The sequence below is a fragment of the Serinus canaria genome, chromosome 3 (assembly GCF_022539315.1).
Source record: "Serinus canaria isolate serCan28SL12 chromosome 3, serCan2020, whole genome shotgun sequence".
Taxonomy (NCBI): domain Eukaryota; kingdom Metazoa; phylum Chordata; class Aves; order Passeriformes; family Fringillidae; genus Serinus; species Serinus canaria.
This window is the reverse complement of record NC_066316.1, coordinates 18,531,621-18,603,709: the sequence shown is the minus strand read 5'-3', so window position 1 is coordinate 18,603,709 and position 72,089 is coordinate 18,531,621.

Here is a 72,089-nt window from a genome sequence, read left to right as displayed (position 1 = left end):
CCCTGCTCAGCATGCAATGCAATAAAGAGCAAGACCCAAAACCCTCAGGTTTTTCTGTTTGTTTGTTTTGGTTGGGGTTTTTTTGTGTGTGTATGGGTGTTTCCTTATTTGTTTTGTTTGGGTTTTTTGGTAGAAAAGGGAATTTTTAAAAATATTTGCATAAAAGAAGAGCTTAGTGCCTGAATAGATGAGTTCCACAGACAGAGCAGAACACATGGGGAGTGATAAGTTCTAGCTGGCTTGCGTAAGCCAGTGAATTTGGAAAGCTCTCCCCCAGCTTTTAGATAAGAGATTTCCTCTCAAAGGCAGTGACAAACACCATCCAGACTAATTGTGTCTCTTCGCTTAGCAGCATATCACTTATAGTGACAAGCAGCAGACAGAACCTCCTCCAGCAGGCATCACTGCTGAATACATGGCATGTCTCATGACCTGCAGGGAATGCAGAGTCTGGACATAAGTCATTAAATAAATAAAAAACCTCAAAACCATTAAAGGATTTATAAAACCCACAAACAACAACAACAACAACAAAAAAAAACCCAAAAAAACCACCCCCCAAAACATCTTTATTTTTTACCTGATTTGTAAAAGTAGGTTTTCTGTGGCTCAGTTGCCCCATAACAGAAATTTTTAAGCTACCAACAAGTCATTTGCTAAGAGCACAGTCCAGTAGGAACAGAAAGACAACCCATACTTAAGAAAGCTCATCAAAAATGTCATCTCAGCAGCCACCAGCAAATTCTACTTGATGAAGATATAAACTCTTAGCCTACATTATGCATTCCAAATGGTAAGGGTAGCTTTTCCTTACTCATTATTTTTTCCTTACTTTTTGGAAAATAAAGCAGGATGTGTACCAAAGAATAGAAGTATCTTTCTCCTGTATTACTTGTTTGCTTATTTCTTGTATGTTATAGGATCCTGATCTCATGGGTACATACATTCCATGCTAACTGGATCCATTCTCCTTATGGTACCTCTATGGAATCTGCAATACACTCTGTTTAGGATGCGATGCAACAAAGGACAGAAGTAGTCTAGGTACACTTGAGCTTTCTATGCTCAGGAGAAAGACCAGATTTTTCCAAGAGCCTCTCACACCATTATTTCAAGTACTATATTTGTCAGTGAGTTCTTACTAATAAACAGTGCATTTTGGTTGTCTCTCCTATTCAACACAACTAATCCTAGTGGAATATGTGGTATAGTAGGCTTTCCACTGATAATGTTAGATGCCTACATGTGTTGTGCTGCAAGGCATGTGGAAGGAAGAAGTGGATAAATTCCTTCCTTTGTTGCCCAAGTGGGCGATGAGAAACAAGGAAGCCCATTTTACCTACGTTTAAACTTGACAGCATCACTTTAAAACATCTCTTTCACCTGGAGAGGAGGACAGTTAAATCCAGGATAACTTATTTTCATTTCAACCCCTGAATTATGCCTCTGTTTTCACACAAATATAATTTTTCTTTTTTTGATAGTTGAAATCTGGGCACTGGGTCCATATGCCACAAGAAAAGCTCTGCTTTTGAATGTGTACAGGGTCTCTGTACACATTCAAAAGCATTTATGATGACTGTTCACATGCATGCAAAAAAAGCAGAGCTTATAGATAGTGACAAAAGAGCTGGACAGAAGAGTCCAGCATGAATGAGTGTAAACCTTCACCCACCACTGGCTGCACTTAGCCACAGCCAGGTGACATTCAGCATTTCTGAGAGCACTGAAGCTGATGAAAGGCAACACTGGCCTGGTGCCTTGTGGAGGCAGGAATTGTGCTGTGTGCTGAAGTGGGGAACTTCACAAAACAAGACAAAACTGCTTCCCACTCAAACAGACAAGAAAAACAACAGGATTTTTAAATGCCTGGACATTCCCCACAGACTTTACCCAGAATTATATCAAAGTTTATTTTGGAGTAACAGCTACATGTCATTGAAAAATTACTTTTTCCCTGCTAGAAAATTTATAGAGTATCCAGGAGTGACCTGTCGTAATGAACTCTGCCTTGAAAGCAAAACAAAAGCAAACAATAAAGAGTTTTTCATGGATTTATGCTGAGATCCAACCCTTAATTAAGCTGTCCAGGAGCTGACGAGTATCCAGTCTGCTCTTAGGATGATGGCATAAATCCAGAGCAAGCCTAGAGAAGTGAAAAGTGCAAGTCCTAATGGGAGAGGGAGAGATTATTTCTAGAGCAAGGAGGAAGTCACAACAACAAAATCCTTTGGAAACCAGAGAACCTTGTTCATGGAGGGTGACAGATTCTCCAGACTGTGTCTATCCCATTTATTTGCTTGTAGCACTAACAATTTGCCTTTCAAAAAGCTGCAAGCCATCTACGCATGAATCTGTTTTCTGGTCCTGTTCTATTTGTGCAACAGAGAGCAATCCAGCAGAGCACAGTCACCTTAACAAAGAGCAAAAATATTGTGAAGAGCTTTACATAATCTCCAATTGACTAGCATGAGGAAGACAATAAACAGAGACAAAATTCAGTATAGCACAAGTGCAATGGGTGAATCCCACCCCCTGATGGCCCTTCATGCTTCAAATGGCAGCATAGATTTAAGCAGAGGTACTGGCGAAGTGTAAGACTTTAGAACTAGTTTGAGAGATCTGCCTTTCAGCTTTTGCAGTCTGTTATGTGAAGCACTTTTCTTGTTCTGGAAAGAGATATCTATGCACATCCTGTATTAAGTCAAAAGTCTCCTTTTTTTTTGTGGAGGAAACCCATCAGCTCTACATTTCAAGGATTCTGGTAAAATAGGCTGCACCCCAGACATTGAGTCTGTGTCCAACCTCATCCAACCAACAAGAGAGTCAGTACTGGTTTCTCTGGTGCCTGGGCAATGACTGACAATGCTCAGACTGTCTCACTGGGGCACCTGCAGATAACTACCTGAGATAGATCAGCACAGGAAACCATTTCCACACAGTATGAACATGCAGGTGGTGAGCAAAGTAAGGAGCATGATTATTATCCCTTTTCAAGCTAGCTGTTCTGGGCTCCCTGCATGACGTCTGCATAGTTGAAATGTCATCACTTAGCCAGATGTTGAAGTCACATCTATCTAAGTCCAGCTGAATATATGGAAAATATTGTCTAATTTGACAGGCATAAATCAAGGGGCATTTGTATGAATAAGGTATTATTACTAGATCGTGCACTTTCTATTAATAGATCCCTATTAATGCTGCAGGTGTTAGTAGTAACTGCTCTTTGAAGCATTACTTAATCAACCCCTTTGCAAATCCCCATAATCTAACTCTCACAAAAATACATGGATTATTGATTGAGAGGACCTCTGGGATCCCTAAAACGAGGTTCAGCTCAAATGCCTGTGCAGCGCAGGAGACGCACTACAGATTGCTCCCTGGAATGTCTGCCAGGTGTTCGCAGTTTCATGCATAGTGTGTATTGGAAATAATAAAAGAGGTGGGGGTGGAGGGGAGGTCATTCCCATCCAGGAAGACCAGGCTCAAGGAGAGGAAGGAGAAGGAGGACCATTAGTAATAGCTGGATAGGTTGAAGGTGCAGAGGTTATAGGGTGAGCTACTTTTCCCTCTCTGGGAAACTTGTGATAGTGAAAATAAAGAGCAAGCAGATCTAATCAGATCTAAGCAGATCTGCAACGTGCTTGTAAAGAGTACAAGCAATTGGGACAAGCCCTTAAAAATGTGTTGGATACAGGCAACTAGGAAGTTAAACCAATGTTTAAGAAACACATGAAGAATCTTAAACAATAGATTATCTCCAACTACCCAGTGTTGCTATTTAAGGATTACATCTGCAAAGCTTAGTGCTGGTGAGAACTGAGCAGGTGAAGTTACAGTACACTCATTCTCCCTGCTTAGCAGACCCTTGGGGTTGAGATCTGCTTGGCACAGGTCTGCAGGACTTCAGGGCCATTTCAATGGGGCTTGGGCAGAATGCAGTTGCTTAAGGGTGGGTTAAAGGCATTCTGTGTGGGCTAGAGACCCAGAGTTACTTCAGGTGTGAAGAATCACACAGTTTTATGCAGAATAAAACCAAAACCAGCAAGTAACACACCCTGCAGAGCCCCCTGCTCACAACACTACCCTGCTTCCTGAACTGCTCATGCACTGCTGGCTGGGGGCCCAGTGCACATCAAACAATGAGAAGCTTAAGAAACCTTGAAGAGATATCCTTGAAACTGTAGTCCATCCCATTTCATGTACACCTTTGGCAATCCATAGGCCCAGGCAGAGATATTTGTCAGTTCAGTTCAGCTCTTGTACAAATTCCATCTCACCAGGCTGAGAAGAGCTGTGCATTTGCATCATGTTGCAGTTGGCTAGAATCTCTGAAGGGGTGTTCTGCAATTTCCCTGGCTGGGCCTGGTACTACAGAATGGGAGAGAGAGAGAATCCCCACACACCTCTCTCTTCAGGGAGGGCTGAAAAATGGGAAATGCATAAACAGGACATTAATCAATCATGTCACAGTATTCAAAAAGTACTGGAAGGTGAAGAAATTTTTCTCAACGAGGAATAAGAACAAAAATCAAACCTTCACAGAACTGCATGATAAGGCACTATTTTCCAAGGTGTCACCATCTGTTCTGTGTTATGGGGAATAACCTTCATGTTATTACATTACAGAATTATTAATATACAGTAGGGTGTTAAATCTCAACCAAATGTACCAAGCACAAGAGACACACATAATATCACCCATGGCTAAAACAACAAACACAGTTCAGGAAAGTGCTTCTGTGGGGATGCAGGACTTGTTAAAGGTGCTTAATGGTAAGCACATTCCCAGTGGAGGCGCTGAATGGACTCATTTTCTTAAGCTATGGCTTCAAAGTCAAAGTCTCCCACCCCAATTCTTCAGCCTTCAACAGGGAAAGGACATTAGGGCTTGATGTCCTGTGTCTTACTAAACTGCAGCTGGTTCAGCAGACTGATGTCCTACTGACTATGTACAGCCCCTCGTGGCTTTTCTTTTTCAAGAGGACCAACCTGAATAAACAAGTACTTTCTACAAGGCAAGGAGCAATGCCACTCTGCTGAGCACCTCTGTCGGGTTTCTGCACCAGAAGGGGAATGAAAAAGATGTGAAAGTGCTTTCCTGCTGTACCCCAATATAATTCTTAGGAGAGTTCATCTTATCATTTATATTACATCACACACAAAACACTGCCGTGGCCAACAGAAAACAACATGGCAGAATGCACAGTTTCATCCTAATGTTTCTGTTTTTCCTTCTCACTCCTGATGTGGGATCTTTTCCTGTTCCCTTTCCACTTTTGCCTTGAACCTTGGAAGACGAACAGCTAGGCTTTCTAATTTAACTTTCCCAAATTATGTTGGAGCACTTGGAGGTTTTTTCCTTTACATCCTAATTAAGGGTATATCAGTGGCCCATTGGGACTGAGGCAGTTAACGAACACCATCCGGCAGGTCACTTATAAACCAGTTGCCCTGAGACTAAGGGCAAACTCTGCTGAATTCCCAAGGAAAGAATCAAATGAACCTGTTAATGAGTGGAGCATTAGAAGGAAGAAAAAAATAAGGCAGGATCTGAAGTCTTACGGAAATGTAGGAAATAGAGGTTTGTTTATCTAATTGTTTTACTGGTGTCAATACACAGGACTCCCCCACCATTTTAAAGCAGTTGAAAACAAAAGATTCAGTTGCAGATAAGCTTTGGGACTTGAATTTTACATAAGAACATTCCTCTTGTAAACATTCCTCAGAGATGGAGAGGAAGAAGGACATGTAGCACATTCATTTAAAATAAAACCTGGCAGCCAGGTTTCCTGAAGCATCAAAATGAGCTTTAGTCCTGTCTTAGCATGTTTTATCTCTCTTATTAGTAAATTGGATCCTCTGACTTTGGAATATTTAATTCAAGGTCTTTACTGCAATTTAAAAATCCCCACCATTCTAACCTGAAAAGTAGCTCTTGGGACATTGCCAGCCTATAAGGCATTTTGCAAGAGCTGAGTTAAGTCAAATTTCAATAGAGGATCCAGAGAAGATCTCCAGTGTTAGTTCACCTGTCTGTAAAATGACTCAAGGATTTGAAAAAAAACCACCGTTGTCCTTCAAAAAAAAGAAAACAGTAAACCCTAAAATGCATCTTAAAATTTACTTGTTGTCTAAGAGCAACTAGACTGGGTTCTGTGTCTGTGCCAGTGAGTGGGGTTAGCCTACACTCTGAGCTGTTTTAGGATGGGACAGTATCTTTAAGTAAGAATTCCCTTTTTACAATTTTTATTATTCTTCATTATTTGCCTTAAAGCCTGACAGCATAGCTAAAAGCTGTACTGCAATAACAAAAAAATTGGTCCAATACTATAAAAAGGTTGACCTAAATACAGCTGCATGATTAATGATCTTCCAGATTAGAATGAAAAATCAGATGCTTAAAAAAAACCCCAAACCAGTCAATTTTTAAAAGGAATTAATGTTTTAGTTAAAGTACAATAAAGATCACTTAAAATATTTTATCAGAGCTTGCACTACAGGTAAAGGAAAGGATCCTACATTACCCAAATGTTGTTTTCAGTTTATCTGCAGAAAACTTGTGACAGGACTTCCACTGACATTCTTTGTATTGGTTAGAAGGAGACCAAAAGCACTACACTGTTCTTTTCAAGCCTGATGTGGCTATGAGGAGGGGAGGACTCACTGCGAGTCACAAGCTTTGCAGTGAGGCAGAAAGGAAGAATATAAATGAGGTTTTCTCCTTTGTCTAAGTTCTTCTGAAACAGAACAAGGAAAAAATTCTTAGATTGCTCACAATTATCACACAACATCACTGCTAGAAAACACATCTTTTCATTTCTAAAGCTACAGTATGACCCATAAAACCCCTTGTTTATAATTTCTGCTAAAACTAGAAGCTCTCCAGAGAAAAGGTAACAAAAACAAGGCACAGAGGCCACTGGACTGGTTCTCTGATTTGAAATGAGTGTCTACATTGTATGACTGGTGTTTCCACTGATTCGGTATTGATAGCCTCTTAGAGACAGGGCATCCTAAAGTTTTCAGTTTGGCTGTTATCCCCTCCTCCAGGTAGATGGCATTCAGGTTCTTGGATCTGAAAAGTGTTGCTCATATCCTGCTCCTCAAAAGAGCTTCCTGCATCCTTTGTGCTGTCCATTAGCAGAGAGCTGACAGACACTGAAGGTGACTCATCACCTTTCAGCCACCCTGGGGGAGCACTGGTGAGAAAGATGGAAATATAAAACAGAGGAGGGCCCCATGATTGCTGTTCCCTGCTGGGCAGTGAGGAATGGGAGCAGTTCATGTGGATCAAGCAGGAGGCTGTAAACCTGGCATGCTATACACAGTCATGAAGGGTGTCTGGAAGCAAAAAGACTGGCTTCTGCTTCTGGGCTTTTTTGCTGTCTTGTGAGAGGTGAATTCACATGAAAGCTGGGATGGTATCCCTGCATGATGATCCCTGCTCCCAAAATATGACTCTGTGACACTGCTGTTGTGCAGTCCCTTTTGTGTTCTTCAGCCATGGCAATCTCCATGAACCCCAGGCAGCTTCACTTTCAGGGCCACTTCATAGGCAACATCTTTACAAGCTAATATTTGTCCCATTTCTTTCCCCACATCACATCTATGGGATATTTTCCATTTACTTCTCTGAAGCCAAGGCCTTTCTTTTTTGGTGAGGGACACTTTAACAGGAACATTAAATATGTTATGGATGAGGACAGCTAGTCAGCAACCAAGAGAAGGGAAAACTTGATGAAGGGCATGAAACTGGAATTTAATAAGCACAGCAATAGGTTCCTAATGTCCACTGGCTCCCCCTTCTCAAGGCCTTACCCGAAGTATAGACAGTGCAGCACTGAGGTCCCTGTATTGACTTTGGAAGAGATGAGTGATCCTCCCTGGAATCTCCGATTCTGTAGCCAAGGGATCTAAAATGTTGAGATATTTTTGGTCCCTTATCTCCTAGGCTAACCCATGCCTCTAGTTTTTGAGCCAGAATTCCATGTTCAGCTCAAACATAAGTCAACTGTCTTAACAGAGAAATCAGTAGAATTTTCTAGCCATTAATACCAATGGAATTGCTCCATATCTTCTTACAACACTCACAGGAGTATGCAAATTGCAACACAAAGGAACAAGAGTTAGCCAGCTGGCCCCCACCAAGCCTCATCTGGCTTCTTTGTCTCACAGTGACCAGACCCAGCTGCCTGGGAGAAAAACTGGTTTCTACCATAGCCATGGTATCTACCATAAATTACCCCCATGAACTGATATGCTACAGCAGAGGTTCAAGAGGATTTGCACTTCCTCACATTGTCCTACTCCTATTTCTGTATTTTACCCACAATTCAAAACATCAAGAGAACTTTCAAAGCAACAATCTCTATTTCACAATGTCGTGGTAAATCAAACATATGTAGACTGAAAACCTAATAAAAAAACTATGAGGAGTTTTAATCAGAAGAGTATATTGAAATGTAGATAGTAAAACTGCTGTAACTAACTGCAGATGCTAAAGAAACTATAAAGCTGCAGTCAGCATGATTTGCCACATTAATGTGTTAGAGCAAAGACTGACTATAGTTTTACTATATGACTTAATAAACTGGCTTTTTTTATTATATAATGCACCAAGTTACTGTACTATTACTATATTAAATACAATTCAACCGTAGTTTAAAGAGAGATGCTGTTTTCATTTGCTTTTTTTAATACACACAGTAAAGCTGGGAGAAGTACTTTTGTAACATTTCTGTGCCTTTCATTTACTTTTCCCTTAACTTTGTGTTTGAATATGTGGTTTCTGTTTTTGACTATTTTGCATTTTGTTCGTGCTTTCCTTGAAATAGGAAGTTGTCTTCAGTGTTTTTTGCAAGTACAAGGGTTTGATATTTGAGACAGAGAAGAGTGACAATGTTTGCATTCCACTTTCAGAGAGATATGATGGTTTCGGCATTTGAAATGCAAGGCGTTTTGCTCAATTCTCATTCTGAAGTTTCGATATGAGATGTATACATTGCTGGGTAGTGGTCATTTGGTCCACTGTATATCAGTATACTTAGAGACAGAAAGATGACCTGTAAGGGATGCCTGGTTTTCCTTGTGGTGTTATATTTGTACCCTCAGCTTAGCTCTTTCCCTCTGTCTTGCCTTTTTTCCTTTCCACCCACCCAGAGAGCAGCAGTGTGATATTCTCTGAGAATTATGTGCTGGTGCCAGACTGACAGTCATAGAAACCACAGAAACAGAAAAATATACTTTCTTACTCACAGAGGCTAGGATGGGGAGAAGGCATGTTAATAAACAAAAAAAAAAAAAATCACATTAATCATCAAACTAATGCCAACTGACAATGATTTTCTCCATGTGTCATTGTTAATTGCATTCTTACTGCTTTACATGTGAATATACATCTCAGTAGTCAGGCCCTGCAGCCAAGGAATATTACAATAAAACCCAGGCCCATGACACTCATTCAGACTGGTGCATTAGCGTGAGCATTTAAAGATTCACTAAAGTTAAGTATCACATGTTGGGTCTCCCTGTTCTCCAGAAGCAATTCACAGCAGCTGCCTGTGGTCCTGGAGCACCACAGACACCACACAACTTTCATCCTGCCACAGGACATGCCCCCTGTAGCTTGGGAGATAGTCTGCTTGAGTTTCTTACTTAAACAATCACAACTTGGCAAGGATTCCTGGCACAAACAGCCAGAAATCCAAGTGTGTCTTTAATTCCTTGTGCACAGCTCCAAAGGCATTTGGATAAAAGTTGAGGGTTGACTTACCTGTTTCCCTCACTGTTTCTCCCTAAAGCTGTCACTGCCAAATTTTATCACTGACCAAAAATATAAAGATTTGAAACACATGCCATTTTTGACTGTTTTTTTTTTAATTAACAAAGATATGTGGGAGTTATTTGCTCTTTTTAAATTGTACTTGATGTCATTTATTGCCAGAGGAAACTGAGCTGACTTTGTTTTGAACAATGACAGTTGACCTGAGCAGTCAATGCCATTACAGGAAAGCTCTGGTCCAAACCCAATGTCTGCCACTGAAACCAGCTCTATCACTGACCAAACGGGAGAAAGGAACTCAAAGCTCAGAAAAGTTTTTGGTGCAGGCAATTTCAAAGCCAAATATCAACCTCTTGCAAAAAAGGAAGATAAAACACTGCAACAACCATTTTCCTGACTCCTTTCAGCTGAAAGGCTTGGGAGAAATTAGGTTTCAGACCAAACTCTATGAATTTAACTTTGCATCTTGCATGCCAAACATGATACTTCACACTCACATCTTTTCCACTAAAAACAAATGAATCCTTTGGCTTTGGATGTCATAGCATCAAGTCAGGCTCACTACTAAGAAGCACATACCACCACAAGCAAACTAATCATAGCAGAGCCACTAAATACTTAGCCATATTCTGTCCATCTTTCGCATTTTTGCTTCCTTCCTCAGTTATCCTCCTGTTAACAGCTCAGAGAAAAGTGGCAGCTACTTTAGGTGTCCCACTGTTATCACTGAGATGCAATCCTTGCTAAACCAACTATTTCCAATGCATTGCCAAGTAAACCCTGGGCTGACCTTTGACTTCATCTTCTGAAATATGACCATAAAAATAATGAGACTGTAAACTGCTTTTGGCAATTATGCTGCTGCTGGAATGAAAGGACGTTGTCATTAGCATGCAGCTTATGAACCCCAGCTTGCTGGTCCTGGCAGGCAGCCAGCCTGGGAAACCGAGCTGGCCTTAAAGCTGACACAGGTTCAATGGGATAATTAGGCAGCCTTTTTGTTTGAGTTTGTTGATACAAATGTGGTAGAGATTAGCCTTTTCCCCCTCAGCTCTGGGTAATGGTCAGGGCTAACAGGTGTCAGGCTAATGGTGGTGAGGGAAATTAATACTTGGTTTCCTGGTACCTTCTTTTGTTGTTTTTCCCCACAGAGGAATTCCTCCAAATCTTCTAGCACTTTGCAAGCACCTTCCCTCCCTCCCTCCCTCCCTCCTTTCCCCTTCTTATTTGTCTTTGCCCAAAACATTTTATCAAGAAGAGCGCGCCATTGAGTTACATACAAAAAGGCTGGGAAGTGCTGACTGGGAAATAAATTACCATCAATCACATTGGTCTATCATTCTTCTATTTATTAGGTTAAGGAATAAAAACTAAATTTTCAAACAGAAATTGGCCAGATATTTTTTTTAAGTTCATGGTAAATCTCCAGGGAAATGAGCCAAAGCAGAATAAAGGACACGCAAAATGTCACACAGCTCTGAACAAACTACAGTACCACTTTTAAAAGTGGTTGGGTTACTTAAACATCTGGTTATCTTAAGCAACTTGGAACAGGGTTCTTGGCACTCAGTAGGAATTAAAAATGTCAGATCACCTAACAGCTCTCTGTAAGTCCTTAAAGCAGAGTCTATCTGTGCTTTATGTCAAAGTAAGTGATACAGCAAGAGAAATTGTGAGTAAGCCTCTGCACATGCTGTGGCCAGCCAATAGCCCATGCAGAAAGCAAGCTTTCATACTCATTTTATTCATACACACTGCCTTTTATCTAGAGGGTTACCAAAGCACTACAAAGGGACAGTGAGGCCCTTTATTAAAATCACTTTTCCCACCCCCAAAATGGACCTACTTCTGGGGAGCTAACCTGTGCATCAAACACACATGGCAGCTTAGATGGGAGAGGTAAAAGCCATATGAAAGGATATTTTCCTGGTAACATGCCATTTTTTTATGCAGGACATGGTGGTAGGTAGCCTTTCAATTAAAAGAAAACACAGCAGGGAGGACAAAACCCCATTCTGTTAAGATGTGGCAGAGACCCACCAGCAGCACCATCTGTTGAACCCCATGGTGGTCTCAGTAATTGTGAAGGCTTTCCCTTCCCTTCTTTCCCCCTGCTTTTTTCCTTTCCCCCATTAGTATTCCATTTTCCCAAGAGCTACAACCCTTGTATTCCCAGTTTCCCAGCCTGTCGTCGGCTCCATAATCTGCACACGTTTTCTGGAATACGCAAACCACCTGATTTCCTGCTTCCCTTCTCATCACACAAATCTGATTCTCTCCTGATCTGTGCTGTACCTCATCACTACTTTGCCTCACAGTGCAGCTGGCCCATGAGTCTGCTCCTAGGCATAAAGGCCATACTTTTTTCCCTGCTTCCCATGGGATACTGCAGAGACACCATCCCTTTCAGCCCCTTCACCTAGCAAAGGATTCCACCTTCCCAGTGGTATTAGCCCCTCTGATTTGCCAGAGGCACAGAAGTTCACCTAAGCTGGAAAGGATGAGGATTGCTGTAGTCCAGCTTTAGTCCTGCCTGCCTGCAGAAGAGAGGTGCTCATGCTTTACAAAGCCTCTCAGCAATACAAAGCGGAAAGAGTCACAAGAATAATGTTGTATCTCCACTTTCATTAAAGGCATTTCTTGAAAACCTACTGGGTTTAGTTTGGGCCACTGGTGCAGCCATGAGACCATGCAACTCAGCCCAGGCCACATATTTCCCAGCTCTGCAAGCCCATACACAGGACATCATGGGCTGTGCCCCACCCAGACCACTACCCTGGAACCCTGACATGGCCATATCCATGTGCAACGGGGTCACAATTTAAACCCACCTTTACCAAGAGAACTACAAAGTCAATATACAGGGCATAGGAAAGAAGAAGCTAAGAGATATTTTGCTGTCTGCCTTGCTCCTAAAACCTCTGTGAAGAAAAGAGAGCTAATACAAGCTCCTCCTTCAGTGAAAGTGAAGATCCACTGGTTGGAATTTGGGAGTTGGCAAACTTTTCAGTGGAAAGTAAACTGTAAGCTTTTAATGACATTAATAAGTTCCTTGGAACCTATTACAGTGGGGAATTCTCCATTTGTTGGAGTCCCTGACTGAAGAGCAAATGCATTTCCAGTTTGAAATTTCCAACTGAACAAAATTTGTTGGGCTAAAGGCCAGAATCACTGCTTGAACTCTCTGGCTTTTGTAATAAAATGGATCAGACTAGGTAATCACAAGGGTTTACTGCAACCTAAAAATATTTTAATCTATCTATTCCAGAAAACAGCTGTGAAATCGTATTGAACCTACAAAGTCGTGCTGCACGCAAGAGGTATATCTAAGTTTGTGTACCATAGCAATATTTGAGTTTCCTCAGCTTTGGGCTCACCACCTGAATATGAAACACTAAAGAAAAATAAAAGAAAGGTAATAATCAACCTCCCTTTGTCAGATTGCCAAAGACTGCAAAATAGAGGCAACGTTCATTTTACAGAGATTATGATAGACCCTTCCCTTAGCTTTTCTTACTGTGAATAGCCCAATAATGAATTTACCATGAAAGTTAAATGGAGAAGGGTGATACTTCATCCTGATGAAGTCTGACACCAAGAGAAAATGATACAGCCTGCCCTACAATGGTAAAACCACTGAAAAATCCCATCCCAAAAACCACATGTACCAAGCAGACAACATTCATTCCATCAGCAACTTTGATTAAAGTCATTGCAAAACACAACTTATGATTTTCCTATTTGTGGAGTGGTTCAAAGTTTTTAAGGCACAAACCTAACTTATTGACAAAGAAGAACGTAATGTCAAGACTTCTGAAAGATAAACATCTCCTTCAGATAATTACCTGTGGTCAAAGTAGTGCCCCAGAATCCTGAGTGGCTGTTTTAACGCCTGGGTTGGTCCAAACTGTCCCTGGTTTTGATTTGGGAAGGCATAAGTAGGACTCTGCAAGATCCCAGACCAAGGCAGCAAAAGGCACGAGGAGAAATGAGCAAGGAAAACACCTTTGCCAAAGGATGCCCAGAAAGTCAAGGGCAATACTTTGAAAAATGCCAGAGCAAATAGGACTAGGGAGATTTATTGCTGATTCCTAGAGGATGCCAGGAGAAGAGCATAGGCAGGGTACCATTTGCAGCATCAAGGCAGTAAGTAGATGAATTAAGGTGGTAGCCTGGCAATAGCACAGCCATAACTTAACAGGCTGTAGCATAGAGGATCCTGACAAGCTGCCAGCATTGCAGGTACAGGCTCGGAGTTCACACCATAACTTTAATTCACATGTAATCAAAGTCTTCCCATAAGAGAAATATCTTTTTCTCCATTCACAGAGTATTATTCATGTGCTACACACAAATCCTTTCTTAAGTTAGTGTCCTGGTCTGAGGGAGCCCTAACTTGAATTGCTACCTTCTATAAAGTCCTTGAGTACTTTAGTACTTAGCATATAATTTTAAAAGTCAATACCAATAGAGAGAGAGATGCACATGCAAAGAATCCACTTGCAGACACAATGAAGCGTCTCCAAAAAACAAACAGGGGAGAGAAGAGAAAACAGCCAAAACCCCAAATAAAGATTTAAACTCTCATTTCTGTTGATTTAAGATGAAAAAAAAGAAGAAAAAACACGACTAGGTCATCATTAAAAAGTGGATTCCAGGGAGGGAAAATAAAAACATTGAGACCTTAAATTCAAAACACCACTGAAATCTGGAATCTGAAGATAGGAGAGGTCAAAGAGGATTCAGGTCTTGCCCTGCAAAAGTGTGCTGTTACAGACAGAAAAAAAGAGAAAAAAAGTGAATGTTTGCTGTTTTTTCTAAAACAGAGTATTTAAGAGATCTTTTAGAAGCAAGGTAGTGGGAAGTGTGGGATAGGATTTCACAGCATTTGGCAGCTGTCTTCTGCCTTCTTTCCCCATTCACAGTGAGAACAGATTTCTTTCTAAAAGTATTGGCTAATTCCATTGGGAACAAGGATGCCGTAGGTGTAAAACACTGTTGAACTCCCATTTGCACCAGTTTTGCACCAAGGTACATTCAGCTGACTTCACTGACATCAGACTTCATCTGTACTGACAAAAAAAAAACAGAACAAAACAACACACCAAAAAAACAGCCTTGCAAAAATCTTTGCAAAAGGTAAGTTGATCTACTGATCAGGGATTTTTGTTTCTCACTATGTAAGAAGAGGCAATCACTTGACTAAGAATCCAAGGCATCTTCCAAGCCCTTATATCCCATCAAAACTGTCTCTCTCTGAGCTACTACACAATCTGTTTTTTCCTTGCACTAGAAAATAGTGCTTTTCCTTGCTTCACAAAAATCTCCCTTCAGCAGTCACAAGAGAATAGTCCACCAGTAAGGAAGGGTTAAAAATATTTCTAGATGATCTCTCTTGTGAATAGCAGTTGAGAAAAATCTATTACAGGATCCTGAATACAGGACACATAACATCAGTAAATTAACCATCACACACAAAATTCAAAGGCCTTTCCATGTTCACATCAATTCGGTAAACAAAAAGACTTAAGAGAAGAAGCAATACTTGCTGCTGGGATTGAGGTGGGACTAATGATGACTAATGCACTTGTTATGGAGCATTCTTCAGTTAATTCCCCTGGGAGGCAGTGAATCTTGTTATCTAATCTTGCACACACATCCCAAACCTGCACTTATTTTCCACAAGTATGTTAAGCACTTTTTGTGTCTAGAGGAAGCCAAAACATGTATGGTTTTCTGTCAGAAAGACAGCTAAGGTATTTCCCTCAGAGGATGGCAGGCATTCTAGGAGGTGAGAAGGAAATTCAAATATAGCTCTACTGAACAAATTCAAATATAGCTATAATGAACAAACCTGTCCAGAAGTCTGAAATGGGGTGGATTTAGAATAGGTCATTTCACAGTCACATCAAGACAAGGAGAGATGCTTTCCACCTGGAAGGAAAGTTGAGAGAGCAGATTTTCAGCTATACCAGGAATAAAGACTAATAGTAATTTAAAAAAATATTCCAACAATGGTTTATGGTTTACAGTGTGATCACAAAAGAAAAAAAATTAAATGGTTATCATAATTCTTTTAGAGGAAAGTACTGTTCAGACAGAATATTCTCTGAAGAGATCTTGGAAATTGTTGCAGTTCATTTGATAATATATTGCCTAACAATAGTTTCCTCTTCCCTCATGCTCCCTTCAGTTGAAGTGATTAATGATGAATTCATACTACATGATGAAGTCATTCAACAATCTCTAAATAATAGTCAAAGATGTTAGTTTATTGTTCTGGCTCAAGTGCAAGAAGAACCTAATAACATAAATAATAAATATGTCAATATTTCGTAAGTACTGTTCTTTGCAGGAAAAGATATATATAGGTGAAAATAGTGAAACCAGAGGGGGGAAAGGCTGTAAATAAGAAAACATCAGAGATAAAAAATATGTATTGTGAAGAAATTACTATTTATTGCAGCTGCATGTAGTGACATTTGAAAGGTAATATATAGCTATAGACATATAGTTTATATCTTGTATTGGATTTTTGTCAAACAAAACCAGGAAACCCACTGAATGCTGTTACCATTTGAGCAGGTAATGACAGGTTTGATCAGATATGGGCAAATCAAATACAAATGTCACATAATTGGTGAAAAATTATTACCACTGCTTACATTATAGATAAAGTGCAGCTGTTTAAAATTGGATGGATTCTAAGGCCATACCTGCATATTACCCAAGAGTCTGAACAGTTATTAGCTCTGATTTTGCTTGTTCCTGATGTGTGATTTTTCCTGTGAGCGGAATTTGGTTAGCTGGAAAATACCTACCCTGTAAATTTTTCCTTGCAGAAGTCCATCTGTGAAATGATTGAGATCTATAATTCTAGTTTAGAGTCTCACCTAAAGAAATACCAATTGCCTCTATGTTGGCTGGTGATGAACACTAGGAAGACTAAAAGAGTGGCAGGTCCCAGATAACCAGACTTCAGTCGTTTGACTGTGACATTTAGGCCACCCTTGCTTGTGTTAAGAGAGCCAGGGAAACCTCCACCATATTTCTCCCTTCCTTCAGTGAACTGCCAAGGCAGAGAGTCAAGAGGGATGAAAGCAGCCTTGGAGCCTGGGCATCCAGCCATGTTTCATCCTATACAGGCATTTGGGATCCAGCTCTTCACCCACAACAGCTCCACAGAGCTTCTACTCCAGATCTATGCTCTAACTGCTTTTAACATTTGGAACAGGCAGTTTTTCAGACTGGCACTCTTTTCCTACTGGCTTTTGATGTATTAATAACAGTAACCATACACTCAAGCATAAGCAGAATGTCTGTGCATGTGACAGAGTAGGATCTAAACACTCCTAGACTCTAAGGATAAGAAAATTTATAAAGACAGTGCATACAGACAAGAAAAACATGAATTCTAAGTGCCCACAAAAATAAAAAAGAACCCCAGAGGCAAATTCAATTTCCATTTTTTTGCAGTACAGCACAAAATAAAGAGGAACCCCTCCCTCGCTTTCTTCATTAAGATCGGTCAAAACCTATGCTTAAAAGACCCTGAGTATCTAATGCAGAAATGAGATACTTATTAAATGTTTGTTCTTTAAAAACATTCTCTCTGTAAAGGGAATTCAATCTGGTTCTCTTTAGATCTCTACGTTAAAGGGCCTTATGCTGGGTTTCTCATAAGCAACCTCTTAACCATTTCAGCTTGCTGAAAGCATAATGTGGAAAAAAGTGCATTTATTTGAAAAACAAATCTTGAAAGTTTAGCCATTAGCCTCAACACCAATAAAATCTTCTGGTTCAATCTGGAGTCTCTCATGGGCAAATGTACAGGTGCTAAGTGCTGAGCAGCTGCAGCCAGTGATGAATTTAGGGAATGGTATGAAGTTCAAAAAACAAGATGATCAATTGAGATACATTTTACAATCAAAGCCCAAGCTTATGTTAAAAATTAGAATGCCTTTATAGATGCTGTTGTTTTTCCCCTGAGCCTTCTAAAATCAGTATGGCAGCTAATGCAGAGCTAACAGTCCAAGTATTGAGTACTTCTGGCAAGTTCTGGCTCAGTGAAAAGCTAAAGCAGAAAACACTTGTGGATTATTATTATTTTTAATGTGTGTGGTAAAATGAAAGGAACAAGATTAATGCTCATACCTTACTCAATTACATAAAAGTCTCTTCATCCTAGTCCAACAGCTCTATGAAACTACACAATGAGTGTAAAGAAAATTTGCACTTTTTTCTAACAGCTCCCTTTTTGGCTCTCTTGATAGTGAAGTAGAAAGAAGTAAGACTAAACACACAGAGGAAGTTTTGGGTCCATTCTTGGGTTTGCAGTACCTGTTCAAAGGCTAGACAATCAAGTTAAAAGCACAATGTCATATATTAGAAACCTTACAGATACTATCACAGTCTTATCTTGTGAGACTATGGATAACTGCTAGATCTCCAATTCCTGTTCTTTTCTGAATATTTTTTTCCTCTGATCCTTCCCATTTTTTCACCTCTGCTCCTTTATTTGCTGTCTACAATTCTTCTTTTCCCCATGAAATCTGACAGTCACCAAAGACACAAAACAGAGCTCTTATTTCTGCTTTTCTGCAGGCCTCTACCAAAGGTATGAAATGGGCTTCACAAGCACTAGGTCTCTCTCTCTGCTCGGTGGGAATGCAAATAACAGGGTTTTGAGTAAACAGCATTGGGTTTTTAAAGCAGTGGCTTCCATGAACATGGAAGGTCATTCCAGCACAGGAACTCCAGTCAAACCACTGGGCCATGTTCCAAAGAGATGTATTGAAAGGGAGTTCCAGAAGACACAAAGGCTTTCAAATCAATTTCCTCACCTCCCTTGTCTCCCAATGCTCCTGAAGAATATCGGCATTGGAAACAAAACCATCCTATCCTTGTTTTGAGAAACAGCCTTTTGGAACATTTCCTTTAACAGGACCTGCAGAACCCAGGTCTGAGCATCCAGTTCCACTGACAAGGAGAGAAAACATCCTCTATTCCCTGATCTTCTTAGCAGTCACTGGATCCCCTCACCGAGATACTTGTAGCTGCTGACTGAGGGAGGAGAGCCCAGATCACCAAAAACATCTGCATGTTCATACTATGATCCCATTCCAGTAATTCAGTGAACAGAATGCTTGATGGGAAATGCTTGTTTCAGAAGGAAAAGAAATGAGATTAACTTTAAGAGCACATCCTGACTATGCCTGCACTTGCTAAAGCCCCAGCTTCAAAGGGCAAACTCCCTTAGAGGACACAGAAAAGGAGGGTGAACTGGATACAGAATGATTACAGGAAGCAATATTCCCAAGTAACATGAAACAAACACTCTGTGCTCTGGAGTTAATGTAGGGGTCTGTTATAGGCAATCCAGCCAGGATGATGACTCTAACAAATGATTCCATAAAGGAGCAAGGAGCACTTCTGAAGAAAGCACCCTTGTCCTCAGGTGGGAATGCAACTTGCTGGATGTTAACTGGCAATACCAGCCAGCTGTATAAACTGGTCCAGGAGATTCCCCAGAATACCTGGGGGAAAACTTCTTTACAAGAACCTGGATTAGTGTGTCCACAGCAAAGCCACCCTCTTGTGAATCCACACTCAAGAGGAAGGAAGCACCCAGGACTTGTGAATGCTCCTGATAGAAAGGAACAACAGAAGTCACAGGCTCTGCAAAAACTCATCAAGTTTTATAAGCAACTTACATACTTGGCATGAAAATGGCTGTGGTAGACTCTATCTTTCTTACCTTATCTACACGTGGCAGGAGGTTTGGGAGAAAGGGGTAGGGGGAAAGGGAAGGGAGAAAAGAAGGGATAAGTTAAAGAGATAGAGTGAGAGAAAGAGAGATAGAGAGAAAAAGAGATCAGCAGTCGTGGTTCCAGCGTTAATCCAGCCGATGGGGATCTATATCCCTGGTTCAAGCTTCAATCCTGCTGATGGGGATATCCATCCTGGTTTCATTCTAGCTCCAGATGACATGGATGTCATTCCAGTGTTGATCCACACAATGGGATGGCATTGCTGGTTCCAGCACTGATCCATACAATGAGTCCAGGCTCCTGGGAGCACTGCCCATGTTTGAGGGGGGTCCTTTGTAGAGGGATGGTTCCCTGCCCTGAAGACAGGTTTCCTGCTTTCTATGCAAATTTTTGGTCATGCACAGGCCGTTCTTTCAGACATTCCTGGATATGGATCAGAAAAGCCAGGGCTCTTAGATGATCTTGATTCTGCCCTACAGTCCACACTCCTTGGCTTCACTGCTACCCTTTTGGTGTCCTCTCTTGTGCTTATTTCCAGGGACTAGAACAAGGATGTTTGCCCCAGAAAAGTGCTGTCCTCTATCTGCATGGCTGTTCTCTCCAACAACTTTTTCTTTCTCATGTCCAATTATTACGAGCTAGGTTACTGCCAACAGCTCTTGTGTAGTTTTTACCAAGGGTCCTTGGTTGACTCCACAGCCTTCTGGCTAAGAGGTTTTGGGACACATACCCTAGCTTCCTACATTGTGGGATTCTCCACCTGTGTTGCTCCCATGGGATGCTGACCAGGCTCAGGGTGAGCCAGCATATCTGGGGCCCAGTCTGGTGCTGGCAGTGGGCACTAATCCGCAGGATGTCCCCCCCCCGCAGGCACACCAGCACAGCCTGCTCAGGGCCCGGGAGTACCCGTCTGAAGGAGGAAGGACATTTCTGGTGCATAGCCTGGGGCCGGCTGAGGCCATGGGATTCCATGGGCGGAGCACGGCCTGCACTGGCACTCTGCCAAAGGCCTGTGTTTCCTGAGGGGCGGGCACAGGGAGCCCCTCCTCCTCAGGACTGCTCGAGGCTTTGGTCTTTGCCCTCTTTCACTTGGCAGTGGTCTTGATCTATCTTGTCTTCCTGTGGGGACAGTTCTTTGCCACTGTCATCTTCCCCTAGAGATGGGTCTTGGGCTCTGCCAACTTGCCCTTGGGACAGCTCTTGGTTGAGTGAGTCTTTCCACTCTTCTATGGCCAAGCCCCCCCTCAGCCTCTGGTGCTGACACGACTGACCCCACCACTGCCCCCATCTGCTGCCCACTGAGGCCATGAGCTTCTGGTCAGCTGGGCAAAGGCCTGCTTGGGCTGCAGGGGCTGTACAGGGCAGCTGCCTGGCTATCTGCTCCTGCAGTTCTCACCTGCTTGCCAAAGGCAGGAGAAGCTGCCATGGCCTCCTCTTGTGCCTCAGGATCTCTGGCCACAGCAGCAGCTGCAGGTGCTGAGCCCATGGCATTGGCTGTGGCAGGAGCTGTGCTGGGCAGGTCAGCCACTGTCTCTGCTGCTGCCTCAGGGCCCAAAGTGCTGAGACAGCTCAGCACCTCCTGGGCAGGAGTGTCATCAGGCCCAAGGGGTTATCCCAGAGGTTGTAGCTGATATCCTTATTCCCTTCAGACAGCTCCCTGTCATTGCTTTCATCCCCTTGGCAGAGCTCTTGAGGTCTGTTATTTTGCCCCTGTTTCTCCCGCTGGGCCAAAACTTCACGTTGGTTTTGGAAATTTCCTTTCAGCCAGTCCAGCACCCTCTTATGACAAGGGGTTTCCTCCAGTTTCTGGAGGACCGGGCTGCCTTCTCTGAGAAGGGCAGTCTGTGCTCTGCACAGGCCAAGTGCCTTGTGTTCAGCTCCTTCAGGTGCTCCCTCTGGGACATGGCACTCAGATTCTCAACAGTCTGTGCATGCCCTGGCAGAGAAGTGCCAGTGAGGTTTTGCCATGTCCTGCTCTCATGCTTGCCTCTGGCACCATGTCCCTGGAACCCTGCCCAAGGGAGCTGACACACAACATGCTGTTACTGGCTCCTGCTGTGCAGTCGGCCTCCGGATCTCAGTGGAGATCACATGGGAGACTTGTACAGGGATACAGCTCCTGTACTTGATGTAGGTCTCCTGGGACGTGCAGCAGCCAACTGGACTTCTGGGCTTCAGCACCTGAGAAAGACTCTCGGAGGTGACACTCAGATCCCTCTCAGTCTTCTCAGGTCCTGGCAGCATCATGTTGCTGATGTTCTGCCTCATGTGGGGCAATGTCCGTTCTGGGTCCTGCTTGCCCAGGTGAACTGACACAGGCATGTGGTGTGTCCAGTCCTGCAGGGCAGTTGGCTGCTGGCTTTGGACCCCAGTGGAGACCAGGTGGGAGACACGCAAGGGAATATGGCACCTGTACACCCTGTATCTGTCATGGGATGAGTTGCGCCACAGAGCAGATCTCAAGCTCTGAGAGCTTGTGGCTGTCCTCTGCTCATGATGAGTGCCCCAAGAGTTGCGGTTTGCCTTCTCCTCCATTGCTCTCTCTGTTGTCCTCTGCAGCAGAGCTCTCCAAGGAGTTGCTTTCTTGTGAGGGAGTAGAGACGCTCTGCTGGGATGAGATCCTTGTGGGTCAGGGCAGTGACACCCTGTAGTGTCATAATGGCCTCCACGCTGATGTGGTCTTACAACACCAATGGTCCTTGGAATGAGCTTCTGTCACAAAGGGCCACAACCAGCATTCCCAGCACAGCTGAATCGCCTGGGACTGCTTGGATCTGCCTGCGCCTGGACTTCTAGATTTGCAGGCCCTGCTGTGCCCAGGCTCCTGTGAGGCTCTCAACACAGTCCCATGAAACATCTCCAGATTGGAGAGCCCTGGCTTTGAAGTATGGGCTATTTGGTGCATGCGGTGTTGCCCAGATGAATGCAAACAGAGGGCTCTGGTCAGTGACTCCATGTCCAGGTGGAGATGAGGACTGTCCTGCAGGACTCTGCAATGGAACTGGAGCTCTTCAATGTCTTTCTCAATGACACGGCAAGTGGGATCAAGCATACCCCCTACACCTTTACAGCTGACAGAAACTGAGCCAGACAGGTGACAAGCGAAGGAAGGGACCATCCAGAGGGACCTGGACAAGCTTGAGAAGTGGGACTACAAGAACCCAGTGAGATTCAACAAGTTCAAGGGCCTGCCCTCAGGACAAGGCAATTCAAGAATCACTGAACTTGGAAGAGGCTTTTCAGATCTTCCAGTCCAACTGTTAACCCAGCACCACCACAATCATCCCTAACACATATCCCTAAGTGAGACATCCAGAGTCCTTGGAATTTGCATTTTTTCCTGACCAACCTTTCCCTTGCCAGAATGGCTTAAAGGATCTTTAGTGTTAGTCACTTTCTTAGCCTGTAAATAAGAAATCATCAGATTCAATTAAATGCATCTATGCTGGTGCAGTATTAGCCACAACGTCATGTAGAAATTATCTGACTTCCTGACCTGAAAATTTGCAGATGTAAACATTACATTATCACAATTTAAAGTCCAACTAGTGACTCAGTCTATCCACCCATGCAGAAGCCTTTCATATGGAGCTCAGTGGGTGGCTGCACGGCAGAGAGAGCCCCCTCTCCCTCTGCACTGCTCTATAGGTTTGCCTATAGTCTACTGTCTCTAGGCTACTTCCCTCAGCTCATGCTGCTGGAAATGAGAAAAGGCTCCTCAGCAGTCTTCTGAGTTACACAGCTTATTTAAACTGGAACCACAATGCAGGGCTGTGGCTTTGGGCAGAACAGTGGCATGTGTGGGAGAGCAAGGAGCTCTGCCACAGCACTGGGTGGGAAAAAGAAGAATCCTGTACTTGGATGTGCTGAGAGAATAGAAAGCAGGTGAAGAACAAGCCATAATGTTTTATAAGAAAATCAAGCTGTGGGTTGAGTTCTAGATGTCTTTTGAGGTAGACAAACTTGTTTGTCTATTTGTTGAATAACATCCCCACAGCAGCACAAATGGGAAACCTTATACCTTTCCCCTCTATGTAAACACCTGCCTCTATTACCTACATGTCAGGCGCACCCTGAAATTTCCTCCAAGCTGTGTGTGGTCCCTCACAACACCACAACAAGGGTGCAGTCGACAGAAGTGTTCCTTCCAGAGAAGCAGGAACCAGGCCAGTCTTGAAGCAAAAAACATGTATTAAAAACATCAGTCTTCCTTTAAAAGTGATCAATCTAAATGTACGTATTGGACCAGCCATTACTAATGTTTTTCTTTTCTTTTTCTTGCAAGAAAAATTAAGCAGTTCATGTAATGAATTAGTGATTTTCTCTTCCATCATTAAGTAATTTCTTGAAAAAAAAATATTCCAAGGCCAACTGTGTATTTATCATGTTCAGAGCAAAATAAATCCCATACCAGGTCTTCCTTTTGAGGCTTCCTAAACTCTTGTACACGCTTTATAAACACTATTAATCATGCAGAACTTGTCAGTAGTGTTAGCAGAGCACATAATGTATTTGGAACATTTGCAGCATAACAGCTTTGAATGTAAAGGTCACCATCTCCACATTAACTCCATCAAAACAATTGGGTAATTTTACTTTAAAAACACACAATACAGTTTCTCCCAGAGATCCCATGTGGCAGCTGACTCTGACATCTGTGAAAGAAAGCATGGAGCTGCGTGTATAGTATCACAAAGCTGCATGGAGGATCAAAAGAATGTATTTGCTTATGTTAGCTCCCAAACAGAGGAATGTCAAACCCAGAAATTACACCAATGCATCCAAGTCAAGCCCATGCAAGCAAAGCATTTTTTGCAGGAACGATATAGCCCTTCTCCATCAGCGAGTGGGATCCAGCTGGTGTGCAGACCGCCTGAGGAGTGACTGTGGCTGAAATAAAGCCCCCTCCCTTCCTCCTTTTCCCTCTGCTGGGAGTGACTGTGGATGTCCTCCACTGGGCATGGGAGCTGACCTCCTCTGAAGGCACGCCAACACCACTAATCAACTGGTGGGGAAGCTGTCAGCATGTCCTCCTCGCCTCTCCTGCAGCCCCTTCAGCTCTGCCTGTCCAATGATCCAGGGCTGCAGCTCAGCCTTGTGCTTCTCTCTACAAGATCTTGCCTCTGACTAAGCTGATGGTCAGCCACAGACACACAGCCCTTTCATAACTAGAACAGTAAGGGATAGAGGACAAAAAGAAGGGGTTGTCTGTCTCACCCACCCTTGGTGGCATAAATCTGTGTCCTGATCCTTCTGGACACACTACTGCCAATAATGGCCTCCTTGGCCATCCAGGCACATGCTGGCACATGTTCAGCCCCTGTCAACCAGCACCCCCACATCCTTTTCCACTAGGCAGTTTTCCAGCCACTCTGGCCCCAGCCTGTAGCATTGCAGGGGGTTATTGTGGCAGATTTGCAGACAGAAGGGTGCAAAGATCACCAGACAAAGTGAGTGATACCACAAATGAAGAAACAGACAAGCACTTTTACCTAACAGCTGAGGCAAAACTGCAAACTTCAAGATTTATGGAAATAAGATGAACAGAAAACCAGAGGCCTCAGAGTACTGCAGAATTCTACTTGTCTGAAGATATAAGTGCTTAATGAAGTTATTCATATAAGATACATTATTTTGTGTAGTCAGTTATCAGTGCAATAATTGAATTCCAGCCAGAGAGCCAGTTTTGAACTTTCCCAGATTTGTTACCCTGGAGACTAGAAGATGACTCTTACTTGGGGCCTCCTATAGCAAACAATTTTTGTGTGCTACTTGCTACATGCAGTGGCGTGAACCCTGGTATCTCCTTCAGAATCAGAAAGCCATCTTCCTCTAGCTTTTAAACAACTCCTTTCACAATGACATTTGAGAGGCCATGCCAACATGCAACAGGCACCCCTTGGAGCCGAGTTAGCATATGTGCTGCCATGGGCTGAAGCCATAGAGATATATATCTTCCAGTGTTTGTGCTCTGAACTGAATAAACCTGTCTGAATGAGCTGATATTAGAGAGTCAAAACATCCAGCCCATCAGGATGATCAATGCTACTGATAGAATCTTCATGGAATTATAAGTTATAAAATCCCTTAAATCTATCCAAATGGTGGACTGGAAAATTCATCAAGTCTGTTGCACCCAAGGAAAAATCCAGAAATAGATTCTTTCATCATCTCTGAACTCTCATCCAAAGGCGAAGTGGTGGTTTTGAATTTCCTGGTGTCCTCATCCCTAGATAAGGTCACCATGTCCTCCTTGGCGCTGCAATTTTTCCCTTCCTAGCAACAGGCTTGGCCAAGTAGCTCTTGTGCTGGCCTTACATGGTGTGGTGGGAGAAAGAGTGCTTTAGTTCAAAGACATTTGATTCATTGTTGTCATTTTTAATGAGTGCTAATAGCTTAGATTTTGCAGAGGAAATAGCTTCCTGGTATAACTGGCCTTTGGCCACCAGATTGTTTTCAAACAGCATTGGCTTGATTTGACCACTAGTCAAATCCAAATGCCAATCTGAGGGAGGGGTGAGGCTCTGCATTTCACTGTTCAAACCTTGTATTGCCCATAGACCACTCTTAAGCCATAAAACTATACCTTACAAAGAGACCCAGATAGGGCAACAAAAGCATGATCCAACATAGAAGGAGATAGGGAGAGTGACATGTTCAGGAGATTTCCTTCATAATATCAGATGGCAGCTGCTGCTCACCCTACCAAAGTCACAGCGAAGGGCTTACATTTGGCCTTCCTGGCAAGCTTAACTGAGAACTAACACAAAGCCAAGGCACTGAGCACAAAATCCTGGGCCCATGAAAGGAAATGGCAACCATTGTCTCCCAATATTCAACCTCAGAGGGAGAGTTTGGCTTTGGGCTCTCTGATTATTAGCGCATCAAATTACTTCAAACCAGGACGTCTCACTACCTTTCCCAGGTTTCCAGACTGCAGAGAAGCAGCACATTTCCCCCGCTTTGTGAACTGCTCAGCAGTGAAAGGCTCAAAAACCTGGCTGAGCACCCATGACTCCTGTTGTGCTCCTCTTGCCAAAGCAGAAAGGAGAATGCTGAAGCTAGGACTGCACAACAAGCTAGCACTTTGGATAAATATGATAAAAGCTGCCCCAGCAATCAGTAAACAGTGGTATAATTAGCAAATGTTTTTCTATTTACTTCCTTTAATATGCAATAGGGGGAAATGAAATAAAATGTCAAGGACTTCATCGAACAGATGGTTCTGCACTTATTATTTTTCTGCGCTGTATTGTTTGCGTCAACTAAAGAAGAAACTCCTTTACGAAGTGTGACTCATGGATTCCTGAGAAGCTGCATTCTCAGCAGGGGGAGGACAGCAGGGAAGGACAGGAAAGGGGAGGGAAGAGGACTCAGCTCATGAGCTTTTATTAGGAGCATTATTATGTCTCATTAATTAATCTGAGCGCTGCTTTAGTGACGTCTCGGTCTTATTTCACAGGAAAAAATTACTCTGGATTGCCAAGTTAAATAGACAATTACAGGAAGACCAAATTATGCCTACATTGCATTCCCTCAGGGCACCAGGCCAAGTTCATGTCAAATCCATAATAACTAGACTACCCTCACTAAAAACAGCTCCTGTGGACATACGTCATGAGCCATTTGTAATCTACACAGAGGATGTATTGATCTTCCTTGGGCTTCCTTTCTCATAAACTCATAATAGCAAAGACAGGATTTTTAAAATGTCTTACTCTCTGCAGCACATATGCAGAGGATAAGCTGAGTTAACTCCAATAAAGCCTAATTAAAGTATAACCATTAGCGGATTAATTTCCTTTTCCTATCCCAAGGGGCAGCTGCTTAGAGAACAGGAGGAGAAGCTTAGTACATTTCAGAGGAGGAATGCAAAGAAAAAAACCCTTGTATTTTCCCTGAAGACAGACATAAAGGTAAAACACAAGAAAGGCCTCTCTTTACCTGGTGAAAAAAACCCACCTACTTTCCAGATCTGCTTGGACTACAGAAGAGCTAGGAGATTCCTATGAAAAGAAAGGATGTGAACAAATGTGTCCAAGAAAATGCAATGCCCTTAAAAACCAGTTGACATGAGAACTATTTACACCTTTGGATCTCACTATCAGAATTCCTTCTCCCACCTGCAACCCTCAGCTCTTGGTCTATTCTTTCTCTCTTCCCCTCACGTGCGGATCTGTCCTTTTCTCCTAGCCCCCACCTGATGACTCCCAGCTGGAGGGGGCCACATTGTTCCCAGTACTTGTACATTCCCTGATCAGTCCCCTCAGCTCTGGTGTTTTGGAGCCCCCTTTCAAGCACAAGTTACTCAGGACAGTGAGTGCCGGTGGCTCAAGAAAAAACTGGTGCTGATTGAACCAGAGCACCAAGAGCCTGGTACAACCATGACAGTGCAAATCTTCCTTTTTCCTTGCAGTCCCAATTTTTCTCAGCACTTCTCTCAGGCCAATTGCAATCTTTTGTTGTTGTTGTTGTTGTTCCCCAGCTTAGAGTTCATGCATGAAGAAATGATCTGGATGACAGTGCACTCATCTACCCTGGGCACCTGCCCACTGCAGGAGATCTGGGTCACTCTACCTCCTCTGGCATACCTCTCCTTGTCAGAGGAGAAGCAGCCTCTCACCTCCTTTGCCAAAAAGGTGGAGGTGAGCTGAGCTCCACGTGACTCTGTCCCCTCTCAGACCTGGCAGCTCACCACCATCACCAACCTGGCCACCACTGAGCGTGGCAGGTAAAGTCATCTGCAACACAAATCCCAGCAGTTTACTTGGAAATAACATTTTTTTTCCTCCCTCAGCTGCAGCTACATATCACTAAGCACACACCAGATACTATCCCCTTCTGCTCCACACTGATATTCACACACACATTTCTTGCTCCATGCTCCTGTCACCTCTCGTCCCACACCAAAGAGTTTGTTTTGTGTTTTAGGGTTTATGGGATTTTTTTGGTAAAGCAGTGAGAAGAACTTAACTGCATGGACAGCCCCCAAAGAACAGCCATGTATGAATGTGCCTGCCAGCCTGGTGTAAATTTTAGCATGGTGGTGCACATCCCTTCCATTGCTCTTGGCAAGCAAGGGTGACGCCATTGCCACACGGTTCACTCTGATCACAAGTGGTGAGAAAAAAAAGAGCAATTGGCCTTTTCAAAATGCCTTCCAAACTATTGTGGGGATCCTGGAAGGGGCTTTGTTTTGTCCTTCTTTTCTTAGTGCTGTACAAATGAGCAATGAGTGTTATTAAATCTCTGTTCTTTCCTCAGGCAGTAATGCTCTTTCCCTTTTTCTTGCTCCTGTCCCAGTTTAGGATTTTTCATGATCCAAGCCAATCTACTCAACTGACAAAGCAGATTGCTTTGCAGCATGGCCTCCAGCCAAAACTGTGACCTTTTAACAGTGAGGTGAAATGGCAACATTTTGATTATCATTATGCTTTTGTTTTGGAGCAAGAAATTTTTTTTTCATTCTTTAACAACCAAGACACTTTTTACCTTACCAGAGGTTACTTGGTCTAGAGAAGTAAGTTTCCAAAATTGTCCAAAACCAGCGATAAGCTATTTCATGTTTATCTCTGGCATTTATTAAATGTTTTGTCAATTTCTCACAATTTTGTTAATATTTCCTTTTAAAAACCACTGTTGGATTTTTAAGCAACACTGCTGAGAAATGTAGGAAGGGTCTCAGCACTTTATGCCATATTGTTAGATGCATGAAGCCTGTTTTCTTATTATTTTTAAAATTTGAAAATTCATTAAAAAGAGAAAATCCCAGGGAAAAATGAAAATGCCAAAGACAGCCTTTGTGGTGGAGGCTGCTCTGCAAAGGGCTGCACACTGATAAAGGCTTTCCTGTTCTGAAATAGCAATAGGAAGAGGTGGAAACATCAGCTTCTTGTTTGGTTCTCAGCTTCAGCTCCAAGCAAAGGCAGCCTGAATCATGTTGCCCTCTCCTTTGCTAACTTTTGTAAATTTAATGTTGATTTTTTTTACCTTTCACTTTTTTTTATAGAGAGTCCCCCCATTCTACATTGCATTTCCCTGCAAAATAACTGAAGGGTCATCAGTGAAAAGAGGTTTTCCAACAGTAAGAGGAATTTTGAGGCAAGAAGAGAAACTGCATGTAGGATGGAGTTCTGCCTATTGATTGCTAATGCAAATATTAATTTACAGTCATCCTTTGAAAATATTTCATCTAATATTGAGATCCACAGAAGAAGAGAAGGTCACAGGATACAGATGCTCAAAATGCTAACTTTCAATCTGTGAAGTCAGACTCTTCTCTTTTATACCAACAAATAAAACAAGTCTTTGTTTTTTCTTCATCACCCACCAAAGGATTCTGTACATATCTTGCAAAAACTTTACAGGGGACGGAAAATCTAGAGTAGTTAGGGCAGCAAAAGTTTCTTACAGCCTAGGGCTATCCTTTTCTTGATTTCTCCTCCACAGAGATATGGAAGTGAGGAAGAAAGGTTTGTGATTTTAGGAAGGTGCACATTACCTGTTTTACCCATTTCTTAAGTCATTTACACTGTTTACTAATGAAGGTATAGACAAATGCACCAAACGTACCTTCTCTAGGAAGGTAAAGTCTACCTTGCACAACCTTATGTGAAATAGAAGAGTCTTTTTCTGCAAGTGTGAACATCTGTCTCATCTTCTATTCTGGCCAAATAATCATGGGTTCCTCTATTATTCACCATGTCCTGCCCAGTGGAGAAGGTGTTTGTAAGGAGGGCGTTGCCAAGCTTCACAAGTCAACAGCACAATCTGCCAGTGCATGTTTTCTCCAAAGGGCCTTCACTCTCTTTGTGGTCCCTCTGCCACAGAGCGGCTCGGGAGAAGGTGTTTACAGGCAGAGGTGCTGCAACACTTCACCTCCTCTGGCATTGTTAGGCAGTTGTAAAAGTCATCATGTAACATCTCACTTCTTCCAGGCAGGAGATGTCACACAGCATGATGAAGATGCTGTCTGGTGCATACTCCTCCAGCAGGCCAGGAAGAACATCTGTCACCAATATTTCTGCTTCAGCTCCATCTGCACCTGGTTGCTCTTTCTGCAAGTTCCTGTGGAATTTTTCTTCCATACACCCTACACCCTGTGGTGAGTTTGTTATCTTACACAGATTGCCATGGACAAAGTGTTTATCCAACAGATACAAGAAAAAGCAGAGAAATTAGCACCAAGTAACAACACTTCTTTCAGAACATAAAACATATGCTTTTGAGGCTTCCAAGATATTCTACATTTTGTGTGTCTTGATGTGTTCTCTTTTTACAAGGGTACAGCAGGAAAGGCTCAACTTCTGGCCCATTAGAAAGAGTCATGGCAGCATGTTTCAGGGTGGTAGCATGAATACACATTTGTCATGGCAGCATGTTTCAGGGTGGCAGCATGAATACACATTTGTTCCAAATGCTGTCAAATAAATCTTAGTACTGAGGACAGGAAGGAACCACACTGCAAATAAATTGAAAACGGAATCTGTAAGAAGACATCAGAGTTGGGATGAGATAACAGATTGGTCTTGTGATGCCTCCTGCACAGAGGACTCATCTTTCTCTTTCACCTCCTTCTATTTCAAGTATAACATAAGGTTTGAAAGACCACAGTTTTCCTTCGAAAGGAGGAATTGTTAAGATGTTAGAGAAAAATGTATTGTCTTTCATTTACTGGTCCCTGCTTGTTTAACTCAAAAAAGAAACCTGCACATAGAGCAGTTAATGCTTTATCATTCACATCCCTTATCATGCCCTGATGGCATGGATTGTGTGTGACTCATTATTAGTTTGTTTGTATAATATTAAAAGGAAAACAAGCAGCCCCATATCTCTGTCACATTAACAATGAGCTGACACATACTTAATCAAAACAGAGGATGCTGAATTAATTCAAAGAGGCTGACTTTCACGAGGGACCTTTAGAAAATTCTCCCAGGGCAGTTAGTCACTCAGGCAGAGTTCAGCCAAACAATGATGAAATCTGTCACATTCATTCCAGAATTAATAATTTCCCAGAAATTATTCAGTTGCCTTAATGGATTTCCAGACTTTGCCACAAAGTAGAGGGTGAATGAATGAAAGAGTGATGCATCTAAATACTAAGTAGCTCAGCGAGAAGAAAAAAATCTGCAGGGAAGTTTGCACACACTTCTGACACTAAGCCAAGAGCACCTTCCTGTGCCTTGGCAAAACCTTCTCCAGTGGAAAATTTAGGGAAAAAAAGACACCCAGTTAACCAGTTGCTGAGAAAAAAAAAAAAAAAGACAAATAGGATCGTTTATCAAAGAATCTCATTTTCACAGCTGGCCCTCTGTGAAAGTATTACAGGCAGATTGCTGGAGCAGGAAAACAAAGTAATTGCTGGCCCTATGGCTGTTTCGCATATGCTCAGGATGGGACTGGCTGTTCTGTTCAGCTTTAGGTATTCCAGAAATACTACATCATCCACTGAAGCAATACAGGACATTTTGGGCGGACTCTAAACAGCACTGTGAGGTAGAGGATGAATAGATCCAGATGCCATGTCAAAGGATGGCCTCAGCAAAAGCCTGCTCTATTTACCTACATGAGACAAAAGCAGAGGAAAGATCTTCCATTTACAGAGCAGAAAGAGAAGAAACACTGCTTGCTGGATACATACGTTCATTCATGATGGCTTCTTTTTTCTTATTCAGGAATATTACACATAGACATCTAAGTTCAGTGTTAAATCTGTCAAAGAGAAAACATCCCCTCTGTATTTTATATTGTGTCCTCTTTTCAGGCTTATACCCATTACTTCCTTTCCCAGAAAATAGTAATTTGTTACACAGCATCGGATCGACATAAGTGCCTAAAGAAATACATGAAAAAAAGGATAAATATGTAGAGGTCTGATGGAAGTACCTTTGATTTATCACATTAATAATACACAGGTTTTCTCTTGCAGGTAACAGGGAAAAAGAAGGCTGGTGGTTTTTTGATTAGCAAGAGTCACTCACATGTCTCCTGAATGAGGTGAGTAATAAAATTGTTATGAAATGCGTTTGGTACAAGTAACACTGCACGTGCCTGGCAGTCTTTTTTGAAGCTTAGTGCTTGCACTCCTCAATTCTGCTTCCTTTCAGACTGTCTGGCTTTTTCCTGCTGATTTGCTCATCGGAGTTCTGTTTGCATTTACAGCACAACAACGGAAAACATGCGTGGACTGAGTCAGAAATGATCCATAGGTAATTCTTAAGCACAGACTAGCCAAGTCTTTTGGAAAAAAATATTCAAAGTCAGATGATTAGTGATAGTACTTTCTTTACTCTGAGCAATTAATTACTCATGTTATATTTGCAGAAGTAGAAAAGAAAAACTGTGAGTCATTTCTTAAATTTGTCTCTTCTGGAGTCAGTAAAGGTACAAATTAGTGGAAGAAAAATGCAATGTCATGGACACTGTTACTCTTATTTCAGAGGCCAGCACATTTTTGAGGAATTAAATGTGATGAATAAACAGTCTTTCCCAGTTCTGCTTGAAAAGCTTTGGCAACTACAGTGTTAATTCACATTATTTGGCTTCTGCAGCCTACCAGGGAGCTTCCTGGGGAAGCCACAAGGAGGCTTGCAGCAGCATTCAGACTGACTGTCAGTCCAGCTTCAAGACAATTCATTTATCACCAAAAGGACATGCTGACTTTTGGTCAGTAGTTTGGTGATTTATGCCCAGAGGAGGCTAAAATTTCCTGTACACACAAATCATCTCGTCTTGTGGCCATCTGCTGACAAAACCAGGTAAGCCACTGCGTGTCTGGCCACCATTCAGAAAAAGTCAGGATGTCCCCCTGGGGATTATGACCCTTCTCTACAGAAGTTCAGCTGTTTCCAAAAGTAACCCTTAATTTACTCAAATGATAACACAAAACAGTATTTAAAAGAAAACTACAATTTTAAAGCTAAATAAAAATGAAAGCCTTAACCTAAATATTGAAATAGCTACTAAAAAAAAGAGTACAAGCAAATTCAAGGAAGTTTTACTATATGACTACTCCTCCCATCTGCACCGCAAGTGTTGTGACAGCCAGAGTCTTCACGGTCGTTTGTCACACGAAGACCACAATTCAACTTTCATATTCAGCAGAGGAATGAAAGCAGCAGCCACTGCTTCCCAGCAGCCCCAGCTGTCTTATTTGCCACTGCCCCCACATGCTGTGCCCTCACTGCCTGGCTTCCCTGGCTGCCTGCAGTGACACTTGGCCATGGGCTGATGGCACTTGGATGTCCTCCCCACTGGTGTGACCGGTGCCTCCCAGCAGCCTCACTTGCAGCAGGGTCATGAGGCTGGTGCTGGATGCCCGAGCATCTTGGCTCACATGTGTGTCTGATGGAGGTCCAGGTGTCCCCTTTGCACCATTTTTGCCTGAAATGACCATGAATGACCTGGTCTCTGCATAAGGCAGACTCCTCTCTCCCTCTAGAAGCTCCTCTGTCATTCTCTGTGCTGGCTTTTGGGATCTCCTGGTGCTGTGAGCCAGCTGCTGATGCATGTCAGAGTATCCATAGGCAGAGATAGTACAGAGGTGTATACTTCATCTGCACAGGCACCTCTCTGACTGTGCCTCTTGCCAGCCTGTACCCAGGGTAGCACCAAAACCAGGCATGGTGATGTGGAATGCCCCAAGACATGGCAGAAGAGAATGCTTAAGCCACATGCAATCACCAGCAAGAAGCAGCACATGGCCCAAGCATCACCAGTGAAAACTCCCCTTGTTTTCATGTGCTCACATAGCCCAGACTAGCACCCTATCCAACATTCCCAGGTCCTGAGCCGATGTCCCAGGTCTCTGCTACGAATCAGTGTAAAGCAGAGAAAAGACTGTTCGCAGCTCAAGCCCAGCTCCAAAATCAGTTATCAGAGTGCTCTTGCAGCAGTGAATATCATCATTTACACAGCAGCTAGCAAAGTTCATCCTCTCAGTGCAAATATTTATATGACAGACCTATGGCAAATGTCTCCCTTCGTGACACTTTCCTGTATTTACATACTTAAATAAAACTTCTCAATGACTCCCCAAAATGAGCCATACCAAACACATGGTTGGACTCACAGTTAACATCACTTGTAATCTTTCTCCTCTGAAGCAAATCCTCAACATCCATTAAAACCACTTAAACCATCCATTAAGACCAGTCTTCAAAGCCTGCCCTCAAACATCCTGTCCCCCCTAACCAATCATTCCTCCTGCGGTCCTCCCTTCTCCTGATCAGCAGGAATCACTTGTAAGACATGTTTCAAACCCTGTCACACAATTACAGCAGTTTCCTACTGATCCCATTACTCTTGTGCACACCCCAGCACCACCACCTGGGCTGCATTTCAGGCAGATGATCTTTCCCTTCTTCTACAGTCATCACTGATTAGAGTCATTTCAGAAAGTCCTTGGAGAAGAAAGAAGATGGAGGAAGAATATAGAAGCAGGGTCATGTAACAGGATGTAAAGTGGGATAAGCAGGTTGCAAGGTTATGGAAAGCAGTTCCTCTTTAAAACATAGCTGCACACTAGCCTATAATGAAATTCAAATAGCTGATAACCAAATTGTGGATCTTTACCATCTCCAGTATTTCCTATAACAAAAAAAAAAACAAAACAAAAAAACAAAAAAAAACCAAAAAAACCACCAAAACAAAACAAACAAAAAAAAACAACACAAAAAAAAACCAACCAAACAAACAATAACAACCCCAAAACTGTAAAAAAAAAAAAAAAAAAAAAAAAAAAAGAGCTCAAGGAGATGAGACAACAGTGACATGAGAAGAAAAACCTTGGAATCACAGGCAAAAACTCCAGAGGTGTTCCCTGAGTGGGGCTCTGGTGGCCAGCCTGTGATCACACACTCATCCACCTGCACAGAAGATCCTCTGTGACTGTAGAAAGCCCACAGCTCTAAGAAATAAGAATACAGCAGCAAGGCCATAGTAAAAGCTTGGAAGAAACCAGAGAATGATAAGATGTCACCAGAACTAATGCAACACCAGACTGGTGGCTCTTGATCCAAAAATGTACTTCCACAGTTCTTCCCAATGATTTAGACTGGTTTCTGCACTTGGCCACCAGACAGTGAGATTTGGCACTCAAAAAAGAGGAAGGTTGTTGTTTTGTTGTGTATTGCCACACAGCACAAAAGCAAGCTTAGCTCAAGAGGTATAAAATGTATAAGTCACATCTAAATGGCAAGAATTCATTTATGACCCGTCTTTGACTCCTTTAACTAAAAAACTAGTCTCGCTCAAAGTGGACCACACACATTTGAAATCTCCTCTTTTCATATGGGCCACTCAAGAAAAGGTACAGAGGGAAACATCAGAAAGAGAAAAAAATGTACACAGGTCTATTATTTAGAAAGAGATTTTTAATTATTTTTTAAATAAAAAAGGCAAATGATTGAAACCTTAACATTTTTGCGTCTGAGTAGCAGCTTGAAATCAATTTTGACAGCAAACCAGTCTTATTTCCAGGAGCAAAACAGCAAATCAGAAGACAAGAGCCAAGCTTTTGGGCACTAACAAGGGACAGAAGGGTTCCCTTTAAGCTCCACCTCAATGAGAGACTTGCTGTTGAAGAATCAAGCAGCATTTTGAGGTATTCCCATGAATGGTGGAAGAAAGGCAGAGAAGGAGCAGGCTTGTGACCCTGCAAGTACGAGGTGTTCTTGTAGTACTGTTGGCTGTCCTTAGAAAGGGTTGGTGGAGAAGACATAATATCTGAGAGCATTTATCTCTTTTATTTTAATTCTCAACAAAGCATGTGGAAAGGTTACAGCTTTTTTCCCTGGATAGAAAAGAAACATGTTCTGAAATCGCCAAGTTTTGCAGGACAAAAAATTCCTCTCTGCCCAGCTCAAAGGAAAAACCACATCACCTACAGGACCTGCACAGGCACATTCAGGAAATATGACCCTACTGAGAGCTTACTAATGCTACCATAAAAGAATTTTTCAGCCCCTGCAGAATTCATGTACCTTTCTTGGCTCTATGACTTTGGCAGTTTCTTCCATATTCCAAGCAATAAGTCTTGTCTGCTGCATTTCTTTTCTTGCATGGCTACTTTTATACAACTGAAATATTTTCCTGTGATCATTCTTTGTCATAGATATGTGTCAGACTTCAAAGAAATTGTCAGACTACTATATTTGTAATTTTTCCTCGCATATCCCCTGTCCTGGTTCAGCAATTGGTATTTTCCAGTCTCAATCTTTTTTCCTATTCTTTCTAGAAAATTTTTATATTATTATAAAAAAAAAATCCACAATAAAACCTTCATCTTTCTCTTCCCAAGAGAAATAGTCAAAAAAAGAATATTTTTTTAAATATAGAGTCCTAGATAAAAGATATTTTGAACTGAGAAATTTGGTTGGTAGTATTTGATTCCTGCAGCTGTTTTCATGGCTGGAAAGAAGAGAGTTTCTGCACACAGCACTGAGATGACTGTGACCTTGAGGGTAGAGTCTGAATAAAATCATATGAAATGTCTCTCCTGCAAGACACAATCCATACCAACATCACAGTGCACCCAGGACCTGATCCATCCTCACTGACAATAAAATCAGAGCCAGCGATGTCCACATGGATCCTGCCAGGAGACCTTCCTACCATTACCGCACTGCCTGGGGTCTGATCAGAGCACCCACAGAATCCGGGACATGGTATCCCAGCAGCCTTACCATATGGAGGCATGTAGAGCTGGCCAGAGGGAAAAAGCATCTTCTCTGCAGCCTGCCCAGTGACGGGTTGTCCACACCCTTCACCTGCGCAAGGCAGCAACTGTCAGGAACCATTTCCTTTCCCATGCAGAACCCCAGGGACTGAGACCATTATGTGCCCAACAGGACAGAGAAACCTGGTAGATGCAAAGCAGGCACTGAGAGCTCCCACCTCCACATCTCACAAAAGGCAGGAGATGGGAGTCTTCCTCATGGCCTTCCTCACAAGCAAGTCTGGCCTGTCATGGGTGGCCAAAAGTTGGAGGATGAAAGTTTCCAAAGCTGCCATCACCCTCTTCTTAACAGTCTAGGGAGGGAAGAGAGGGAAAAGGAAGGCTGCCCACCTCACAGGTACATGGTGAGCTTAGCTCAGCTCTCTTCTTCTGTGTCCTTGTCCCACTTAGGTCCTACTTCAAAGCCAGAATTGCCCTTTCTCTGTTCTTTTCAGCTGATCATGATTGTCACTTGGGTCTCATGGAAGACCAACTTGCCAGGGCATGTGGGGTCAGCTGGTGGTTCAGAAGATGCAAAATGAAAGAGTTTCAAACACACGGCTCTTGGGCTTGCAACTAATTCCTCTTCCCCCATCCTAACAGATTGTACTGACAAGCACATTAGAAGACAGGGTAGAGTATTTCCTCAGCACGTTGCAAAAAGATACTAAGAAGAGGGTGCATTCAAGAATAGAAAAGCTGCTTTATGACTCCCAGACACCCACACATACTAGGACTTTTTCTGCACCAATTTATGAACCTGTAGTTCAAAGACAAGTAGTAACAACTAACACAAAGATACTCAGTGTCCCTGTTTACCACAATTCAAATGTGCACAATAAATACATCGCCCCCATACCAAATGCAAAGCATATAATCAGCTTCTCTGCTCTACTAAAACAAATTTACTCAAGACCACATCCCAAATAAATTACATACAACCTGAGCTCTGTAATGCCCCACTAAGAGCCAACCTCCAGATCTGTAGGTCTGCAGCAGTATATAACCTACTTTGTTTGGCAGAGGTCTTCTGATGTGCCACTTGTGCAAAGAACCACCACTGTCTCCAGTTCTTTTCTGGCAACTGATCATGCTTAACCTGCTTCATTAGTACTTGTCGGGAGAAACAATGTTCCTCATTAAAACATTCAGCTGAGCTACTCTTACCAGAAATTTTGGCTCACAAAAGTCTCACTGTGGAGCTGAGAAGAGAGGGGCAGAGGGGCAAAACCTACTGCAGTCATAAATTGTGTGGTTGTCTTTGGCAAAAAAAAGAAAAGACAACCATGAGAATCTATTCCTCAGCAAAGACCAAGTTCAGGGCTGCTTTCCATGCTGACTTCACAAATTAAGTTTGTATAAAAGTTATGACTTTTGGGTTGAGGGATAGCCAGTCAAATGGGTAACCAACGCACAGCTGAAAACACAGAGATACACAGGAATCTCTGCCCATAGCAGAGGCTGGAATTAGATGATCTTTAAAGTCACTTCCAACCCAAAACTTTAGACAGTCCCATGATTCTATGAAATACCTATGACATCTTTGTTGAAAGCTTGAAAATGAAATGCTTGCAAAAAAAAAAAAAAAAAAAAAAAAACAAACCAAAAAAACCAAAAAAAACCAAAAAAACCAAAGTCAGAAAAATTTTAAAAACCCCTCAAAAATTAAATTAACCATTGGACCAGGATGCAGGGTGGAATATATCTCATAAAAAATAATAATTAATAAGGACACTATGCAAAGTAGCTAATAACTAGAGCAAAGCAAAGACTTTTTAAAACAGCTCTGCTGCTTATCTGCACATCTGCAGTGAAATGGAAAAAAGAAAAGGTAGATTTGGGTAACAGTAAAAGCAGAGAGAAAGAAAAATGACATTACTTGCCTGTTTGTGAAAGGCCTTGGGTGGACATGGCAGAAGAAGGGATGAGCCTTGGCTGACAGTGTCATTAGATAAAAGTATTTCCAAGACAGAAAAGGTGGTAAAGATTAAGAGATAGATGAACAGATGGAGGCAACAGTGAGACCCAGCATTTATCCAAGTCAAATGACACTATCATCTCAAGAACCTGAGGGAGATAATATGGTCTGTATCAGGCCAAAACCAAAGCCCAGTCTATTTTCCATTGCCACTTTACTTCTTTGTAAACACCTGACAATATGGAAGTCTAAGCTGAAATAACACACTGCAAGTTTTCCTTTTCAAAGGGGAGAAAAGAGAGGATTTAATCCAACCCTACAGATTCTCTTTTGCCTTAGCACAGTTCTCATAAACTTCCAGTCCTGTTTAATGTTTTGAAAACAAGAGATATGGTAGAGATTACCATTATCCTCATGGGAAGGTGCAGGGGCCCAGCCTCCTGCTCAGATTTGCTTGAATGCACCCATGAGAATACCCTTGAAGGCAACTCCTTCCAGCTACGGAAAACATGAGACTGTGGCATGAGAACAAGGTGACACCAAGGGTCTGGGGGACCACCATGGGACTGTAACCAAGTGTCCCTACCCAGATTAGCCTATTGCCCCATCAGGTGCACCAAGGTCACAAATTCTGCAAATTATGTAAAAAAAACCCCTTCTAAATAGTTAAAATACCTACCCCCTGACAATTCTTACATGCTATTTAAAACTTCTCTCAAGGAAAAAAAAACAGGAGACTCGATGCGCAGAAATACATCCCCCCCACCTGGAAATATTGCTATAAAAAGGAAGTCACTTAAAATAGGAGTTGGGCTGCAAAGACATTCAATATCCAGCTTCCCAGGCTCTGTGTGGATCCAGAGCCTGGACTGTAATAATCACTCCTATTTCAGCAGCAGGAGGAAACAAGGCAGGCCAGTGTGTGATGGCTTGTTAGTGGTTGCTCAACATTTAGAGGCAGAGTATCCCCTACATTTTGGGACCCTCCAGTTCCATCATGTGCATGTGATACAGAGGCCAGAACACCCATGGCCAGTCAACTCTTCATTTTGTGCTGCTCAGTGACTACCCACAGCATCAGGGCAGTGTCCAACAAAGATCTCCTGCCAAGCACTGCCCAACTCTCTGTCAACTGCACAAAAAGGGAGAATACACAGCCAGAACTTAGCAGGCAGCTTTGCAGGTGCTCTGTACACTGTGATGGAGTCAGAAGGTGAATTAGGGTCAATAGCGTTTTGTTTCACTTTCATGTTCCTCCTCTCCCCATCAGTCAAAACCGATTGCATGGCTGTAGGGATGTAAAAGGTGTCCCTGCCCTGTTGGGCAGTCATTTCTCCCATTAGCACTTGGCAGGGTTTGATCTCTGTCTGTAGTATTTCAAGGGCTGAAAAGCTGGCTGATACTGGATCTGAAAAATCAAAAAGTGGCCTATGACTTCAGTCATGATGGTCTTCTAGGCAAGTCAAATTCCTTGAACCCATTTCCACAAACAAACAAGAATCTGGAATGAGGCAGGAGATCACTGGAAGCACGAGAAAGAAAAGGGATAAACACTCTCTTTGGCTCAGCTCTTGTAAACCATCATACTACGTGTTTGTGGTTAGAGGGAGCTGTTATATTGGAGAAAATGTTACCAAGCAACTTTTCTACATAAAAATAACTCATTAATGGAGAATAACCCTGGGAAACAGCTGGAACTGTCTGCAACTAAACCTCAGTGCAAAGTGCTAAGCCCCAGAAGAGAAACTGTGGCAATATGGGCATGTGTTCATTGCATGACTACACCTTCAGGTCACTCATCCCACTTCAGTGTTCACTGCGATCATGCTTGTAGATCCCGAGACATCAGAAGTATAAAAGCTTGTTATATCACATCAATAATAGTTCTGCTAAGAAGGCTTAAAAAAGTATTTTGTGCCTGATTAAAAAAAAAAAGTGTTTTGAGAAATGGAGACAAATGAAGTTCCACTAAAAAAGACTTAATAGTGAACCAAGGGAGCAAACAAGAACATGGACTTCATGGTGGGTTTTTTAAAAGTAGCTAAAAACAGGTGAATTTTGTAGGGTATCCTTTATTTTTCCATCTGTATTTTAACTTCAAGTTGTCTTCCTTACTCTGGTCTCCCTTCTCAAAGGTGCAGAAAAAAGAAACCTCAAAAAACCCATAATATTCCTCTGTATCATCTTTTTTCTCCCTTGGCTGCCTCTCTTACCAGAAAAAAAATACAATAAGGTCTGTTTGAGGGGGCCTGGTCATGTTGACAAGCGAGTCTTTAACCAGAAGTAACACAAGCATAATCAGAACCATATGGGACTATTTCAGAGAAGTATGTGAGCTGCTGGAGTGAAGGATCTATTGTATATGGACAAATTGGTGTCTCCCTGCTGTATTCCTCCAAAATGGCACAAATAATCTTCTAGGGTTTTAGGACTGAAATTTGCTAGCTTGGATGGTTTAGTTACATTCAATATTTATTTACATAAAATATATTTACATTCAACCTTACCTGTATAAGAAAAAAAATGACCATCCTTCACCTCAGCATTAGTGAGAAATACCCCACCTTCTTTTACCCAGCTTTCAGAGGTAGCTTCTCCTGGATAAACACAGGAAGAAATAGCAAGCAGAGATCTCACATAGCCTCTGGGCTACAACTGGATGGTAATCTACACAAGACTTTTTTTCCTAAAATCCACACATTGTCAAGATTATTTATAGAACTTCTCTTAGCAGTAGCAGCTAGCAATATAAACAGCCAGTAAATTTCAGGGGTGCACTGAATGCAAAGATGATTCTGGTTTTGCAGTTTCACTGGATACTTTGGTAGGTTTTGTCTATGACCTTGGAGCTTTGTGGGGCCCTCAAAGTCAAAATAATAAAATTCACACTGTTAAACATTATTCATTGAGCTGAGAGGTTGCAGCACCATGTCTGGAATGCTGGGTGACTTTTTAGCAAGCACCCTTTGCTGCTGAACAGGGGGTGGACTGCAAACTGAAAATTGCCTTGTGCTTTTGGGAAGTTAGGGTTTAGTTAAGAGAGATTTTTCAAAGGTGCTGCTGACAGGTAACAGCTTAAATGCCCCTCAGGGCTTTTGAAAACCTCTTCTCTTTTATGAACCAGTTCACAGGTCCAGCCCCTTTACACTGCTCTGGCAAAGTGGCGCCCTGGTTAACTATTTAAGACTTAAAGCCATGCCAGGAGCTCCTGTGTCTGCATCTACACCACTTTTCTGGGCATGTTGTCAGGCTGAGATAGCTTTGCACCATGTGTGGGCAGCTACCACAAAAGTTCAGTACATCCTCTCTTAGAGGATATCTTGCAATAAGGTCTAGAAGCTCCAAGATCTCTTTTCTCCATGTTGCTCAGAACTTCCTTTGGGTTGGCTGCAAATGCCTAGTGCTTCTATTCTTCTCTTCCCCCAGCTTAAATGGGAATGGGCCATTTTTATTTGAACACTTGGCTTTCCTTGCAGTAGTTCTAAAGAAAAAGTCAGTACACTGCCTTAGGAGCTGACTGTGCAAGCAGACAGGACATAGGACTGGGAGTCAGATGTTACAGCTTTCACCCCAGCCCTGCTTCTAGCTGGGTATTATGTGCAGAAGGACTCTTTACCTCTCATTTCCATGCCAAATATTTGGACTGGAAGCACTTTGGCTTAAGGATAACACCTTCTTACATTTTTGGACAACATCAGCCTTGGCAGAACTCTGCTTTTAAGTGAATCCAACCACAGCAGTAAAAGGCAGCCCATAGACAAGGCCTCAGGATAATGAAAAAGATCATTATAGTACACAAATGGTTTTCAGCTGAAGACACCAAGAACTAAACCCAGTGAAGTTAAAACAGTTTCAGTTGAAGACACTGACTGCTTGACCCAATGAAGTAATGATCTTGTGCTACTCTACAACTTACTTTTCCCTACTGTTTTCACCAAGTCATTCCCACCAACCCATCAATTAAATATAAAGTTTGCTAGTTACACAGCTATGCAGCACTGTCATGAAGTATTCCAGCTGTATAAATAAACACTTGGGCAATTATTTTTGATTTAAGCAATAGTTTTAAATGCTACTATATGGCTATTTAAAGAAGGTGCTCTTCCTGTTAATGGCTAAAACAAGTTGATGGATCTGTCATCATTCCTGATGGGTGGATGCCAGCATCAGGACTCAATTCCATACAATTGGCTCTCATTAGCACCTTTCTGGCAGTATCTCTCTGAAGAAAGGTCCATGCCTGAATCAAGGGGACAACAAGCTTTCCCCTCACTACTGCCTCTAGACACTGAAGCTCACTGATATTGCAGTAAAGTCAGTTGGCCTGTGAGTCTAAAATATTTATTTGGAAATTATGATGCCTGGCGATTCTCTGAATGCTACAAAAAGTGCTGTAGCATTCAGAGAAATATTCTTCAAAAACCTGTGGTGTTAACTCAAAAGGATGCAACAAACAATGCTGAAAACAGGAAACAGACGAAGGGAATATGGTGGGGATAATGAGGCCAGGCAGAAAATCAACAAGAAACAAGCACATTTTCAAAGCATCACATATTCATGGGAAGTTTTTCATATTAACTTGGATTCACCTTTCTTCCCTGATCTTGTATCTTTAACTTTCTTCATGTCAGCTAGTATTCCAAATGTAGGGTTAATATACAAAGTCATTTGTAAAACTGTGAAAGTAATTTGCTCAAGAGAAACTGCAAAAAGCCTACAACTCTGGTCCAAGGCAGCAGACTGTAAGAAGAACAGGTATGTTAGTTCGTGGCAGAGGAAAATGAGCCCTGCAGAAACACAGCAATAGGTAACTCTTTCTTGGGACAGATTACAATGGTGCTATCTATTGCACAGACTATAAACTTATGCACTTGGTTTTCCTCATTAAACTTCTGGGCTTCATTTGCAGAGTGAGCAGAGAGGAAATAAAAGAAAAACAAAAAAGAGCAACTTCATGAAAAAACAGGAAGCAAAAGTAAACTAATTTCAATATTTTTTCACCTACTCCTTGAAATTGAGAAAGTACAGAGTAAGATGTGCAAGAAAAATTCTTCCTAGTTAGGAGACACCTGAATACATTCCTGCATAATAGGTGGTGATCAGATTTTAGCTAAAATAATGGTATAGAGAGACAGAAACCCAGCAAAGGAGTTGATGTCAAATGCCTCTGTGACCTGACAGGAACGTGGAAAATGTGGAAGTACTATTTATTTGTGCTGCTCACATGATTTTCACAGATGAACTGAGAACCTTTTAAAAAACACAACTATCTTTAACAATTATTTGGCTCAATGGCATTTGTAGGAACTCGGAAAACCAGCTTGGCCATAAGAAATCCTTCAGGACCTGTTGTCAAATAGGTATTACAGGCAGTTGTCCTCTCTGAAAACAGGCCAGTTTTGAGGGATGCAAGTGTTTGGAAATCAAGAGGCAGTCTGATTCTACCTGCATTGAGAAGCACAGGAGGGATGTATTCCCAAATGAGGTACACCTCTGAATTTGGTGAGAATGCAAATCTGTTGAAAAGAAAGGACTTTCTGGTTGCCTTCCCAAAAGTGTTTTCCAGCCTACACAGTGCTTATAAGGAGAAGTAAAAAAAAAAAAAACAACAAAAAAACCAAACCCAACTCAAATAAAAAAAAAAAAAAGCTCCAACAAACAGTTAAATAGAAGCCTTAGAAGATTTTGCTCAATAAATATGAAAATATGTTATCCAAAATGAGATTGTGTTTGCCAACAACCTGCTGGGGACATCAGCCTGATGACTGTGCTGGAGCGGGGGGGGGGCTCTGAAACACAAGAGAAAGAACTCTGTGAACCCAGATTTGGGATGCCCATTACTTCTTATTGAGAGGCAGTGTGATGAACTGCTTACAGTTATTTGGTTGGGCCATCCCTAAACTAATTGGGCTGGGATTTACTGTAAAGTGTATTTTAAGTGAATGTTCTTAGTTGTAACAGCATACTGCATTTTAATTTGGTTACTTGGAAGCTTTCGTCAAGAGCAAGCAACATGCTATAGGAAGAGAAGCAGATAAATCTAATTTAAGTACCTTCCCCGTTTTGTCAGGAAAAGGACAGGTCACTGCTGTTTGGGAATAAAAGGTCAAAGTCCCATCTTTGCCCAGTCATGCACAACCATCACAGAAATCCATTCCTCACTGTCAGCAAGAGACAATACAGAAATAAGTGCATGATGACATCTACTTGTGTTAAAAATAGCAAAATAAAATAAATAAAAAAACCCCAAACTAAACAGTGACAGCAGCCTGTTTAGTTTAAACATTATGGTATTGGCCCCTTTAAGCAGATGAGATCTGAGCCTCTGAGAGCCTCTGGGTTGAATCTCCCAGGCTCTTGGAGCAAAAGGGTCTCTCCATCACTTGCTGCTCTCTCCTTTACCCTTCATGCACAGCCTCACACTTGCCCCAGGTGGCTGAGCTCCAAGGCACCATTGCTAGCCAATTGCCTGTGCCATATTCTCCTGGGTGGAATAAAGATCCCTTTAAAAATAATTAAAGGGTTTCAGTGAGGAGGGAGGCAGAAGGGCATGCTGGACCAGAGAACAAGACTAGAGAGCTCCAGCTAGGGAGAAAAGCTGGTCTGGCCTGTTTGTTTGCCTCTCTAAAGTGCTGCTTTAGGATCTGACTCCAAGTTCAAGATTTTCCGTGCTGAACCTGATTTGAACCTGAATCAGAGCCCAAGTTTCTTTTGGCCATAAATCAGTTTAGGGACAAGATCTGTCCAAAGACACATGTGAGCAACTCCTGCTGGAGTTAAAGGCTGATATGTGCGTGCACATGTCTGTACAACTGGAGGAAGGTCATGACTACGTGCCTATTTTATAGACTTTGGGTACTTGTTTGATGTGTTTTGTGCCTTTCATTGTCTCTGTGCTCAATAGAGATTCTTGTTTCTCAGTGTTTGGAAAGAACAAGGCTTCTCCTGACACTAGCTGTTCCTCACAGAATACATCATATGTAATCCTTGCCTGATTTCCATCTCAGTCAAACATTTAAAATCAAGTTCTAGAAATGAAAAGGTCCAGGGCTATGTCCCTCTGCCTGGCATGCACATGTTGGCTCACTGTGGCTGATTGGAGTGAGCCAAAGCTATTCAAGATGTTCTGCAAGACTGAAAAGTTTGAATCATCCTCCCTGTACCTTCCACACTGCTCTGTGCCACCTCTGGGCTCTGTGGGGCTGCACACATCACACGTGTGCAGCAAGGGGTTAACCTGGAGCAGGTAGAGGATTTGTACTAAAATAAAGCTGATAAAAGTATTCCCCTTCACAAAAGCCATCTCCCAAATATTCTTATCCATTCTGAGATGTCTTTTGTCCATCTGGAAAGAAGGCCTCTGCATTTGAAGATAAATCTAAAAGTGTTAATTAACGTGCAGGTATTACAATATAGGAAGAAAAAGGTTACTGGGGGAGCTGTATGGAACAAGCAGGGAGCACGTGGAAAGTTTCTTACAAAGTTATTTTTCCCCATATCAGAGGAGATCACTGAAGAAATAAAAGCCAGCTTGAAGTGAGAGTGGCACCCTCACACCTTGAATAAAGCAAAGATCCTGGACAAATACAGAATTAATTACCTCTTTAAGCACCAGATGAAAGCTGTGTATCATGATGCATATTAGATGAAGGCATGTCATCAAGGGAGCAGAGTTGATAAACATCTAATGGTTGCTCTATTCTGGTCCCTCTCTACAAAGGGCCAGTGCTATTTCCATGGTAGATGTGATTTAGAAAATAATAAAATTTGCTTTCTTAAGGTTATTGTTATGATAACCTTAAACATTTAACAACTGCCTTTGCATACCGTGTTCAGGAGCCTTTTTTGTTTTTCTCCTGAAAATTATAGCATCAAGTATAGAGCTGCTCTGTGTGTGGAAAAAAGGTAAAACCTCCAAGAACAGCACAGGATGAAGTAGATCTCCATACCTTCCAGCTTTCAGGGAGAAGGGAAAACAACACTGGATCATATTTAGCTTTGGCATAAGCGGGTGCAAATCCCTGTGGGAATTGCACCCGCTTATGCCAGGACTGAGTATGGCTCATGGAACTTGCAGGGTGGTCATGTAATTAAATTATGTGATCGTTCAGTGTATTTCTACAATGCAAAATGATGCAATATTTTTTCAAAAAGGATAGCTGTGCATTATTTTAAAAAACCAATTAGTTATCTTCATTACCAGTTTGCCCTCAATATTCACCAGATTTTCAAACCATAGAGGCATCTTAAGCTTTGTCTTTAGACAGGAGCACTGACAGTCTGAATTATACACTGCTTCCTCCTTATTAGAAGTTACTTATAATAAAAATACTGTCGCTGTGGTCTTCAGTTCAATGAAGTCCATTGTAAACTCCCCAGTATAACATAAACCTCTCTAAAACACATAAAATTATTGGCTTCCAAGACCAGTCTCACTGAAAGAAAGCTCTGTATTTAGTCTTTGCTTAAAACACAGGTATTTGGTAGGATGGAATTCAAACTCCCAACTCAGTTTTAAAATGTTAGGTCCAAGGAAAGTTGACACAGACCATGTAATTTTAATTAAAGAAAGATTTTGCTCATTTATGGCCAACAGGGGCATTGTAACATTGACATATTGATGCTAAATAATTATGAGTCCATAAATAATTCAGTGTATAAAAATGTTGTATGGCTGGTGCCAGGTAGCGAAGGAAAATAGCACAGGAATAGTTGCTGTGCCATGTTACTGCTACAAAAAATTCCAGGGGATAGACAGGTAACGTGATCTAACAGCTATCTAAACAGGGAATGCCACAGGCTACACTACCCACAGAGAGCACTTAGAAGTACAAAACCAAAGGCTGTCCACTTTTGCCACCTCAGTATTTTAGCACCACTGTCACAGATGAGGATAAAGCTTAAGGGATAGTACCAAGGAGAAAGGCAGCAGAGAAATCACATGCAGAAGGAGAAATATTAAAAAGAAAATTTGTGATGAATTTAAGATTTTTTTATTATTATTATTCTAGGAGCTAGGAAAATACCACAAACTTATTTCCATGGATAATCATCCACCTTTAAGACAGAATTCAGTTCAGATGGGATCCTAGCTCTTTGGTTTTCACTCTATTGACTTTCAAAAGTCAAATATTCGTTGGCATGAATAACTGGGGAAAATAAACTTTAACCTCTCACTCTGGAGTATTGATGCCAGAAAAATGGTATTTTTAAAGTTTATTTATTGTAGAGTTTGATAAGGAGTCTTTCAGCTCTGGACCAAATGAAACATATCATACAAGTTTGCAATGGGAACTACATCCATGAGGTTTCCCAAATATGTTTCTGCTCTGTGCTATTTGCTGTGATAACACTTGAAACTGTCCATGGCTGCTTTGAAATCAATACATTTTTTAAGCAGCAAAAGTGAGGATGACGGGAAATCCAAGGCATCCTCTGGATTTCCTGTCATCCTCATCTCCAATAGACAATCAAGCAATCTGTCTAAAACTTCACAGAGAGTTGCTCACAATTGAATGTGAAATTAAAACATTCCCCACTTCTTTAACTATAAGATAGTAACCATATGCTAAAGTTTCCTAGGAATGCTCATCACCTACAAAAGCTCCATGGCTTAAGAAATACTTTTCCCTATTTGTTTTCCAAGATTATCCTTACAGGTTCATCTGCTACTTTTGTGATCCTTTCCCTTTGGAAAGGCTCAGTGGTTTCAAGTAGCTCTTGATTATGCAAGTTATATTGATTCTGGGTTATATGGTCCAAAATGAAGACAACTGACCACATGTCCCCAACAAGGAGTCAACTAACACAGCTCAGACAAGAATATCTAACAGTAAACACCTTGCCCTGGATAAAACGTGTTTATTTTATCCAAAGACAACAGTGGTACTGGGAGATTTGGTAAAGTCGGGGCTTGAAGTACAACGGCTGAAGAGGAATAAAAAGGAAATCCTTGAAGTGTTCCCTGCATCTGCCAGAAGTAAGACTACTGCAGTCCAAGAAAACCCTTGCATCCAGCATACTGTATGGGTTTAGTAATTTACCCCTGAAGATTTAGTTTTCCATGATTGGATTTGGTTCATTGCCCCTCTCACACCTACCTTCAGATCTTTGTGCACACTCCAAGCTGCCCCTGTAAGTACAGTCATGTTTGATTTTCATTAGTGTATTAGAGCAGAAAAAATAAAGAAACCCTTTCCCTCAAGGAAATAGTCTTCAAATACCTTGTTCCCAGATCCGTGTCTGTACATTCAGTGCCAGACAGACACAGCCAGTCCTACACACACTACTGGAACGCCAAGCAGCACTAGGGCTGTGAGAAAGCCAGGTCTCCTCCAGGTTCTCACATGGCGGCCGTAGGGATGCAGGTAGCCACCACTGCCAAGTCTCTGCAACTGCAAGTGGTTTATGAGCAGCAGAAGTGCAAAATGAAGCCCAGGGACACTTCCACATGCCAAGGTTGCTTTGTTTTGACCCACTTTACTCCTGTCACATCTTCGCTGTGAGTGCAGCCTTTTTTCATCTTCAAAAAAATAAAGACATTTCCTTTCCCATAGTTTGGGAAAAGAATAGGCTGATTCTACTCCAAACAAAATAGCACCTCCCACTGAATGATTTCTTCCCTCTCATTCCTTTCCTCCCTCCACAGCTGCCTAGTGGATACTGTTACAAGAACCAATGTTACAGGCAGACCTAACTGCTTGTTAGCACAGTTTGCTTGACTCAAAACCTTAATTTCTCCTTTTTTAAGAAAGGGAATATACTCAGATCCCTAGCCTCTCTTTGCAGATTTTTGTATTGCGCTAAATAGATAATTTAGCTGTTATTTTGCCCTGAGTTGGTATTTTGCACTGAATAGTATGTTTGTGTCCTCTTAGGACTCCCCTCTCATACCACATGGTCTTTCCCCCCCCAAGCCCCTGTGGTGGTCTCTTCACAGGTTACTCTCTCCCATCACTTGTATCCCATTGGCTGTGCTCCCTCTTGTCTGTCCCCCATTCCCCTGGGTTTAAAATCTCTCACCGTGAGAGATTCTGCCTCTTTTCCCTCCGGGATGTTGCCTCGCTTGCCAGGTGGCTCCTATCTAAGAATAAAGTGGGACTCTGGTCCCGAGAGTCTTTTACTTTTGTCCTTGTAAGGCTGTGAGGGGCGAGGATCCAGAGCTAGCCAGACTGGACCCTCAAAGGCCCCGAGAGAGATCAGCCTTTACAGCAGGTGAAACTCAAACTTCAGTTTTGGATCCCAAATGTGTGCTTGTGGACTGGTTTCACAGAGCTAGGGAGTAGTCTAGACAAGAGGGTACCCTTGAGTCTTCATGATGACTCACAAGAGCTTGCAGTGGTCACTTATCACCACATTTATTTAGGAGGGGAGCTTTGCCAAGGCCTCCGCACTGCCCATATTCTATCCCATCCAAACCAATTAGGCTTTGAGGATGTTTTCAAACCCAAGAGGACCAGAACATGTTTAGGACAGAGGGCACAAGTGCTCAGTTCACTGCAAAAGAGACGCAAGCCACCCACCACAAACTCACATGCACACCAAGCATTGGGAATTCTAATAAAATTATCTACTGTTTTCTGAATCCTGCCAGATGATAGAAAACCAAGAGAAAAAAAATGCAGCTGAAAGGATCATCTCATGACTAAAGGGCTTTGGGCATTTAATCCTGAGTGATGAATTAATTCATTGATCAGTGTGCACAGGCTCAGGAGAAATGGAGACAAAGCCTAAAACAGAGAAACCTAAGCAGGACAAAAGCAAGCTGGATAACACAGTCCACAGTTTATTGTTACAAAATGAGCCTGGGCTGGCAGAGAGGCACCTCTGACTTTTGGGTGGCTTTTCCACCCATTCTAGGATCCATTTCCCTGATGGAACAGAGGCATCCCTGTAGGGAAACCACCAATATGGCTACTATCACCTTGGTGGAGTCAGCTTTGACAATCACATACATTTGTACACATTTTTAAACTGGTTAGAATTAAGACTCAGAGCTTTTACCTTATTTTATACTACCTTTCCTATAAGGCTCCATGATCCCCTAAAAACAAACCAACAAAACCCCTAACATTAGTCCCATGACCGGATACACTCAGTTCAAAGGAAAGAGCAACGTGTGCCTGTGAAGATGGTTTGCTTTCCAAGAGGGCTTGGTGATTTGTCAAATTAACACCTGGAGATGAGACAAGGAGGAGTTTCATCTCCAGGCAGAGTGGGTCATCCCCCAAGTTTCCTCACGACCTCTTTTGCAGAGGTGGTTCCCAGAAGAGGGAGAGAGTGAGCGGATGTACACTTGCCGTGTGTGGCCTAGCTCCTATTCCCAAGCTCTTAGCTCCTTAATTACCCTCCTTCCGAAGGGTCAGGCTTTGGCTGAAGAATACCCTGCACTCAGTTATGCCTCATCCTAATGAATGCTAATAAAAAAGCATTTAGATGACTAATGCAACATAAAACTCTGCTTTATTCCATTGCATCTGCTTAATAAGAACCTCATTTAGTATCAAATTACTGCCTGCTCAGCCAAGGACTTGTATTTGTGGTAACAGGACTGTGAGGTGGGAATCAAGAGCTGCAATATGAAAATTCCTCACTAATATTCTCTGCAGGGCTGTGCAATTACTTAATTCATTTAGCTGAGCCAGTCTGATGGTTCAGCCAACTGTTTCACAACACTGAGCCTAGTGCTAGGCAACTGGCCTCCCCATGGGTCCGTCCTGCCGGATCGCTTTTCCTGGGACCCAGCTATTAACAGTTGCTTGAGGGATTTCAAAGAGGATCACAGATAGTCTTACCAAATGAATGGGTTTGTAGTAGCGAACATGAAATCCTGCTTCCTCCCAGTCAATCAAATGCCAGCCAGAGGTTGCCCCATGAGACAGCAGCCACAAAGAAACAGCATGGCTAGGTTTGACCTCTGTTACTTGTATCGGGGAACATCAGTGCATGGACAAGTGTCTGCATTTAAAAATATTCCCCCTTGCAGTTTTAGAGAACACTGCTCCAAAACTCCACTTTTCCTCCTCCCCACAGCTGCTTGACTCAGCTGGCTCCTGTAGAAACACAAGTTCTCCATACTGCATCTCAGATCTTTTGGGAAAATTTTGAAAAATGTAAACAGTTATGATTCCCAGCTCTCATGAACAATGACTTACCAGAAGCACTTTCACACACATTCCTCACAGCTTTAATCAAACCTTAGACAATAATATTTTAAAGGAAAGGATTTAGTCAGTATACTTGAGTTTGGAGAAGGAACCGTACTAAAAAGAATACTACGTGTTACCATTCAGAAGCCATGAGTGTTAAAAACAGTTTAAAAACATCCTCTCATTGATTTGACTCTATATGCAGTTTTGGCAAGTCAAAGTACTGAAAAATTTTGTCCAGTCCTGGCTTACACGTGTAAAAAAAAAAAGCTACCGTAAAAAAATGGAGAGGGTGTAAATAATAACCCGCAACCCACAAATGTGTTTCAGCAGCTGCCTTATAGTGGAATTTAAAGCATTTTATTTGCTTAGCTCAGTAAGAAGCAACAAGATCATAGGATAGGTATGTCTTCACAGGAGGAATGCAGTCTAAAAAATGTGATGAACAGCAGTAAAAAATTACTCATGACACTCAAGTCAGGCTGACTCAGGGTATACCATGATGGACCCAGGCTAACAAGCAAAGTAATAGTTCTGCCAGTATCATTTTCAAAACAGGTGTCTGTCTCAGAGATATGGTTTCACCAAAGAAGTTATTGAGCTCAGGGAAAGATGTGGATGGAAGGCAATGGATCTGCAGCCAGTCAGACTATGAGTAGTATTGGATAGGGTATGGTACAAGGGCAGGGAACAGCAAGAGAAGAAAAAAATCACCCTGAGGAATCCCACTGGTAAGAGAAACTTACCCAACTCATGTGAGAAGCACAGCTGGGAAAATTCCTGCTGTGCAGGGACTCCCTCCATGCAGGGCATCGCCCTTGAAACAAGACAGCTTGTCCCTACAAATCCCTGTCTGAATGGTCTTATTTTCACCATGACTTTCCAGCCTTGCAGGCACCCTTGCAGACAACACACACATGCTAACACTGGGAAGAAAAAAACCACTGGAAAACAAATATTCTAGCATATCTTTTCCTATAAGAGGAAGAAACACACAGAGGACCAGAAAACTCGAAATATTTCATGGTTCTCCAGGGCCAGCAGATGTCCCGAGGGCTGTGGAGAAAAGCATTTGTGGGAAAGGTCAGTGACTGCATTACACACCAAGGCTGCTACCTCCACGCCATGTCCACCTCCCTGGGAAGCAGAAGAGAGGCGGATCAGGGGCACAGGGTAGAAAGAAGCACTGGAAAACTGGATGTGTCTTCAGCAACACACTAATACATCTGAGTGTTTGCATTTTGTAGAAAATAGTGACCCCCATCTCTTCCTGCTCCATAAGGACTTCTGCAGATGGCTTCTGCAGTGGTTCCAAAGCTGGATCAATACAATCAGTTTCTGCCTCCACCACTGCTGTCTTGTTTTACCACCTGCACAGTTTTTGCACCCCTGCTCCTTATAAAATGCTTGGTAAACAAAAATTTGCCCAACTTTGGTAACTACCAAAAGCCGTTTTGCACAGCAATCCATTGCTTTCCACATTCCCCTCTTTCCACTTTCTTCCCAGAAAGGAAAGCTGGAAGATTTGAGGAATATTTTCAACCTCCCTTGCATACAAAAAAATAATTCCACTTGTATGGCCTCCCACTCCCACCCCCACCTACTTTCCTGTGCTGTAAGCCATGGATTGTCACTAGCAACACACCAAACACAAAATTCAGTAGCAACCTGGGGCCTATCAGGATTTAGCCTTTGAATCTTGTCTGATTTTTCTTTTGGTGGCAGGTTTCAGTGGATTTCTGGGAAAGACCTGAAATAGTTCAGATTTGACTTAAAGCTGGAAATGCGCTTCATGGGGTGGACAGTTGGTGGAAAGAACCCAACCCTTTATTATCCATGGGTACACAAACCATGGCCAGACTTTGGACTGGAAAAGGAATCCTCCTTCTCCAAAAAGGCCCCATTTATGATGAATTTTAAAGGAAAACAACCTTGCTCTACTGTCAGCTTTGCCAGTTCTCAAAGCCAGGATGTGCCTTCAGCTGCAAGAGGCTTAAAACAAGACTTAAAAGCATGAACCTTGCATCTGGGCATCTAATGTTGCTTACACACCTGCTGAGAGGGGACCACTGTTATATCCAAAATTGCTTCTGAGAGGGGACTTCTAGCAGGAGCAATGTGACTCCATGAGACCTGTGGCATTAAAAACTTGAAGCTGTTTTACACCTCCCCCAGCAACACTGCAGTTGTATTGTCACACACTTCACTGTCCACTTCCAGGTATACTACCAACTCCAGATCAAAAACTACTACATTTTAAAAATCATTCAGCTAATGTATTCCATAAGTTTTTTGACTATCACAAGGCATATTTGTGGTGAAGTTTCTCTACTGTAATGCAAAATGAGCCAACAGTGACAAAAAAAAAAAAAAAAAAAAAAAAAAAAAGAAAAGTCAAGTTCTAAGCCAGTATGTCTAATAAACAGACAAGAAAGCAGATGAAAACCTTTGCAGTCTTCCAATAAGAGATGGCTTCCCTGGGCCTGTGTTCAGCCTGACAGCTTCCCATTTGCCAGCTATCATGGGTGTGGGGAACAGCAGTGGGATCAAAATCACAGACCCATAAGGGATGAAGTGCCATAAGGAAGGAGGTCCCCACACTGTACTGAAAAATCCAGGTGACCTCTGGGCAGATGTGTGCTGAGAGAAAGAAAATGTTTTCCTACATCTACAAAGCCCTTCCAAATCTCTGCCTCACCCTGCCCGAGCTCAGAAGCTGGCAAGCCTCCTGGGTTTGTGGAACTATGGACTGAGGAGGTGAAGAGACCCTGACATACAGCAGCTGGTGACAGAGCCACTCAAACCTTCATGACCGCACTTCCCAGCCTGGGTACAATGGTCATCACCAAGTTTTGCAACCCCTGGCAGGCAGCCACTGAACAAGGCTGATGCCTCCAGAGCACAGCAGAGAAGTGAGCATATGGAAGGGCACAGTGTCCTCTAGAGGTGGAAAAATACCTTATAATTTGGTCACAGAGTGAGCACGGGTCAGCAGGATTGTTCCAAAAGACCAGGAGGAATTGCTCCAGTCTGGCAAAGTACAAGGATGGAGAACCATTGCTGGACAGGGGAGAGACAGGCAGGTGTGGGGTCACACCACCTGGTTCCATTGCAGTGCCTCCAGAACAATGGAGATGGCCAAAATTCACTTACTGAGGTCCAAACAGCATCCATAAAATAGCTCCCCAAGGCTACCAGATGTCAACCCCCAAATATGGCAACTTTGCTGCCCATCACACCTCTACTACTCCTGGAGGGGGTTTATAGATATTTAAGTTGCCAAACATAATCAGCCTGGTGCTGGGTGGTCACGCGGGGAGGTAGCCCCACACAGAGGGGTGGCTGCTTGGTCTGGACTCTTAGATCAGGTGAAACAAACTTTGTGGGGATAAGGAGGAGAAAAATACATGAAAGTGCTCTGTGAAGTACTGCTTTGGGCCAGGAGCTGTTTCTAGTTTTTCTAAATAGGAGCAGCTCATGAGTTTGAGTAGTCCTGCAAGGCTTCATACAGTTGTGGATAATGAGGCTCTTAAGTGCTGTAAACTGGCTTTCAGCTAGATTCCTTATAAAACCAGGAATGTCTTCTACATGTCTTTCAAAAGTAGCCATGGTTTAAATAAAGCACTGTTGGGAAGAGAGGAAAAACATAACATGGCTGAAATAGGCTCAACATTCTTGCCAGAGGCACTGCTCCATGAAAATAGGTGTTCACACAGAAGATCCAGACCTTTCCCCCCATATCAGTGCAGTGTAGCTGGCAATAAACACCAGCCACCACAGCTACACAGGCAAAAAATCCCTGCACGAGGAAGAGCATGCGGAGTAAAGGCACAAACCAAGTGCCTGGAGCAGCACAGAGACAAGGCCAGTTTGCCTGACTAGTTTCTTGCTGCCTTCTCTTATTCCTGCTGGATGCAGCAGTCAGCCTAAACTCAAAACACTGCAAGAGGCTCTTACAATCAGGAGGATAAAATCAGATTTGCAAATGCTATGTCTTTGCAAGACACTATTGCATCCACTTAAGTATGAAAGTCTGATATTTGACAAACCAAGAATCAAAAGAATGAAAGACAAACCCACACACATTGCCATACCATTTTCCCTTCTTATCTTCTCTTAGCTATTGGCTACTGCTGCTATTCCCTCAAAATAGATATCACAGAGACTTTCCTGCCATTCACTCATCCCAGGAGTCCCAGCAAAGACTTTCTTGGTCAGTCAGGTCTTGAAGATCCATCTTTTGAGCACCAAATTCTATTATTGTGAATATTACTAAAAAAAAAAGAACATTCAGCAACTCCCTTTAGCCCAAGGAAGGAGGACAGCTGTTCCTCCCACCACTCCTTTGGCTTGACTTTAGATGATGCAAAGCTGGGGAAGTCAACCACAATATAAATAATTATTTGTAAAGTGATAATGGCTGCAGAGCAACAGATACCTAGGAGCTCTGCTCTGTGGAGGGAATGCTCAGAGTGCCAATATCCTGCTTGTACACCAACTAGGCACTGAGAAACCAGATGTCCACAAGAGGACTGAAAGTCTTTGAGAGACTTAGAATACTCAGTTCCTGCTAAACCTCCAAATTCTACCCTAGGTGAGGGAGGAGAATGAAAACTGAATTCTAATGGGTTTTTTGAAGCAGCTCTGACCAGTGGCCAAGCTTGACCATGTGTGGCACTGGCTGAACTGATGGGAGGTTTAATCCTGTAGCAGATGGTTGCCACTGCGCTCCAAGCATCTCCAGTACGCCCAGTGGGGCTGAAACAGAAATAGATCTTCCTGCTCAGGGACTGTGATCAAGGCAGGCTGTAGGATTAGCTGTGAGCTCAGCACCCTGGGAACCACATATTGCTTACATTTTTAAGTAGCAAAATGTACCAAGAAATGAAAAAAAAAAAAAAAAAGATTTTGTGTAAATCCCACTCCTACAGGGTTTCTAAGCATGAAAACACAAACACAAACCAAAGTCCCTCAGTGCTAAGTTCACCTGAAGACACAAAGCTCTATTTTTTCAGAGTGATCAAGCTAATGGATCTAGGCTTGGTAGACCACCAGAATAGTTTCCAAGTCAGGAGAACCAGTGTCTCTCTCAGGCAGGGAGAAACAGCCTTACTTACTTGGAAGCTGCACTGCTGCGGCATGCCCAGAAGATGACAGTGTTTGCTAAAATTTTGTCACTACAGCCCCTGGACAGCGGCGATACACGCCTGAGCAGGACCCAACGATTCCAGTATTTGAAAAGAGCATTACTGAAGGAAAAAAAAAAAAGATATTGAGAAATAATTATGCTTATTTGTTTGGTTTTCTGCTCTCATTTTGAAGAACCTGTCTCTAAGCCGAGCAGAAAATGCTGCACACTGAAGCAAAACTCATTTTTATCTTGTTTTTCATACATGCATAAGACCACAAAAGATATAAAATTTTCCTTGGAGTAAATTAGGATTTCTGTAAATGGCTTTGCATCTGTCCCGGGCATTTTCCATTTCCAGGTACAGATGATATTAATTCATGGCTTTTTTCTTTTCTTGTCTTTGGATTTCTCTTATTTGTGCTTTAATTCATGGAAATTATTTACTATTTATTAACTTAAGAAATTCTAATCTGGCAAAAAACAACCACTAAAACTATCTTCTCTGAAGAGCTGCTGTGTTAGACAAGCAAGGAAGGACTGTGTGAATACACATGGGAATGTCTCTTTCTGGTCCTTAAACTATAATTAGAGCAGGGACATTGCTCATGCAGCCATGTAGCACTGCTCAGCACAGCAGTAGTAGCAGCCTCATCGTTGGGATTTACTGGTTTGCAGGTTTTGCTCTGGCACAAGACACCACCTGGAACACCAACCAACCAGGAACCAGCCCAAACACAAGTTCTTACCTCATCTCAGAGGGCTTCTGGATTCCTCAACCTGAGGGGATCCCCCGCTGAAGAAGATCACTTTCTCCTCTCCAGGTAGGTCCCTCCTGCAATTTTTAAAGTGAAGGTCACAAACCTGTCTCACCAGCCAGAAAAGTATTTCTGCATTGGACAGAATAATTGAAGGAGCAGATTATGGTCCAGTGAAGGACAATTGGCAAGTATTAGTGCTCCAGAATCCTCAAACTGGTCATGTTTTGCACGCTAAATGCTGATATTATGTTTTAACTCTTTCACCTGTCTTGGCAATAACTATGGATTTTGATGATATTTTTTACTATTGTTATCATCAGTGGCAGTCAGAACAGTTTCCTTGGAGGTTTTCTACATCCTTTCTAGGAATCTAGTATGCTTGAGAAAAAGAAAATCCTAGAGAAGACTAGCACATATTTCTGTGTCTTCAGACTTTGTTATATTTGTACACATCAATAAATGGACAGTACAAGCATACTAGAGGTGTCATCTCAATTGTTTTGCTTAATTTTTTGTAAGTTCTATACTTTTTTCTCACATTCTTGGGGAGCTTGAAAACAATACAGCGTTTTTAAATTTTTACCAGTATTATCTTGTCATTAACAACTTTGAGACTGTATTTCAAGACTAGAGAGGAGCATTAGTATGAACTGCCACAGCCTTCCCTGATCCCCTGCATTATTTAAAATTTTCCACTTTTAATTTGCCTTAAACTCTGACTGAGCTCTGGTTACTGTTAGCCAGCCATAAAGAGACACAGGGGTAGTCTTCTAGCCCATACACATGGATCCCAAAGTTACCCTGAACATCTTGATTTGATAGCAACCTTTTCCTTCCTGCTGCCAACACCTAATACCTTTTAGATATGAAAGTCAAATTAACACTTTTCTGTACTGGAAGCAACTTAATAATTTCCCTTTATAATAGCAGGGGGGAAAAAAAAAGGATGACAGCATAATCATAGACTATAAAATAAGGCAGATTATTACATTGTACTCCACCCTTAAGTATAACTTCTCCACTAAAAGCCAAACCTGATAAATAGTACTCCTTCTCCAAACTCTACAATCAGGAGCAGCTTCTCCAATGCAAGACACAAGAGACCAACTCTTTGAATCTCAGGAGCCTGAAAATCCTCCTGAGTAGCACTGAAAGAGAAACAGCAGCAACCAGCTATTCTCTTACAGCATCGATCTTCTCACAGGTGTTTTGGTTAGGACCTACACCTACTTCTACGTTATAACCCATATGATAACATCCAGCTGGCTTCCCTCTCCAAGCAGCAGGTACTTCTCTACCTCGAGCTTTTCCCTTATTGTACCTATGGGTCTTCTTCCCTCTCCATGAGAAGCACGTCCTCATGGTATCTTCTCTGATAGCACTGCAGGTGTTGGATGACTTTCTTAGGAAAAAAAATGACCTCTTAACTCACCTCCCACTAAAGCTATTTGAAAAAAAACACATTTTCCCACATTATTGTGCATATGTAACAGTTAAGCTGTGAGACTTGTGTGAAAAGCATTAGGTGGTCTCTCTCTGTACAGGCGCTGCCTATCCTTACAAACACACCATGCTTCCATTTGGTATTGGCAGACTTTTCTCCTCTGGGGTGCTAGGACTCCATATGTTTTTCTTTTCCTTCCTGAAATAAGAGCTATTTTCCTTATGATGGGATGGGAAACAAAGCCTGAAAGCTGTACCCTGCCCAAAAATGAGGGTGTGATCACCAGAAACAAGGAAACAGTTCAAAAGAGTTTTCTCCCATAGGAACAGCTTTGCCTTGAAGAGGCTGTTTAAATACCTCTCAGATCAGAAGGCCATGGCAAGGACAACTATATACCCATGGCATGTGGGGCTAGGGAATCCTTAGGAGAGACACTTGCTGTGAAGGTTGGTCAAAGGTCTCAGGGATCGCCCCTTGAGCACCACTGCTCTCTTTGAGTTCTGTGGGGGATGGAATGTAAGAGAATAGAAATAGTGCAGAAGGAAATCTCACCCCTGAGGAGTTGCAGCTGTACTAATTACCAAGGATTAGGAGCAGGCCTGCCCTTAATGGGCCCCAGCTATTTCCAATAAGGATGACTGCTGTAAAAGAGTGGGTTAGCTAGTTGAGGAGAGAGTTGGAGTTTGTTGGCTGTGCTGTGAGGAGCTGCCCATGAGAAATCACCAAGAAGGTATGGAAGTTTTGCAATAAGATAGCAACAGAGTTCATCAATTGAGGGTGAGAAATTAACCTACATTCTTCTCACACTAAAAATTTGCCATTCAAATGAATCTGTGAGTTCATCTTGAGCTCTCTGACCTAGTCAGACACTCTTCCTCTGGCTCTCGACATCAGTCTCCTGACATTGTTCATGCTTTCACAGAAATAATTATTCAAATGGGTTTAGGTAGGTAGGAACATCTCTGGGCTACCTAAACATGGAGATTATGGCCCTTCAGAAAGGAACCATCAGCCTCCTGAAGACATCAGGAATCCCAGACTTTTGTGGATGATGTGGTAGGAGAAGGACTCTGATATAGGGATGAATATCCTCCAAGGGAGCAAATGTGACACAAGAGCCTTTGGAAAAGACCCAGCAATCCTGCCTGATAGTGGGGGAGGGGGGAGAATCCTGCTTACAAGAAGATGTTCCTTTTTGCAGAGGAAGGTGATGACAGCTGGGATAAGGAAAGGCAAAAAAAATGCAGGGTAGCACCCTGTGGGGGAAAAGGTTGCTTCCCTGCCTGCCACAGCTAGCTCGTGCTCAGAGCCACCGAACGAGTCACTGGCTACAACCAGCCTACACTGTGGGAAGGGCTCACAGCCCACACATCTCTGTCTCTGGGCAATTTCCATCTATCTACATCCAGGGCTGGCTCCAGGGATGAAAAAGCAGCAGCTCTTTCCTTGGAGGAGTGGGCAGTGGATGCAGAAAAAGTGGGGAAGGCAATGGCTGCATCTGCCAGCTCCAACTGCTTCTGGGCCATGGCTGGGCATCACCAGGAACCACATGAGCGGGATGCTACTGTAGCTCCTTTGTTCAACTGGTCTACTACCTCTATAGGGCAAGTATCCTACCTGCTTTGAATGGCTTTCTTGTCTCCTAATTCCCTCCTCTTCAGCCTTTCTTGCCCATTACCCCTAGTTTCAGGGAAGAAAAGAGAAACATAACAGAGGGAAATAATGAACCAATGTCATTGTTGTTTATTAATTTTTACAAGTTCAGCAATAAATCTGTGCTGTGCCTGTTGCTTTAATTAGCTGTCTCTCAGTGAGGAAAATCAGGGCTGTGAAGAGCTGATACAGCTGAATAAATTTCCTTTGTTTAGGAAATAGTGCTTGGTGTTGGACCAGAAATTTGTTACTGCTGTTAGCAAATACTTCCAAGTCACCAGAAAGGAGGGCTGGGAGGCCTAGCAGTGGGATCTTGTGCCAGGTGAGGTGCCACAGATGTAGCAGAGGCTGTCCCCAGCATGCAGTGTACAGTGGCTTAGTGCCAGCCCAGTCTCTCCTATACACAGGCAAAGAGCAAACCATACATCTTCCTTGAACTTAAGGAGGGAGGAGAAGAAAACCTTTATTTCAGATGGAAATGCCAGGCATCAGGACTCTGTCTCATTTTGTGCAATGAACATGTAATACCAGATGATATTTGCCTTTCAGCTGGGTGGATGGCTTTTGCCTTTATGTACACCATACACAGCAAAGGCTTTTGCCACACACAGGGAGACACTGAGCTTGAGGTAAAACCTTGGAGCAAAGTGCATGGCAGCCAGAGCAGCCCAATAAGTAGAGCCTTCACTGAGAGGTGTGAGAAAGGAGCAGGCTGTGTATCACAAGGGTAGGTGTTTCAGCATGTGAGAGAATAGCCCACAAGGAAGCTAGGAGTAAATCTGTTGTTGCTGGGTGGGCTTATTGGCTCCTGGAAATTGAATTGTGTATTCACAGCTCTTTGGAAACTGGAATGACTTGAGCTGCTGAGGGTTAACCCATTCGTGCCCCCCTTTGCACAAGGCCTTAGCCTTGTGCAAACACCCAGGTTTATTTCCAGAGCAATTACAGGACTCTAATGTGAAACGCCTCCCAGGGGAAGGCCAACCCAGTTTCTCAGCACCCAAAGCTCAGAGCAATTTAACCGAGTGCAGGAGACTTCAACTGCATACCCATCCCAGACCTTCACCCCCTGGGACATTAGCCAGGAGATTATCAGCATCGTCTGATAACTCCTATTTTGCACCTTCTGAGAACTTGTCCTCTGAGTGCTTTTCAGCCAGATACAAAGGATTCCCCACAGAAGTGCAGTGAGCAGGAAAATGCTGTGGAAAATACAGGAGACATCCTGAGATACTCACAGGTGGTACCTGTGGGACTGCTGACAAGGGCCTTGAGACGCTGCCTGATGCCTGACTGCACGTTTTGGATTTTCCCAGTTCCTGTGGAAAATGCACAGGCAGGGAAGGAGGTGTGAGATCTTCCCAGAGGTTCCCTGTTGGTGGTTGTTGAAGCTTGTCCCTACAGCAGGACATGCTATGGAGCTTGCTGACCCTACTGCCTGGTGCAGCCAGGCTGTGCATGCTGCAAGGATGCCATGGGACATGTCTGCCCCACAGAAATGACAGGCAGAGGAGCCACTCTGAGCTGTGACCATCTGAGAGTGCAGGACCACTGGGCCATGATTGTCTTGTTTGGGGCTCGCTGACTCGAGCCCCAGCTGTGTGGTGTGACACAGCTCTCCTGCAGATATACCTCCACACCACACCAAACCTGTCTGCTACTGCACTCACCAGGCTTGGGATCGATTTCTGCCTGTGACTGATTGTCTCTTTAATTTATCATTGCTTAGGAATTGGTTCTTCCATGTCTGTACACTGCAAATAAACTCCTTTAACTGAGGCTTCCTGATCTTGTAGGCTAATGTTTTGACACAGTTCATCTCTTGGTGTCTGCCAGGCTATGGGTTGACATGTTTTGCAACAAGCATTAAAAGGCAGGACAAGGAAACCCCAAGCCAGGAAAAGTGGCAATCTACCCAGCTGGAAACTCACACTGTTCTCTATTTTGATTACGTATTCAGAGCTTAATTCTGTTTTTTTCAAACCCTTGTAGCAAGACCCTCTTGGTGTGTTGATACTAAGAACCGAGTCCTACTTCTTAAAACAAAATAAGTAGAGGGAGACACCATCGCCCTTTTGTATCAAAAACTTTTTGCTCTCATTTTGCTGGTTACATTTAAGCCAAGAAGAATTCTCATAGTGTCCAGAATCAAGATTAAATTTAAAATCCAAAGAGCTGGCAGGTTAACCCCAGCAGAGCATGGAGATGTGTCCTTAGCCTGTATAAATTTTAATTCCACTGTTTGACTGATACCTATGGGATTGTCGTTTCTTCCAACTCATTTATGATTTCACATGAGATGCTGCCCTCCATTAATACTGCAGTTTTCCTTTCTGGAGCAGAAGGTGATTCACAGTACTTAAAATCTGATAAATGTAGGCAGCATCAAGGCACACATACTAGCCTATAACAGATGAATGGCAATAATAGAGAAAAGGATCATCAGAGGCCATGTTAGATCCAAATTTGTGTGTGTGCACACATCTCAGCCAATACTGCAGAGAGAAATGAATTAGCTCCACAAACAGAGCACCCTCACCCAGAGACTCCCTTTCTGAGGCACAGGGAAGTGCCAAAGCATTTCTGCACTCACCCACTGTCACAGCTGAGTAAGCCAACTTCCTGTAAGTTACACTGTGACTGCCCTTGCTCATCAGTCAGCCTCTTCACACTGAGTCTCATCTTCTTTACTGGAAATAAAGGTCATTCTGACCCCACTTTACAGCTGTGCTGACTCAGGGGTCCAGCAACATTCTCACGTGTACTGAAACCTCTGCATGTCTGCTATTGCCATGAGGCTCTTGGAGCTGTTCCTTTGTGCCACAAAACTGACTAATTTCATACCTATTGGAGTCTGGTGGCTTTTACAAAGTAGACACAATGAACAGTATCAGGAAGAACTGTTGTAGGCAAATGTCAGCATTTCCCATGGTCCCATTTGGGACTCTCAGGCAAGCAGCTCAGAGTTCCTGCTGGCACAATTACCTGATTGATAGGTTGGGTGACTCCTGGTGACCCAGTTCCAGGTCTGGCAGTCAGGGCTTACTGGCTTTCCACCCTGCTGCTTCACCACCAAATCTTTCCTGACCCTTCTCTCTTTAAGTCTTGCATCTTTTAACAACAGTAATATATCCCATTCCCAAAAAACATTGGGAAATATATTTGTCTGCTTTGTGGAAGCAGCTGAGTTTGTGTATAGGGCTAAATCCATGTGTTAAGATGAGGAATTGAATTATTCACTGCATGTCTCAGACCCTGATGGCTAAATTGGGATTTACTTCTTTATCTTCCAGGCAGGAGGGGAAGTGGAGGCTGAGGCAGAGGAAAAGTCTAGCAGAAAGAGGCCACGCTGTGTCCCTGTGCTCCACTGCTGGGAGCTCTGTGGATGCTATAATTAACCACCAATAGCAGGACAGAAGCTGGGTGGTACCAGGGGAATTACAGCCTCAGAAACCCTGTTATTAAATAGTCACACACGGTGCTACCTCTCTTACATCTCTCAGGGTTTGTTTACCTTTTTTAATAAAAAGGAACAATAACTCCTAGGCAATTTCCACAAGATTTGAACATGTCTGTATTAAACATTAAACTGGAGCCTCTGGATTACAAACAAAATCACCCAAGCTTTTTATGCTGTTGGAAAGGTGTTGAGAAGGGAAAGGCGTGGTTATGCACAGGCTGTGGGATGTGCAATGGCAGTCTGTGCTCCCTGTAGTGACTTTGGGGTGCACATGGACACATCCTGATGGAGATCACCTGGCAGAATGAAAAAGGTTAAGAACCTTTAATAAACTGACTTCTGTAGTATATCTCAAGATAGTATGCACAGATGGAAGTGTCTACATCATCTGAATGCCCTCTGGAAGCTTTTGCATCTTAAAGAAATGAGTCATGGAAGAGGTCCCATTGGATACAGTCAAACTAAGCCCTTTCTCATTCCTTCCCTCTTCTGCCCACTGCCCAGGGTGAAATGGCCAGGGTATTGTGAGAGGAAAGGAGGAAACCCTGATACCATGTAGATCCTCACTCACTGTACAGAGGACCTGAGCAGATTCTGTACTATTTGTGTAAGTTTGCTGTGCATTCTTCTGTTTTTCCACCCTTATATAATAACTAATCATTGGACAGAATGGACTGAAGTTTATTCTTTAGCAGAAAGACAAAGAGTCTGGAGATATGTGCACTAAATTGTCTTACCTAGAGCTGGAGCAGTCCTTCAGGATTTGAATGAGGCAATTATCTGAGAGAATGTCGAAAAAAATTCCAAGACAATAGGAAGTCTTGGCCATCAGATATTAATTTTCAATGTATTCCCCTCTCCCCAATATTACCTCCAAGTGGGATTCTAACGAACTGTGCAAGGAAAAGAAAGTTTTGAAGAGGTCAGAAAGAGAAGAGAGAAGCTGAGGAACACCTCAGGAGAGCCAGAAGAGGACTGGGGCAGTTGATGCCATGGCTGAGAACTGACAGGTGAAGGTTTTACAGAGCTCCTCTCCTTTCCTTAGAGCTTTGCTTCTACCAGCGGACAACCAGTCACTGTAGCACCCTTTGGAAAAACTTGCCATGGTCAACACCAGTGTCTGAGTTGTCCACAGGTCCTGCTCTCCAGCAGTAGAAGTGTGCAGGTCCCAAATGGTCCAGGAACTTCATGATCCATGAACTTCATGACTTCATGACCACTTATCCCAAAACTATTCCACAGGCTTCTTTCAAAGATTATGTGAGGGGACCATGAAACACCTTCCTTTGGACAAAAATTCATGAAACACACTGCATGTATAGAAATGCAGATGCTCCAGCATGGGAATCAGAGAAAATATGAACGAAGATGGGTAAGAAAGGAGGAGAGAGGAATGAGAGAAACCAAACTGATTTATTCACATTTTCCTAACTGAAGTACAATAGTCAGGAAAGCAATTGTTTTCTTGCATCATTAAAAGATTAAAAAGTTTCACAAGTCCTCACTACACTGGTGCTAATTCTGGAGTGATGGATTGGAGCAAACAGGAAAACACACATATTAAAGAAGCCAATTCGATTATGGGTTGCTCCCAGCAAGTCTCTGCAGCATACTATAGGAGATTCATTAGAAAATTTTACTTCTTTGTCACCATGATATTTTCTGAAAAATCCTCTTTGCCCAGGATTTTCTTCTGGGAAGCTGAGAGGCCTCAGAAAAGAATGAATACAATAATTATCTGATTGTTTCGGAATGTGGTCTGGAGATAGTTTACCAACAGGTGCATCTTTGATTGGTTCCATGTGAATTGTTTTTAATTAATGACCAATCACCATCAGCTGTGTTGGACTCTGAGGAGTCAGTCACGAGCTTTCATTATCATTCTTGTTTAGCCTTCTGATGTATCCTTTCTCTTTCTATAGTATAGTTTTTGAATATAATATAATAAATATAATATAATATAATATAATATAATATAATATAATATAATATAATATAATATAATATAATATAATATAATATAATATAATATAATATAATATAATATAATATAATATAATATAATATAAGCCTTTTGGGAACATGGAGTCAAATTCTTATCTCTCACCTTGTCCTGTGGACCTCACAACACCACACTCCTTCTCTTATATAAGACTAAAGATGTTCCCTCCTTACTCTAGTCTGAGCACTTTAAAGTCCCACCCCATACCAATTCATTTATTGATAAAATAAATAAAGCTGTCTATTTTCTTCTTTCTTTCCCATATACTGAACATAAACCAGACTGGATTCTCAAAGCTACAAACGCAACAAAATTTACAGCTTGTCTTCATGACTTTATTAACACAGACACAGTTTCTCTGCCCAGGATTCTTGGCCCAGGATTCTTGGAGTTTGCTATCTTGTATTTCAAAGTATCTTGAAAGTTTAATGAGTGTGTGGAAAAGACATACTCTGTGTTTCTTGCTTGAACTTGTTTAGATTGCAGTAATCCTCACTTCAATTTTATGTAAGGGCAGATGAGGAGTGCAACTGGTCTCCTGAGGAACATTGGTACTACCTGTGTCAGCACAGGTCCCATAACACTGCTAGGATCCCAAAGGTCATTTTGTACCCCATGTTTAATTCATGCACATGGTCAGGAGAGACAGAAGCTAGCTAGACCTTTCCTCTCACTTTCCCTTTCCTCTTACTTGGTGATTAGTCCATTTGACAAGTCACATCCATGAAACTGTGATCATCTGTTGGGAAACAGTTTAGTGTTACCTTCTGAGACAGACACATAAAATATTTTGTGGGTCCCATCTGTTTCACACCATCCTGGCAGGACATACCATGGACAGAGAAAGCTTTATAAAACTCAGGTCCCATGCCAACAATGCAGACAGTCAGGAACTTTGATTTCCTTGCTCTTTTGCTAGATCCTCTCTGTTTCACAATCTGCAAGGAGATTTCCCCAAGAAAGAACTAAGACCTTGCACTCCCCCTTCTTTTCTTCCCTATGTGAACTTTTACAGCTCTTTTGGGGCTCCATGTGTCACACCAACACACACACTGCTGCAAACAACCTGCAGTGTCATAAAGTGAAAGCTAAAGGAAAAATGATGATGAGCTGGAATGGGACACCTAGGACGAGCTCATGAAGAGGCTTGTTCAGCTGGGGGGATATCACTGGTCTCATCTGAACTCACTGCCAAAACCAGTTCCCCTTCAGATCCCACAGCAGTTCCCAGTGCTAATTCAGTCTGGGATGTACTGACTAGTCCCAGAGATTATATAAAGCAGTTCCAAATAATTCACAGCAAAAGCACAATCCAGACTGCACAATTAAACTTCACAATTTCCTATCCAAACCTTTTCCCCCCCCATATACAGGTGCTAAGCCCTGCTACAATATGTGGTACATGTTGTTTGCTAAATGGTGCTCTTTTTTTTTCCCTCAAGGAAAAGGAATTAAAAGCTTTTTCATGTAAAAGACACAAATTAACAAAGCTGCCCAAGCCTGTTCACAGAGCTGAGTTTAGAACAAGGACATTTCTAAGGAAGGTATTTCTTAAATTACCAGCAGTACATTACTGAGAGAGAGCCTTCAGCAGGAGCTACCGTTCCCTTCAATCCCTGAATCACGCTCCAGTTCCCCAGTGTGTGCTGTACCTGCCCTCACAACACTCACTTGCAGTTCTACTACTACAATTGCCGGAGAAATGAGCTACCTGGAACAATGAGGCGTGTTTGTGATTCATTCCTTTGTGCTGTCCATCGACTTTCTCCCCCATGCATCCATCAGTGGTTACACCCCTCTCAGGCTAATACCTTTGAGTATAAGCCACATCTTGAGTTAAACATTAGCTACACTCCAACTGGGGCTTGCTTTCCGACTGAATGATCAGCTTTAAAGTCGAAGGTTTTATAAAACAGTCAGACGAGAAAGTTACAAAGGAGTTGCTTAGCAATCCTCCTGAAAGCAAGCTTTCAGTATTGGAAACCAAATTCTATTTTATCTATTCATACTTGTCTCTAGTAATTACTTGAAAGCTCTATCAGCCTCTAGCTTTAATGATGTACCAACTGCTAGAGGCGTTTGGGAACAGTGGAGCAGATCATAATGAAAACAAAGTTATGTTAGAGTGGATATTTCCGTAAAACCAATGCAGAACAGGGTTCCAAGAAATATTTTCATGTGCCTCTTGACCAGATACTGATATCACATTTGAAGTCATCTCCCATTTGTGCTAGGCTGAGTTAACTTGATTACTACATCGGGGGCAGGGCACCACAGTGTTTTATCAGAAAGGCAGCATTTGCCTCAAACATGGTCTTCTAGAGGCTGCTCATCAAGCACAAGCTGACAACAGTTATATGTAAAATCTGGAAGGCACATACCATGTATTTGATTACATTACAGTGAAAGGTGAGGTCTGGTCCCTTGATACCTGTGACCAAACTTCAAAATCCTTCTCCAACCCAGCAGCAACAAAAGATAGGCTTTCAAAGCTGTTTGAAGGTGTAACATCAAAAAAGCCACCTTCCCTTAGAAGTGAAATTAAGGACATCAGTGCTAGAGAGGTCTGTTGTCCATACTTATTCACAATATATTAAGACTGCCTGGCAAATGCTTGTTTGCACAGCCTGATCTTCTTCAAGGAGCCAGCTCCAAGAACTGGTACTTCGGAAGCAATTTTGAGGACAGGTGCCTGGTGGGAAGCCAGCAAGGACAACAAAGCAAATCTTTGGAAGTTGAGGATGGTAAACTCTGTCACTGAAAAAGGAAAGCACCTACCAGTGGAATAGGGTGTAGCCAACATCTTAATCTCAGAGCATTGCTGAGGCTGTATTAGTCTCCCTGACCATGAGAGGATCAGAAAATATTAAAAAGAAATTTCGTTTATCTAGCAGAACTGGCCCCTTCCTATGTCACTTGGCTACAATACCAGGAAAGACATCAGTACATAGATTATTTTCCTTTAATATCAAGGCGAGCAGAAGTTACCCTCATTCCTCAAGTATCTCCTGAGATATGAGGCTGTGACACAGCCTCTCACCTTGTTTAGCACAGGGTCCATGTTCTGTGGTGTGATGGAAGAAACTTCTCAGGCTTGGAGGATGGAACTCGACCTGCACATGAAGTTTGTGAGCCTGCAGACAGAGAGGGTTTTCTGTGCCTAACTCCTGAACTGACTAGCTGATGGCAAGGTGATCTTGGATATCACAATTTTGTGACTCTTTGAAGCTCTGGTAATGAGTACCAATGCTCGGGATTACTGCAGCTAACTTGTTCCTGTGCCTGAATGGGGCAATGATCCATCAAAAATTTCCTGATGGAGTCCATCATGACCTCAGTGTATTAGAGACATGGGGCTGTGACCATGCCTTGGTAAGCTGGGAGGCTTTGGTCACATATGCTGATAGTTTGACATGAAGCGGGAGCTGTGAAGGGCTTCTGTCCAAACCCACTTCTATGGGCATGATAACAAAAACTGATATAGCAAACAGGGACAAAATCAAAATAAAAGAAAAACAGAGAGAGATTAAAGAACAAGACAGGAAAGAAAAATCCTTTCCCATGCTTTTCTTTTTTTCCCCCTTCTGTTTCAAAGCTTTTGTCAAGTGCAGTACAGAGCTCAGATTTGCTGCTTTTCTGTCTTTTTTTCAAATGTCCCCTCTCAAGACTGATCTCAGCACTCAAAAAGAGAAACATGCCTATCTCTGAGGCCCTGTGAGACTGAGCACAATGAACAAACATTCCCTCACTCCACCTCTTCTCACTCCTGTCACTGTCTCTTTGAGAAGGCAATAGGCAGATCTGGCACTTGCAACTGCTCTTGTTCAGCTTGCACGTGCACAGGAGCACTGAACAGTGATGTGCCATCCCTACCATCCAAAGTTAGGGAGGAAAGAAAAACAGAATGCTGAGGGGAAAAAGAAAAGAAAATCTACTTCCTTTGCTGCTCCTCTGCAGTGTCCTAGCTGGTGAGGACTTCCTAGCAGAACGACCACAAGTTTTACCAGTACCAATGGGAAAATGCTGACATGCTCTTTCACATCATAGAAAAACAATGGGAAAATGATCTAGCTGAAATATTAAAACAAGTTCTGAAAAAATTCAGGATGAAAAAAGGACATAGGTCAGGCACAGAGGAATTCACAGGCACTGTTGACAAGGCTGTATCCCTGTATTTCTCAAAGAATGCCCAAGATCCACTCAAACCAAGAGGGATGCTCAAGGAGTGGCTGCATGCTGAGATCAGAACAGCTGCCCTGTAAGAACCAGGAAGAATTTTGTGAAAGTCCTCTAGGATGGTTATATAGCTGGAAAGCCTTTTTCTCCATAACCTGTGAATAATTCAGCTACTTTTGAGATGCTGTGCTCTTTTTCCAGTCTCCTCTCAAAAAGCACTTGGGAGGCAGAAACATCAGGAGGGAGAGCAGCATTAGGGGAGTGCTGAGGATTTTGTGCTATCGCCCTGATTTTTCAAGGGACTACACAGTTTGCTGTTTCACATTCCCCTTGGGTCAAGCTTTCCTCAAGGTGGATAGCAACACATGTCACAGAATCTTTCTGCAAACGATTAGAAGTGAAAATGTTTCAGGAGCCTTTTACACAGTTCACCAACTAGGTGGGTGCAGTTTGTGCCTGACTACTTCCCCTCACCAAAACCAAGGCTGCTTGAATGGGCCAGTTCTGGAGGTTATGTAAAAGCTATTAAAAATGTTTGCAATGAGAGAGGCACAGTGGGATATTTTTTATTATTGTTTTTTAAAAGTAGCAGTCACTTTGCCTTCTTTCACAGCAAACCAAATGTTAGAAACTCCTGCACAGATGGTCAGTTTTGATACATTTTTCCTGTCCTAGAAACAGGTTTTGTCCATCAAATTCTCATTTGCCCTCCCTGTTTCAGTGACTTTTGTCTCTGTTCTGTGCAGTTCCCCTCCAGCACAGGCATTCAGGTGCCATTTCAAGATACTTTTTCTTACATGTCCCTCTCTAGAAGAGAAAGAGATGGCACTGTACTGCCCAGTTTCATGTTCCCAAACAACATGGTCCAGAATAATCCTAAGAAACAAACCATTGGCAATTCTTTTTTTTACAAGAGCTGTGATCCCAGAGCAGAGGAGGGATCACATGTCCCCATTACTTCAAGGCCATGAGGGCTGAGAGCAACAGTCATTACAGGTAGTGCTGATCAGACCTTGCTCTGCTGTCACCAACTCCCTCTCCTGTCATGTTCCAGGACATCCTAACCTTGTGAAGGAGGAATTCTGCTTCCTGAACCTCTTCACCATTCCCATGTACATTTATGCTG